At 48.3% G+C, this 72,089-nt stretch overlaps 1 protein-coding gene across 1 annotated transcript; it reads right to left on the minus strand.

The window, feature by feature from the left end:
- Nucleotides 1-7,318: 7,318 nt before the first annotated feature.
- Nucleotides 7,319-40,348, minus strand: LOC123067461 (NADH-ubiquinone oxidoreductase chain 4-like). Its single transcript, XM_044490245.1, has 3 exons — nucleotides 40,288-40,348; nucleotides 11,211-11,801; nucleotides 7,319-7,773 (listed from the first exon to the last, which is right to left on the minus strand). The coding sequence occupies exons 1-3, from the start codon at nucleotides 40,346-40,348 to the stop codon at nucleotides 7,334-7,336; spliced, it is 1,092 nt and encodes a 363-aa protein (XP_044346180.1). The 3' UTR covers nucleotides 7,319-7,333.
- Between the last annotated feature and the right edge of the window lie 31,741 nt (nucleotides 40,349-72,089).

Consider the following 72,089-nt stretch of genomic DNA (forward strand, 5'->3'; position numbering starts at 1 on the left):
TCAGGACCTTAAAGCTGATTATGGTGAATCCGGTGATAAGACTGGCAAAGCTTCTTTGCTCTAGGTAGAGGCGGCTGTGCTTTTCATTTTCTTTGATCTTTCCGCGAGGGCCTCTGCTTTCCTTGAACGATGACTGAGGAAACACATCCAACCTCGAATGCTGAGACAAGACCGGGCACACTTCTATAATATAATTAAAGTAATATAAGAAAAGGGCCGAGAACTTTGATACCAGTGGAGTGCGATGACATGATGACAAGGCCTAATCGACCTTCTAGAGCAGATTCTCGACCTTAAAGAGCAGATTCTATACTAGACTTGTGGCTTCAGGAGATGAAAAGCTTGATGAACCCCGACCCACTAGACCAAGTGAGTGATGTTGCATTTCGAGCACAGGCACCTTTGACCTAGATTTCGACGGAGAGAGACAAATGGGAATGCCAGGCACAACTCTTTGCTTTGAAGCATGAGAGAACGAGAACATTTCCACTGCTTTAGTTGCTAGAACCCCCGCCTGGAAGACAGCACTCATCCCTTCCTTAATTAAGTAGTACTAATCCCATTCCTTTAGAAACCTGTCCTTTCCAGTGGAATAGCTTGCAGAGTAGAGTGATTTCCTTGCTTCATAGGTTTCAGGTTCAGAAGACTCTCTTCCCCGTATACTGTATTTACTAGTCAGGCCCGGTGGAGCAATCTCGAATTCTCGTATATCAATGCTACATGAATGATTCACATAAGGGAATTCCAAGTGGGTCGAATAGGACTAGGGAGCTTGCTTCCATCTACTAAAAGTTCTCTACGGGTGGGGACAAGGTTGGTTTACAGTACAGACAGTTTCCTAGCTGGCACTTGAGAAGTGCTCGTCTAGTTTAGTGATTCCTAGCACAGAACCCTTCTGTGTTGGAATAGTTTCCAGATTATGACCTTCTCTTTTGATTGAGTGAATAGCCATGCCATGGATTCTCTTTTCTGGGCTAGCTCTATACCATTTCCATAGTAATACTGCCTTGGTGAATCCCTTATCTTGTTTGCAGCATCATTCTCGATCCCCTTATTCCCTTCCCAAGAAGGAATCATATCCTACGGCTAACTCATCCTTATATGGCTCCCGGATCCTTAAAGAGAATCAAAGGCTATCTCGAGGGATGGTCAGAGAATCGGTTTATCTTCACGGCACTAGACGGCACCTTTATGAGTGCGTATAAGCTTGCTTTAGAGCTAGAGCGTGCATCTAAAATAGTTTCATATCCCTTTCCATCGATCTTTCTTGGTGCTGTAGTACCCATTCCTGCTAGCTTGATCTGGTGGCCTTCTCTTGGCCAGGACTATATATAATAGTTTATTGAGTGCTTCTTGGATTGGTTCTCTTGAAGTGCATAGCCCGGCCCCTTTTCTCTTTCTTCCAACGGAAAGGGTTCTCTTCTCTTCTGGTATGGAGTTCGACTAGAGCCTGCCGCTTTTCCAGGTTTGGGTGTGGGTGGATCTCATATCTTAGAGGACAGGGCGGGGCTTATTCCCAAGGTCAGGTCCCATGCCGGTGGACTTGAAATACGAAGATCTTAAGCTAAGCTACGGGGCCGGGAATATACTCCAGGTTGGGAGATCTGTCCTGCCATCGGGCATGCAAGAAGCTATGTGCGCAGGGCATCAGAGGCTTACTCAAACGGAACATACGAATCCAACCTTGCTTGACTCTCTTTTTCATACTTGCCCTCGGGATCAGTGGTAGATTCGCAACGTTATTACTCATGGGTAGCAGATGATGGATCCATTTCTGTTGAAGCAGTGGAGTGAAGAGGAGGGTTGGGTCCCACCTCACAACGAGCCCGGGTAGCTAGATAGGTAGATAGTAGATAGCAGTCCGGATAGTGATAAAATCTGAAATAATCTTCTTCTTGATTGAAAGAAAGCATGTGCCGGAAATAGAGAGAGTTCTGCTCTTGGTTGACATAGATCGCTCTACTCTCGAATTGACATACATAGAGTTGAAAACATACTCCTCACAAATGATCATAGTTCACTACTAATGAGCGAGTAACTACTAACGTTACGAGCAAAAAGACGAATCTACTTGGTTCATATCATATGTTCCGCTCCGTTGACAGGTTCATATATGTACCTGATGTTCATGGAAACAACAGGATGATAATCCGTTGATGGGAAACTCACTTTGCTATGCTAGGAAACTGACTAATGAAACTAACAAGTTCAAGTGCTCTAGTCAAGTAGTAAGCTCCAGTGGGAAGCGCTAGTCCAGATAGAAAGAATAGACAGGAGGATTGCCAGGTTGGTCCGCACAGGTGCATATCTGTAGGTTTCAGCACGGGATTCAAGATCGTTGGTACCCGATGTTCAGTTCATGGGAATGGGAATGTAGGAAACTCTCTCTTCCGTCCGGAACATATAGATAGATTGATTGCTGTAGCAGCAAGTCAACTAGATCCAGTGAGGAATGAGAACCTTTCCGAGGGCAAGGGGGGCGAAGCTACTAGCTACTATTACTATTGGCTATGGATGTCCTAACACGAACGGAGTCTATACGAGCAGAGGAAAGCGAAGCGTATTGGTTGGTTCGGATTTCAGAGTGCACTGGTTCTATTCTAACTAGACTCGCATCATAAGTTGGCCTGCTTTAAAATCCCGCGAAAGTACTACTGGCAGCTCCTATATGAGGTTGATGCCACGAAGATTATCATATCTACATGAAAGGAAAATGAATGGAAAGGAAAACGAATGTGATGTACACTAGAAAAGATACCAAGCAAGAGGATGTGCGCAACGTCGCGCTCGAAAGTCTTGTCTATGAAACCAAACCCTAGTTCCGTGAGGAGGAAGACTCTCTTCGGTCGAGGGATGGATGGACTAGTGCCATAAGGATGAGTGATGCTAGAGGGAAGTAGATCAATAGTAAACAGGAGATTGCTTTGCATATCACGGATCGAGCACACAATAGAATGCTCGAACTACACTCTCCTAGCATCAGGCCTATGGTCCATCCAAGGACAGAGCTGTAATCAGCGCCTTTCTCAGATCTTCAGATAGACAGAATTCGTCGTACACGCTTAGCCATCTCTCCCGAGGGACCCTTCCCCATAGTCCCGGCATTTCTAGTTCCGGCTAACCAAGACCCTGAAGGCAGATGTTGGAACCGCTTCTCGAACAGGAATCACAGACCCAACTCATGCTCTTGTTCTTTTTTACTCCGTTTTTTCGCAAGATGCACGGACAAGAAACGCTAGTTTTCAATCAGGCCGAACTGTTTGCTTCTTCTTAACTGAGAAGCCAACCCAGCCTTAAGTGAATAGTGCAAGCATCTGCCATCAGCATCATTCCTAATAGTTTTTGTTGAAATAAGTGTAACTGCCTTGTACCCGCAGCTGGAGGATCTTCTCTCTATGGATTCCTGAGAAATGGAAAGTACCATTCTATACCCCTTCCCTAGCTTAAGCCCTATAGACCAGTGTTGTTAGAGTCCCGGGTTGGTAGAGCTTGGACCACCGATTTGATAAGCACGTCTTTTCTGCCTTCGACATGGAGCACCTCTTTTCTGGCATAAGACAATCTCTTCTCGCACCAGCCCTACCTACATCAGTGATTGCTCGGAAGAACTTATTAATATAGAGGGAAGCCGCCTGGGCTGAAATGCTAGGAAAAGAAGGGTTTCAAGTCTGTTCCCATTCGGGAATTGCATATTAGAAGAAGTGATGTTCACTAGCATTTGAAATGGAAGATACCGACTACTGATGGAAGAAATCTGGAACTCAATTGGATGTGTCCCGGTAAGATCGTTAACGACTGATATACTGCCTGAGACAGGGCATGCTCTCCCCTCTGCGTATCGAGAGAAAGAAACAACTTCCTGATTCCAGTTTATTTCATTTATACCTACGATATCCACGCTAAAGATGCAAACCAATCCGGCAGCAATAACTACTACTAATGCATATTCATATCCCACTAGTAGACTTAGCAGACTGTGACCTAGCCAGTCTATTTGTTGACAACAGACCAGTACTATCCATCAATGCCACAAAGACCATAGACGACCTCTATTTCGTGGAAGAACTCCTTCTCATATGATGCAGGGCAATAAGACCAACTGCCCGCCCTACCTAGTGAGAAGAAAGCTCATAAATATAAGCATAAACGAATTCCTAGCCGAGCCCTATACTTACCTGCTTGTACGGTCAATGCCCTAGTAGACATCAACTTGTTCAGAAACTCCAGCCTTATCTACGCTGCTTTACCCGACCCAGGTGACCTACTTTCTCAGATGAGAGATTCGGCAGAGTAGTAGGAAGTCCCTGTGGAGAACTAGAAGACAAAACGAATATAGCAGACCAAGCAATGAATGACCTAGCCTAGGTAGTCTTATGTTTGACCAATGCTGCCTTGTATGTCTTGATCCAAGATTTCTCAGCAAAAAAAGACATGGGATTATTGATCAATTCACCATCCTCTTCATCTGAGTGTGCTTCCACTTTATCGTTTGTGGCATGTGCATTATGCAACAAGTAGATTCCTGATAAATGAACCTTCTCCACCCCTTTCCTATCCAACGCGGAGCGACAGAACTACTCGTCTGCAAAGTGGGAAAGCTCCCTCCCTCCTACCTAGGTGTACCTCTTCATTGGAGCAAACCATCTAGCAACTTCTTACATTTAGAATTCCCTTCTAAGCTGGCTATAACCATCCTTATTGACCAGAAAGGAATTGAGAAAGGGGATGCTATAACCAGACCATAGACAGCGTTTCCACATTCACTTTTGAACTTAGGGAAACAGTGAAAGAAGCCCTCGTTCCCGCTCTTCTTTCCCCCGACTTACCCTTAGAAGGAAAGTAGGGGCCTCGGTTTCTGCAGAGAAACCTACACCAGTGAATTTCTTTTTCGTAGGTGATCCTGCTCCCAATCGCAGATTTGAATAATCAAGTCGGTATGGGGCTGCTCCCTTTTGTTACTCCGAAAATCTTGGCTTCGCTTGGACATATCTTCGAGGACCTGGGCGATTTTGATCCGCTTCTCCGCGCTCGCCGTTTCAAGGTGAAGATCCGAGTAAGTAGAGCGTAATAGGCGATCCGCCGGGTACCTATTTCGATAGGACTTAAGAACCATTTTAATGCGTTTCCTTAAGAAATCAATAGATGGTGCTTCAGGAAAAGGGTTCGGCGGGGTGTGGCTTGTGGATGGCTCTGACCTCAACTCCTCTTTTCCATCGGCGTCTCTCCGTCCCACTTTGTTTTTTCTTGGATCATCATCTCCTGGCGTAGCGGAAGCACTCGACGAGGCCTCTACGACAGAAGAGATTCTTGCCCGTTTCTGCCCGGACGATTCCATAAATGAAATACAAAGAAAAGTGCGGAGGAAAACGCATAACCAGAAGAAAAAGATATCGTGATGTAAAATGATCATGGGGACACATTGCTTTGAGGACCACAATTTCCTGCACTGTGCCTGTAGTGATTTCAGAATTCGGCAACTTAGCCTACTAAAAGATCAGTTACAAGAACACAATGCTTTTTGTGGCTTCCTGCTCGGCAGAGAAGCCACGCTGCCGGGGCGGCCCTGTCACCCGGAGAAGATTTCTTTTCTTTGTTGATTCCTCTCAATGAAATTTGCCATGTTGCACTAAGTTACTTACGGATGTATGCATGCAGTCCGGGAACACTTTGGGGTGAACACCCTCCGAACAAGTAGGGTCAATAGTTCAGCATTTAGGCCATAACATTTAGCAAAAAACGAATCTGAAACCCAACAAGTGCTCTCCGAACCAAGCTAGATAGTCTCCTATCACTAGGCTCACCAACCAACCTGGACTTTGATTCTTTCTTATTATTCTAACCGGATATAAAAACCATAAGGATTGTTTCCAGCCGAGAGTTCCCATATGACATAAGCGCTCTTGGGTGGGGTGGGCCCTCATTCGCCAGGTCTTTGAGTGCCCGTCCTACCACGTGGTTGGTACACTAGGCTGATAGATACTTTACTTTAAGGATCTGGCACCTTCGCTAGACGGAGAGTAAGCGACTTCTATTAGCACCGGACCGTCGAGTCGAATTTCTCGTGTCATGTGCAACGTCCATCAATGGTGGTTCATTAATGTCCATAGATTTAGACTCCTTCCCCCTTCCCTTATACGCAAAAGATCGAGAGGGGCCCGAACCCAAACCGAGAACGTAAACAGAATTCGACTCACTCTCGTATGGCTCGCCCTCGAGCCCTAGGCGATTCGGCCGGGTCTTTCCCTCTTGTTCTGTTTCCGCCACGATAAAGACGAACGGAAGAACTATGGTATGCCCAGCGCGTGGAGGATCCGTTGAGAGTGTCCCTTGTCTCGGTAGGGAACAGTACCTATTGTGTTGAAAAAAAAGGTCAGTGCTACGGTCCCCTATTGTTTGATCCAATATTGACCGGTGCGGATCACGTTCTACTACCTTCGGTCCGTGGTTCGACCTCCCGTAGTGGTCCTTGCTTTTTTTTTTGAAAGCTCCGCAGGGCCAATTTTGCGTACTTGCTCAGCGTGCCCCCCTTTCGTCGAGTGCCCCGCCCGGTTCACAGGGCTGTTGGCCTACCAAGCAAGCACTTGCCCGCTGCTCCTGCCGCCTGCCAAGTGGGCTCCGCGCTCGTTATCCTGACTGTTCTCTCTGCTGGGCCCTTTCCTATTGCTCTAACCATAAGCTATGGCAATTCCAACTCGCACCCACTCTAGCCCGCCCAGCGGGGCCTGAGTGAGCTCAGTGGTCAGCCCCTGACGTTAGGGGTCTTTTGCTTTTGCCAGATCTATAGAGATATTACGAGTCCTCCGTCCCAGATTCCCTCGCCGCGGCCATCTGGTTCACCGGTACTACCAAAAAGTCTCATGCTTACGTTACTGTGACTGATATATAAGTATGATCTCGGACTACGAAGACCCAGTCGTGCTTCTGGTTTCCATTCTCATCATCATATTGAAGGAAACTCCTCGTGCTCTGCCATAAGAACTTGGAGTCCGTATCATGGTGAAGGTAAGGTAACATTGTGATTCTTGCTCAAAAAACTGACCGAACACGTTCGAGTTATTGGCTCGTCCGACCCGGCAGCATTCATGAGTCACTCGTTCAACTGTCCCTCGGAGACATGGTCGAGAAGTGCCATGCATGGTCGCCCCCCCCCACCCCCCGTCCTTTCTTTCTCTCGGTCCCCCAGGGTGGGCCCCTCTGGGGTAATAAAGAAATGGATAAAAAGGGGACTTCTGCTACGGGCTATGCCACCCATTACTTATGAGGGAAGTCGCATCCGTCCCATCGCAAGCACCTACAATGTCATGATCACATTGGTTTACCCTTTTTTGGTAGTTCAACGGATGGTCGCCCCTCCAACAAGAAAAGGTAGAAATATGGAAACTTCTCTGCCATTTAGATCGGAGAATTTATAAAGGAAATCGGGTTTTAAATTTCCAGAAACCACACGATTATATAGCCACAGGGAATACGCCGCGCCTAAAATCATCCCAAGCGGAGCTAATGTGGCTACTAAGCTATCTCTTTGGAAAGCTCCTACTAAGATTAGAAATTCCCCGATAAAGCTGCTAGTGCCGGGTAAACTCATATTGGCTAAAGTGAAAAAGAAGAAAATGGTAGAGAAATTCGGCATGGTGCTCACTAAACCTCCATAATATCTAACAAGTCGAGTCTTATGTCGGTCATATAGAACACCAACACATAGAAAAAGGGCTGAAGAAACCAGTCCATGACTTAACATAAGTAAAATGCTACCTCCAATTCCCTGTATGTTCGATAGAGCCTAATATTCCCCCAGAGTACGCCGCTTACCCCCCGAACCGTACAAGATAGTTACCACCTATCATACGGCTTTCTAACTCCACTTCTTTTTCTGGTCGTTCCGCTCTGTCGGATCGATGGTACTCTCAGAGATCTGGTAACCTCCGACATTTTTGACAACACGCTTCCTTCTTCCATTTTGAGTTGCGCATCTTTCTCCCCGGGGCATACTATAGTATCACATCGTAGACCCCCACCCCAACTCTATCTTCCTTATTAGTGAACCGGAACATAGTGCATAGGTACTCTTCGATGCTGCGAGGACGAGACGAGGTGACATACTACGGTCACGCACTAAAGTTCTACCCTTCGGCTCGGCATATGGAACCTCTCAGCTGCTCCCTCGGGATAGGTAGGCCCACCCCCTTTCCCGAGAGGCGGCCGGGCTGTGTTTCCCCTGCGGCCACCCAGTGGCGGTAGAAAACGAAAAAGGGCGGGCTCCGCGCGGTTCGCGTTTTATTGTAAAAAGAGAGCTTTTCATTCTCTTATAGAAGCCCGCGCCCACGCGGGTAAAGCCCAGCGAAGCTGCAGGGAGCACTGAGCAATGGGGGGATGAGGGCGACTCCGCCCACGGGTTGGACCACACCACAGGCAAAAGTCCTTCCACGGCAAGAGAAGGGTGACCGGAACAAGAAAAGGGAGCTAGTCGTTGGAGGGAAGACAAGGCTTGTTCCGTGTGACTCCACAGAAGAGTACGCACGCTAGAAAAGGCAGCCAGCTTAAAAACGCTAGCTAGCTACTTTTGTAGCCTTATTTAGTTTGGTTGCCTACGCTTGCTCTCCGGCGCGCTACGGCAACACCCCCTGCTTGCTTCTTTCTGTTCGACGCGGAGCTCGCAGCCTCCCCACCCTTGCTTAGCGTTCCACTTGTGATCCTGGAGGATTTGGAGAAATGCGCCGACCATGAAGAATGGATTTTTATTTTCTTTCATGTGAACGGCCCTATCTTGTAAAGAATGGTTTTTCGTGCTATAGACCACGTTGAGAAAGACCAACCAACAACACAAATAAAGACCGTTCCATTTGGGTACCTCGAAAGGGAGGTGCTCCTTATGATGCTACGGACGGTTGTCCGAAGTGCATGCAATGACGGGCTCGGATAGGATAGGATTGTGCGCGCTGGGCCCTTCGGGTGTCCATATTTTGGCCGACCTTAGCGTATATACTATGTTATGGTTATGCGGCCGTAATATTTTGATACCTTCCACCGCTGTTACGCCAGAAATCCAAGGTTCCACACGAGCTCCTGTTCTGCGGCGTGGTGGCAGGACCGCTAGGGGATTTGGCTCCGGGTGTAGGTAGGGTCAAATCCGCAGGGGTCATGCAAATACATAGGCCCCTTCCCTTCTGCCGAGTTGTTTAGAAGGCGCTTTCCGTTCTACGGTCCCTCGGAGCGAAGGGTTAGGTAGGTAGTACGGGCCCTCTGACTTCCAGCTATGTGTTGTGTGCGACTCCCGTGAAGCGAATGAAGGGAAGCTCTTCGAGCTTTCTCCACCAGCGGCTTATGTAGTGGTCGGCATTCCTACGTGCTCCGACTGATCCTCACTGGAGATTATATGAGGGGTCTTGGAAACTGTCATGATGCTTTGGTGACGAAGGTCACCGGGGTGACTATGGAAGGATTCCGTGGTAGTCTCTGACTCCCTCCAACTCAATCAATATCAAGAACATGTCGTGAGCATGGGGGTTTGGCCGACTACTAAACTATTGTCTAGGGCTTTTCTAGTTATAGCTTCTATAGTGAGTGGCCCTTCCGCTTTGATCTAGTTGTAGTTTGTATTGTACTAAATTGAACACATATCAAAGAAAGGCGATCAATCAATAAGTAGTTGCCTTTCTCGGGCCTGAGAAAAGCAGCGAACTCGTTAAACAAGGGGCTTTTTTATTCATGGTCGCTACTGTTGTATTGTATATTGCCGGGGGAAGCTACTGCTTCTACGACAGCTCCGCTTCCTCGTCTTGCTTCTACTTTGCTTGTTTGCGCGAAGGCTTAGAGTCCTTTTCGCTAGGTCCAAATTCGTCAAAGCGAAAGATCTGATCCAACGGAAATCCCGCATATTGAACGCAGCTGATATGTGGCTACTAGGCGCGATCATCCCGCATGCCATTAAAAAATACTTCTTTTTTTATGGCCCGTCATATAAAGATAGAATAGATATGGATAGAGAGACATTCTATTGATTCGCGAAATGGCTCGTCGATCCAAATGAATCATTCTTCTGGTCTCTCTCTGCCCCCCCCGCCCCAAAACTTACCCACGACACAGCGCCCATTCGTTTCGCGCGCGGGAAGGCAACGAAGTTCAGTTCAAAAGACCGCAGCGGAGTGGAGCAGCCGCGACACGAAGTTCCTTACCTTAGCTGGATCTCGCTGGTGCCACCTAAACGGTAGGTATAGGCGGCGGATGTCTGACGTTTGGAGTTGTCGTTCGTGCACCTGTCCCCAATAGAAGAATGAGTGATCCCTTCCCCTGCGGATCATGGCCTTACCACTAGGTCCCCGATGGCCAGCGGGGGATTCGGTATAGCAGCTCACGTTCGTTTGCGCTTCGCGTTCCCGCTGGACTGGACACGTGTTAGCTGTAGGAAGTATGGTTACGAAAGTGACTTCGGTTCGCCAGTTCAGGCTCAACTCCTCGCTTTACGTTAGCGGACTTACAGGTCGGGCCGGGGCTCCACGCTCTTTCTTTCTGTGTGGGACGATGCCGGGGAATGTGTCGAGGCGGCGAACAACAACAAGACAACTAACTACATTTGCTTTTTCCCTCCATGAGATGAGCCAGTGCATTGGACCGATGGATAATAGAACTGAGCTGGCCAAACGCTTGGGCGCTCTACATACGATGTAGAAAAAATAAGATACATATCGATTTCTTTCTGATGGATCCAGAATAGATAGATATCTTGTATCATCAATAGATAGAAAGAGGTCAACCCTTATTATTGATAGAAAACCTTTCGATCTATCAGAACAGATCAGGCCATCTATCAATCGATTTGAATCATCTCGCTTTTCGTTCATTTCAGCCACGCCATAATAGCCGCCACAATAAGAAAGAAGCAAGCGAAACAGCTAGAAGCGCTCGCTTCGCCGCGCCCAACAATTCTTATTCACGGGAAAGCCAACCGAAAGATTCGATTCGGACTTCGTAGAGCCGGTGCTGCTGCTGTCTGCGTAGGGCCGTCCCCCACTCCCGTCCCGGGGCGCTAAGGGGTTTTGTTTTAGGAACAGACGGCGGTGTTTTGCTGACGCCTCGAATCGACGCTTTTGTTGCGACATGCTAAGTTTTCTCCCCTATTGCTAGTAGGTTGATGGGTCGCACGCCCGGCACACATGTTTTGGCCTTGCTTGTGTGTCCATAACTCAAAATAGGTGACCTAACGGCCGCCGCCCGACTAAACATACCAATAGTCACCAAATTCATATGGGCTACTGAGGAGTAGGCAATGATCTTCTTAAGATCGATCTGTCTTAAAGTGGTCAAGGAAGTATATATTATAGCAATCGCGCTTAGAGTATAAATGAAAGGAGTGAAACAAAGTGTCGCCTCGGGAAACATGGGTATGGAAAATCTTAAAAACCCGTAGGTTCCCAATTTTAAAAGAATTCCAGCCAAGATGACGGATCCAGCCGTAGGTGCCTCTACATGGGCTTCGGGTAACCAAATATGAACTGGTACCATAGGCACTTTGACGGCAAAAGAGGCGAAAAAAGCAATCCATAGAAGGATTTGGCGCCGCTCACTAAATTCAGTGGTTAATAAAATTTGTAAATCGGTGGTTCCTGTTTGGAGAAGAATCAACAGAATAGCTAATAGCATAAAAACGGATCCCAGTAAAGTATATAGGAAAAACTGATATGCTGCCTTGATCTTTCTTTGTCTCGAACCCCATACCCCTATAATGATGGTAGAGTCAGGGGTGGCCCCAAAGCGGAATTGACCGGTGGTAGTTGGTCGAAGCTCCAGTGGGTAGCCACTCCCTTCTCAGGGAACCGTACGTGAGACTTCCGCATCATACGGCTCCGTCCCGAGCTTCCGTCGTCGGCCCTTGTCATTAGACCACTATGCTTGTCTTTTCCGCCTTTACTCTCGAATCTTTTGCTTCTCGGGTGGTGGCGAACAATGCTGCTTGCGTAGCGGGAGATGCCCGCCCGTCGTTTAGGCCTGCTTCCTGCCCGAAAGAAGGCTAGCCGGACTAGTGGTAGGGGACCCGACCGTAAAAAACCCTACCCTATTCTCGAACCCTCTGCCGAGCTCTACCCTGCCCGCATTTATTTGGAAGGGGGCCAAAGAAATGTCTCCACCTGCTGCCAACAGTCTTTCTTCGGAATTCTACTGAACGGGTCGATCCTCCCCTCCGTTTGTTTTAGCAACTTATCCTAAGGTCTCTTCGCCAAGAACTCTCCGGCAACGACAGAGGAACTAACCTGCCTGCAGTGGCGGGGCGGCTTTTTTTTTAATAAGACCTGGACGATTATCCCTACCCTCGGTAGCTTACGAGTTTACGTCCATCCCTGGTCGGGTACAGTTTCCTTTATTTTTATCCCTTGTAGCCGTTACCCGAATTCGCGCAAGTGTGTCCACACCCCCCTGACTTGACGAGGAATTCATTCTCGCGAACAAACACACCCCCTACACACACCTAGGAGCACCCCTTCCTGCATATCCATACAAGACCTGAGTAGGCGGGTCGAGGTCCTACGAGGTACCCACTACTCGGAGTACCCTCCCACCAAAAAAAGATGTGTGGTTCGGTGGTTCGACCAGAAATGCTATGCTTACGCACAAGACTACCCCTCTTCCCGAAAGCTTCGCGGGGACCTTTACTACTTTACGACGACGGGGGACCGCCCGTAGGGGGTTTACTGCACAAGGCCCCTGCAGAGGAAAAGCTTGATCCCAGCGAATAGAAGATGCTCAGCTCCGCACAACATAGGGATTGGCACGCTTTCGGAAAGAACATAGAATAGTAGAGGATCCAGCATGCAGGACACGGCGATCATTAGAAATTCACGAATTAGAAATGCTGTAATATACTCTTTCCCAAAACTTCTCATACCAGACCAACCCACTGAAATGCAAATAGGGATCAGAAATGTGGTCAATATCACGAAGAATAATGAAAGACCGTCTATACCCATATACAAATGGATGTTTTCATAAGGAAGCCATCGAAGGCTTTCCACAAATTGAGATTTGGCCGTAGAAGGATCGAATTGTATCCGAGGAACAGGGGGATACAAAAAAGTAATAAGAGAAACGCACAGACCAATCAATCGTATCGGTCTTATTGAAGAATTTGGAATGAAAAGAGGAGTAATGCTTCCTAGCACGGGACAGAGAATAGGACCACTTAGATCGAAATAGCATTCACAGAAATGTTCTAACATAGAGTAGAATTGAACATTGAAAAGATTAGTTGACAACAGTCAATCAAAAGATGGGGCGCCAAATTACTAAACAATAGGGGTCTTTCTGTGCAAGTCAGCTGAACACCGTAATTGATGAGTGAGTAGGTGGGTTAGGTGCACCCCTCGCCCAGTGGGAAGTCATGAGGCTAGCCCCCCCCCTGAATGAAGAAGTAGTGGGGCCCCCTGCCCGCCCACGTATGCGCCTTTATTTAGATTCTAACTAAATATTCTACTGAACTTTATCCGGGAATCTTTCTAAAGAATCCATCTGGCAAAACGAAATTTGTCGATTTCAATCTAAGGTGCACCTTGCCTTTTTCAGGTAGCTTTGTTACGCCTATTCAGCTAGGTGGGGCATTGGTCATAGCCGAAGTCGAAGGGAAAAAATAAGGTAATGAGATGATGGTGCCATCAAGAAGTTTTCGACGAACGTAGTAGCGGCCAAAAATGAAACTCTTGCATGAAAGACCGGATTTGACGCAAGATGAATGGCGTTGGGGTTTTTCAAATGAAACCCGCGATCAGAAAGTCACCAACGGAGCCATACAATCTATCTAGTAGTGTGCCATGGCACGGTACTCCGCTTCGGCAGTGGAAGGAGCAACTGTCTATTGCTTTTATCTCATCCAAGATAGTGTCTCGTCTCCCCATAAAATAGATAAGCCTGTAGTTGAGCACCTATCTGAAGGCCCAATCGGCATCAGTAGTTGCACGCAACTCTAAAGAAGACGATGACGGAAAAAAGGACGGCTCGAGAAAAGGTACCTCGAATATATCTAAGAATCCGATGAACTGCTGCAAAGTGAACTGACCGGGGGGCAGCCATGAAAGGCTGACTTTCTTAGGAAAAGCCATCTGGGCAAGAGATCGTCAGATAAACCAAACTGCCGACCTACTGTCTGTACTGCGTCGGATCAGATAATGGTGAGCCATCAGTCGGACGGAGTTTAACGTAAAGCTCCAAGGGAGTGTCAACAGTCTTCTCATCATTGAGTTGAGCTCGAGTGATCAAGTCATGACGTTATTTGATCTGAGATACCAAATATCCACGAGGAGAATGTGCGACCTCCAAGCCAAGAAAAGGCTTAGGGCGCGTCAGCGCCTTCATAGCAAATAATTGATGAAGGCGACACTTGATCAGCGATATGGTAACGGAGTAATCACCAGTCAGTTTGATATCATCAACATACAACAACAGAATAGCACGTCCTCGAGGATAAACTGATACGAACATGGCCGAATCATGATCACTCCGAGCAAACCCTGCCTGGATAACATAACCACTGTGCTGAACTTCAAAAACCGACGCTATCGGGGCTTGTTGAGACCATAGATCGCTTTGCGTAAAGGACAGACAAGAGAAGAAGTCAGAAGGGCAGGTTCTCTTTCATCCGTCTTTTCTAGGTGCGCATCTCCATCTACTAAAAGTAGGGGTGGTTGCCATAGATAGATTGGGTCATTCGTAACCTGAGCAATAACCGATGCTACTACAGCAATAACGGAAATAACCGATGCTACAGCAGAAACTACAGCTATACGTGGCGGCCCCACACGCAGCTTTGTTTAACAAGCATCACCCTTCCTTTCTTTTCAAATGCTTCCTCAGTCAATCAGCAGCTTATTCGATTCCTATTCTTATTAAACATCTGATATAGATGGTGGGAACAATGAAGCAGATTCTTCATCTGTAGGTTGCAATCCGTATGATTTCTTTTCTCGATCTCCTGCTTGTGTTTCACCTCGCACCTAAGCATCACGTTCCTAGGGACAGAGACATCTGCGCTCTAAGGCAATCATAGTACTACCAGCATGGTTACATCGTTCTGCGGGCAAGCTTCAACTTCAAAGTCACCTGATTTGGCACCAGCCAAAGGAGTAGGAACAGCAGCTGGGGAAGCACCATTACCATCCATGGGATGCTTTGTGAACAGCCCCCTCTGTTCAATACCGATACCTGTCAGATTCCATAGCTGATGAATCTCTTTCTTTTTCCACTCTTTCCCCGTCACGCAAGACGCTTTTCTGGCACAAACCTAGTAGTTATTTGTCCTGCTGATCTTGGGTGAACTGATGACACTGATGCTCCAAGACCAAGAGTTTTCACAGCCAAAGCTATTGAAGCTGCTCCCTCCCATGAATCACAGCTTTCTGGACGCACTGCTTGAACACCATGGAGCAAGATAGAGAAAAAACTCCTATCCCAGTTGATCGAGCTGAACCCACCCACCGCCGGGCAGGTGCATCAGCCTCTTCTTTCTAGTTTCCGACAGGGCTACCCGCACTAGCCTCTGACCTCTACTCCAAAACCTGAACTTCACAGATCCGAAGCCTAAACCTTCACTACTTCCATCACTTCACAGAGCAGGTCTTGTTTTCAAACTTGCTTTCGGGTTAAGTGCAGAAAATCAATTCAATATTCCTGTCATTGAGGATCTATTAGATGAGCTACATGGTGCACAACTGTTTTCCAAACTTGATTTGAGATCAGGTTATCATCAGATAAGAATGAGAAGAGAAGACATTCCAAAATTTTAGGACATATTTTTGTCATTATGAATACTTAGTGATGCCATTTGGACTCACTAATGCACCTGCTACCTTCCAATCTTTAATGAATCATGTTTTTGCTCCGGAAATACCTTTTGGTATTCTTTGATGATATTCTGATATATAGCAAGACCAAACAAGCTCATCTCAAGCATCTAAAGTTAGTCCTGGACATTCTAAGGTCATAAAAACTATATGCTAAGATTAGCAAATGAAGTTTTCCTGTCCCTCAAGTGGAGTATTTAGGGCATGTTATCTAAGGATAGGGTCTATCTACAGACCCCCACAAAATAGTTGCCATCAAAGAATGGCCAGCACCTAAGACTATCACTCAGTTGAGGAGTTTTCTTGGTATGGCTGCAGAAAAAGAAGATTTGTCAAGAATTATGGGATAAATTCTAGGCCACTTCATGACTGTCTAAAAAAAGAATCATTCCAGTGGTCAGATGCTCAAATTGAGGCCTTCACAACATTGAAGAATTGTCTGGTCACTGCTCCTGTTATGGCTTTGCCTGATTTGACCCTACCATTTACTTTTTAAACAGATGCATCAGGTCAAGGTATTGGTTCTGTCCTCATGCAACAAGGCAGACCAATTGCTTATTTCAGTAAAACCCTTGGACCCAGAAATGCAGCTATGTCAACTTATGATAAGGAGAAGCTTTAGCTATTTGTGAATCCTTGAAGAGATGGCGCCACTACTTTCTTGGTTCCCAATTCTTTTATTGATCAAAACTGATCAACAGAGCCTTAAATACATCACAGAACAAAAAGTCTCTGAGGGCATCCAGCACAAGCTTATGTGAAAATTGCTTGAATTCAATTACAAGATTGAATACAAAAAAAAGAAAACAAGGTTGCAGATGCTTTGAGCAGAAGAGATTCTCTTATGATGGCAGTCACTGCAGTTACTCCTGCTTGGGCTTCAACTGTAGAAACCAGCTACACTAATGATGATCACTGCAAATCTCTGCTTGAGAAGCTCACTGTATCAGCCAATGCAGCACCCCCTTATACTCTTCATTCTGGCATTTTGAGATATAAAGGAAGAATATATGTGGGATCAGATGCTGTTCTTAAACACCAAATCATTGATTCACTTCACAACTCTCCCATAGGAGGCCATTCAGGCATTGTGGCTACTTATCAAAGGGTAAAAAAGCTATTTGATTGGCGCCAGGCCAGGAGATTGAAACTTTTCTACATGAGTGTGCAGTTTGCCAAAGAGTCAAGGGAGAGCATTGCCACTACCCTGGTCTCCTAGATCCACTGCCATTACCTACTTCTGCTTGGACTGACATCTCCCTGGATTTCTTTGAGGGTCTTCCCAAATCATTGGGCAAAGAAGTCATATTGTTGGTGGTGGACAGGTTCACTAAATATTCTCATTTCATTCCCCTTGCTCACCCTTATACAGTACAATCAGTCTCTCATGCTTTCATGGATAATGTTTTTAAGTGGAATGGATTGCCAAAGTCAATAGTCTCTGATAGAAACTGGATATTCACAAGTAACATGTGGCAGGCCTTCTTCAAAGCACTGCAAGTGAAATTGAGGTTTAGCTCTGCCTATCACCCACAATCAGATGGCCAGACAGAACGTGTGAATCAGTGTGTGGAAAATTACTTGCGTTGCATGGTTTTTCAGCAACCAAGGAAGTGGGCTAGTTTGGATCAAGCAAATGCCACTTGGGAGGATGCCGACTTCATCAAAGGTCTCTTTCCGGAGTTCTATACAGCTCCTATTCGTGGTTGGTGCCCTAATTCCAACACTTGACAATGCTTTGGGGGAGGTATTGTCATATCTGAAGATTACTGTACCTAACTCTCGATTGAATTCAGAGTGCTGCCTTTACTTCATCTGCCGTGAACGGAGCCAAGAGGCTTGCGTTCATTTCTTCAGTTACTCGCCTGTTTACTTTCCCCAGTAGCCCAGGGTCGGGAGCTAGGACTTCTGAGGTGAACAGTCCCTCAAAGTAACCCTGTATCAGAGATGCTAACTGGTCATTACCTTCGATCCTGTTGCCGTTTGAGTCATTCAGAAACTTTATTATGTTCTTCTTTTTTCTCCGTTGCAAAATGATGTGATGAAAGAAGCTCGTATTTCGGTCTCCATGGCGGAGCCAATTAGCCCTTCCTCTTTGCAGCCATTAATCCGAGTGCAAACTCTCTCAATTAAGTGTTGGAAGCAGTCGCTCCTATCCACTCCTACCAGGGAGGGGAGCCCCAAGTATTTGTCAGTGAGCGATTCGGTGACAATATTCAGCAGGTTGCATACCTCTTGTCTGTCCCCCCTATCTGTCTAAGGGTCCTTGGTAAAACTCTCTTCATTGAAGGCAGTACGTGGGTATCCATCTTATCTACGGTCTGCGGGTCATCCACATGACCAAAACAAAGGGTACGAAAGCAGTGAAACCGATATATCTGTTGAAGGCGATCCCACCGGTCCTATTTATTAAGTTGCAATGGCGAGTATCTTTGGACCCCAAAGAGTTGTATAAGTTGGAAAATGGAGATTTGCCTGTGGCATTGGCCGTTGGGCAGCTAGCTATTGCATTTGAAGGCTCCACAGAAAGAACCCGCAGGTACTATTACGACAGGTGGCTTCGAATCCAGTTTGTTAGTCGTTTGCATCTCGGTTAACAAAAATAAGCTGGAATCCCTCCATTCGTAGATCAATCAGCTAAAGTTGTTAAAACAATGCCCCGGTAAAAAGGTAGCAGAAGGTCGTTCTTTCTTACTCTAAGTTGCACTCAGGTGCTGCCGTTTTAGAGCTAGGCGATATTCTCTGTGTAAACCAGTATCGTATCTGTTCGATATGGACCATTCTATAAGTATAGTCATTTCAGTCTTCCTCAAAGGATCTCCGATCTATTGTGCAACCTTCCCTTCGAAACCCACCCCACACGAATACTTCTACCCCTTATCACAGCTCCAATGCCCACAGGCATCTGTCTCTAGCACAAATCTTTTACTGAAATCAGGGAGAACCAACACAGGGGCCTCAATTAAAGCTTGCTTGAGAACATCAAAGGATTGCTTTGGCTTGTCCACACAAATGGTACTCCTTTCTTTAACAAGTTCGTGAGAGGTCTCCTAATTATGTATATACAGGATGAGTCACATCTTGACCGGAGCCATGCGGAGCACAAAAAGTGAAGAGAAAGGATTTGTTCACCACTTTAAGCCAAAAGATAGAAATGAAAGCTGTTCCCATAGAATGAGATTAGATCCCGCAAGTGAGCTATTTATACCGAAGCTTACAAGAAGCAAAGTTGAAACGGGAGCTTTCCCACCACGGCATCCAACTCTTCTCTTCCGTAAGCAAAGGGGCTTTCAACGAGATAGGGAGCTGTACAATTTCACCCGTGGGTGGGGCTGGCTACGCTTGCTAGATTGGATCAAATATACGTGTCCTACGCTAGGCGGAATCGTTGTTTCACTCCTCCAAGCGTTCCTTGCCAATGGGTAAAGCCTTTATCTATCACTTCGGTCGGAGACATATTAATTACCTTTTTTATCCTTGGACCCTTGAAAGCTCGCTTCCCTTCCTGAACTGAGGGAAACCGGTGCCTGAGAGATCCGTTATCTGCAGTCTCTGAGCTTGATTGCACATCTTTTCCTGCTCATACATGTGTTTTTGCACGCTTGAGACCTCCTCTTTCGCTTGGCTATCCGAGGAAAGATGTCTTACGAGGTGGGTTGGACAACGTACGTAGTGAGCCTGCTGCTATCAGTGTGAAGATGAGCATCTATCTTTCTTTTCAGGATTTAGTGTGTGTGTGCTTGTTCTTAAGGGAACGTGCAAATCACCCAATCATATCAGGATGGATCCAATGGGTGTGATTTTTGTCTGTATTGATCACTTACCCACGCTATAAGAAGAAGGGCGTCATGGAAGAGTTTGGGGTCCAAAGCCACACCTTCTTTCCCCCATAGGAACAGAGGTCAGGAGCTGCCGGCAGGGCGCTGCATTCAATCTGACTGATGGCTCAAGATAAGTACGAGACGTACTTGAGATAGATAATTTATGTATTTCGCTATTTCGAATACCTAAACTGCTGCTAACAAGAATAAGTACGGAGAGATTGGATCTCCCTGGCGTAGTCCCTGAGAAGGTTTGAATTCCTCAAGACGCTCCCCATTGAAAAGAACCGAGAAGGTAACTGAAGTCACTAACCTCATCACCATAGAAATCCCACCTTCGCTGAAAAAAAGTGGGCTGGATAGCCGTCCGGGCCAGGGGCCTTTCAGGGTACATCTTAAAAAGGTCACACTTCAGAACCAGTAAAGGGCGCAGTCAATTGCTCATTCATTGCCTGAGATACTTTCCGAGGAACTGTCGACAGAACGAACATCCTCCATTCTTTCAGTACCTTCAGCAGTATAGAGATGTTTAAAGAACTCATTCGTCATCCCACTCATCTCCTCTGAAGGGACAACGAAGGATTGTCTGAAGTAGGACCTATTCGTAGCTCATTTCAAATGGGCCAAAGAAACTAGGGCCACAGAGACCCCCCCTGTGTCATGAAAAGAGACACTTTCGGTAGTCACAAAACCCTATTTTAAGAAATAAGTCATTAGATCCCGTATCAGCTATAGCAGTGAAGTTCTCATAAGCTTTCATCATGTCGAGCTTTAGTGCACACACCTGATCATCTCGTGCCTCTTATATAGTTTCTAGTTTAGGAGTCCGAGCTGGAAGAACAAAAGGTGGAGCTCCGCCCTAGTGTTACCCTTTGCCTCGCTCTTTAGAGGCATGAGTGGTCACAACTCGACGTAGTCTAGCAGTTCTATTTGGCGCACGAATTGCGTATAGCAAAGTTGAAGAAGGCATTCTAGGAGCTAAAGGCGTCTCACTCGTCTCTCATTCGCTCGATGCTTAAGTACCGGTTTGCTTCTACGTCTACGGTTGAACTTGAAGGCCTCGGATTCCGAAACCTGTAGAGCTTGCACGGTGAAGAACAAGTACGTACTTCATACGAAGAAATGGTAGTCGGACTCCTCTGGTTTTCTCCACAGTAGGAGTAAGCATAATCCTAAAGCCGGCCCAATGGGCTATATTTCTTTAGAGTACTCAAAAAGTATGCTTTTGTCGGAGGGAGATTGCCGGGTCTATGTAGAATAGAGAAGCAGCAAAAGAAAATAAATTGAGTAGCCAAAGGCCTCGTGCACAGTATGGAAGGAAGAGGAAAAATGCACGGTACGCAATGTATGATGATGAACGTATGGAGTTAGTTCGGTGGGTTGGTTGGGGAGTAGGGCCGGGGGGAGAAACTTGTCCCTTCTTGATGGCGAGTATATGCTTCGATCGATTCTTGTGCTCCCTATGCGCGTGTTCTTGATCACCGAACAAGTTACAAAATAAGTTTATGCGCTCCTATCCTTGTTCTTGTGAGTCCTTGTGAAGCTACATTGGTGATGGTTGGTGGTAGATGCGGATTACCAGCGAGCTCTGGATGCTACTCTTAGGGATATTATTACTGTGCTTTTTTGCTATGGTTAGTCATGATTACTGATCAGTTGAGCAGTTCTTTTGAATGTACCAATTTTATTTTTTCATTTATTTGTTTCCCCCCATTTGAAACAGGGCTCAAGTCGCTTCCTGAGATGCATTTCACACCTGACTCACCTCCCACGCCTAAAATGTCTCCAGGTAAACGTTTTTCTGCTTGTCTAGTAATTCGGTGAATCTGCGGCCACTAATGCCATTCAGAGACTCTTGGCCATTTCGGCTTTCGCACCATATGATCCCTGCTCATCTGCCCACAACAAAACGGAATTTTTTTATTTTCACTTGCGGTGTTCTCTCCATTTCTTGTTATATGCTGCTATAGGGCTATAGGAATACAGATTCAAACTTGATTGTATGATAAAACTGATTATTGATTCAATTCTTCTACTCGCAGCATCTGTTCTATTAACTTGTAACTGCCTACTAATTACAGTATCGAGTGTCCTGGTGATGCGGATGCTATATATATAGTCTTCTCAAACTCTGAGTGCACAGATCTGTTAAGTTGTAACTGTACCTTCTAGTTTTTTAATCTGAGCAATCGTTGATCATCTCATTAGGACGAGAGGCATTCACAATTTTTCAAGCCGTACCCCACTACGGGTACATGAAGCTCAAAATGCCTGGCCCCGGCGGAATAATCACTCTCGTTAGTGATCCGGACATAGCACTCCGCGCCGAAAACAAGACAGCCGCATTAGCCCTGGAGGCACTATCTGAAGCCCTAGCGGCAGAAGAACTCACTGTGCTACGCTCTACTGTGAATAGAGACGATGTGATACTCGATAAGAGATCCAAGTCCACCTCCTTTAAACCAGCGGACGAAATAGTAAAATTCCAGGTCCATCCAATGGACCCGACAAAGACGGCTTCCATCGGGGCACAGTTGAACCCTGATGTAGACGCCGCACTGCGAGAATTCCTTCGGGAAAATTGGGACATTTTCGCCTGGCACCCTTCGGATATGCCCGGAATCCCACGCAGATTGGCAGAACACGGCCTAAATATCCTAAAAGGATTCAAGCCAGTCAAACAGGCTCTTCGACGATTTTTCGAACCCAAAAGACAGGCAATGGGAGAAGAGCTAGCCAAACTATTGGAAGCCGGATTCATCAGAGATGTCAAACATCTAGATTCGCTAGCAAACCTGGTAATGGTACCAAAGAAGGACAAATCCTGGCGCCTATGTGTCCATTTTAAAGACCTCAACAAGGCCTGCCCAAAGGATCCCTTCCCCCTCCCCCGTATCGACCAAATAATCGACGCTACCGCAGGACACGATTCACTGTGCTTCCTCGACGCATACTCCGGCTACCAACAAATCAAGATGGCAGAAGCAGACCAAGCCGCAACGGCATTCATCACTCCATATGGACCATTCTGCTTCAACACGATGCCCTTCGGACTTAAAAACGCCGGCGCAACATATCAGCGCATGATTCAAACATGTCTGGCCACCCAGATCGGCAAAACAGTAGAGGCATACATAGACGACATAGTCGTCAAAACCAAACACATCGAAACTCTAGTAGACGACTTGAGGCTCACATTCGACAACCTCAGAGCATATGACATCAAGCTGAATACGGGAAAGCTCCTGGGCTTCATTGTATCCGGTAGAGGAATTGAAGCAAACCCAGCCAAAATCCGAGCCCTGTCACAGCTAGATATTCCAAAAGACCTCAAACAAATACAAAATTGACTGGATGCATGGCGGCTCTAAGCCGCTTTATCTCCCGTCTAGGAGAAAAGGCATTGCCCCTCTATCGCCTCCTTAGGCGCACCGAACACTTCGAGTGGACGGATGCTGCCACTGCCGGACTCGCAGAAATAAAAGCCATATTGGCAACAAATCCGGTCCTGGCTGCGCCCAACCTGGGCGAACCAATGTTGTTATACATCGCGGCAACACATCAAGTTGTAAGCGCAGTACTCGTCGTCGAACGAGAGACAGAAGGGCATAAATTCCCTCTTCAAAAACTAGTGTACTACGTATCCACTGTGTTAACCCCCTGCAAGTCCCGTTACCCGCACTATCAAAAGATAGCGTATGCGGTGTTCATGGCATCCCGGAAGCTCCGACACTACTTTCAAGAGTGCTCGATAACAGTGGCCTCCGAAGTACCCCTCAACGACATTATAAACAACCGCGACGCGACGGGCAGGATTGCAAAATGGGCCATTGAGCTCTTACCATTCGATATAACTTACAAACCTCGGCGAGCTATAAAGTCACAAGTTTTGGCTGACTTCGTCGCTGAATGGACCGAAGCCGAACTCCCTAAAGAGTACGGCGCATACTCCAATTGGATTATGCAGTTCAACGGCTCTAAAATGTTGGCCGGATTGGGGGCTGGCGTCGTATTGACGTCCCCAACCGGGGACATAGTCCAATACGTACTTCAGATAATGTACACGAACTCCAACAACGCAGCCGAATACGAGGTCCTTTTACATGGCCTCCGGATGGCAATCTCCACGGGCATTCAACGCCTGGAGGTGCGCGGGGATTCAAACCTTGCAATATCCCAAATAAATGGAGACTTTGATGCCAAGGATCCGAAAATGGCAGCATATCATAATGATGTCCTAAAAATGTCAGCTCGGTTTGACGGACTTGAATTCCACCATGTAGCTAGGGATAATAACCAAGTGGCCGACGTATTGGCACGCATCGGCGCAAAACGTGACGCTGTCCCTCCAAACATCTTCTTGGAACGGCTGTTTAAGCCATCCGTACTATGGGAAGAGGAGTCCAGAAATAACAAACCGGAAGCAGCCGCACCAACCGACACAGAGCAATCTGACATAACCGGCGATTCAGCCGATGAAATAACACCTTCAGCCCACGACATATTGGCAGTAATCGCCCCGTGGACAGAGCCATTCCTAGCCTACTTGCTTAGGCAGGAACTTCCCAAAGACCAAAATGAGGCCCGCTACATAGTCCGGCGATCTAAAGCCTACAAGGTCCATGAGGGAGAACTCTATAAGAAAAGCACAACCGGAGTCCTTCAAAGGTGTATCTCCGAAGAAGAAGGGCGAAACCTTCTGGCTGAAATTCATGCCGGACTAGGCGGACACCACGCAGCAGCTCGGGCCCTTGTAGGAAAGGCATTCCGTACAGGATTTTATTGGCCGACGGCCTGGGCAGATGCTCAGGACTTAGTCCGAAGATGCGTCGGTTGTCAGCTCTTTGCTAATCAGAGCCATATGCCACCCACCACCCTCAAAACTATACCCATTACCCGGCCGTTGGATAGAGGCCAAGCCAGTTATAACGACAGAGTCCGGACCAGTGATAGACTTCATATCCGGGGTAGTACACCGTTATGGTGTCCCCCACAGCATCATCACCGATAACGGCACGAACTTCACGGCCGACAAGGTTAAATCATGGTGCAAAAATATGGGCATTAAGCTCGATTACGCTTCAGTCTATCATCCTCAAACCAACGGTCAAGTGGAACGAGCGAATGGTCTAATAATGAGCGGCATCAAACCCAGACTAGTGCGGTCACTTACGAAATCTGACACGCACTGGGTAGAGGAGCTCGACTCCGTACTCTGGGGGCTGCGGACAACTCCCAACCGTACTACCGGATTCACGCCATTCTTTATGGTATACGGCGCAGAGGCAGTTCTGCCCTGTGACATCATTCATGACTCACCTCGAGTGGGCATGTATGAAGAAAGAGAAGCCGAGCTGGATCGGCAGGACAGCTTGGACGCATTGGAGGAAGAACGCGACGTCGCCAAGGCTCATTCCGCATTCTATCAGCAGCAGGCTCGAAGATATCAAAGCAGAGAAGTACAGGACAAGACTTACAATGTTGGCGAACTAGTTCTACGCCTGCCGGACAAGAAAAAGGACAAACTCAAGCCCAAATGGGAGGGCCCTTTCATTATCGATCAAGTCCTGACCGACGGAGCGTATCGTCTACGAAATGCGTCGGACAACCGGCTCGAGCCGAACCCATGGAACGCAGCCCGCCTCCGAAGATTCTATGCCTAGTGCCGGACTAAGAGTTCGTCCCCTTCCCCCGTCCAAACCTTTACATTGCAGTTGTCTTTTGTTTCTCTTTCTTCTCTCAACCCTTTTTCTAAAAAGCCCTTAAAGGCCTACTTGCGCATTGTTCGCACTCACTTGATGTGCCATCCGCACTCATTATACCTGGGGGCTTCTTTACCAGAAGCTTAATTATAAGGGCTTCATGCCGAGCACATGTGTCAAGCTTCCACATGTACCTTTTATTCACCATTATATGCACCGATATGACTTAAGTTTTGGCCAAGCTGGGTTGCCTGGCTCCTGTGCTTACCCCTACGTTCCCGATTGTTCGGCTAGGAGGTAAAGGGAGCACCTCTGCGATTGTTACTGCCGGGTCAGCCGGATGTGTACCTCAGACTGGGTGAAGCCGAAAGCTAGCGTTCTTAAGGGAATATTCGGTCGATGACTTGAAAGATGATTTTTTACCTACTTATTTATCTGCCCCCAGATGTTTTTCTGCTCTTTTCACAGTCCGAACATGCACTTTAGGGCATGCCTCCCAGGGAAAGGAACCCTTAACGGAACTATTCTCCCTGGAAGATGTTTCTTACTAACCATGTAATATAACATAACTAGTTGGGCACTTGTCTGATAAAGCACTAATGACCCCTACGCCTGGTCTCCATGCATACCCAGGTTGTTTCTTAACCGAGAAGGTATTCGGACACACTCCGAACTCTAGGGTCCCGAGGTTGAAGCGAAAAGGTCGGCAAAGACAAACGATCTACAATCCGGCTAGAAGGCATTTCACATGTCATTTTAAAATACATTGTCAAATCTACTGACTGTATTCCTCCTCAATCCCGTCTAACAGGCTGTCTAATTTACAGTCCCGTTGGGAAAATTTAGCGGCCAACTCTACTTGGCCGTATACTAAACTCACAGGGATCTCCTTCCCATCGGGCCCCACAGGTCCGACCTCGGCCATGTGGTTGGGATCCGCCTTCTTGTACCGCGTCTTCACCATGGCCCAAGCCTCCCTGGCACCTTGGCGGCAGGCCGAAATCTTCCATAAACGGAAGCGCTGCCGCACTCCCTGAAGCTTCTCCACAAGCTCCCCAAGGCCCTCGGGTAGGGAGAGGGCTGGCCATAAAGCCTGGACGCCGCCGCTCATTGCCTGCTAAACTCGTTCGAGCAGCTGCAACAGCTCGGGAAGTTGATCACCCGTTGATACGGTCATCTACTCCGCAGGGCGACCTGTGAGTATACCTACAAGACGTCTTTTGTCAATTGACTTCCTCGCCGAACTCTTCTTTTCAAACGAGTCCGCTCAAGCACTTACTATAGATGCCGCGACAAAGCCGCTCAGTCTCCTTAACGGAGCTGGACAGCTCGGCCCGAACACCTTTCAGCTCTTCTCCGAGCTGGGCGTGGGCATCCTGGAGCTTGTTCCTTTCCTGCTGCACCCTATTCAGCACCCTCTCGCCGGCCCTCAGCTGGCGCAGTAGTTCTTGCATATCCGGATCTTGTGCGGCAGCACCTGCAACGTCATTATTAGACTTGCACGCATGCCACACACCACTTATCTTTTTAAAATAATGTGTTACCAGGAGGGGTCTCTGTGTTTCCTCCTGCGGCAGCAAGTGCGGCCTCGAGTTGGGCCTTGCACTCTTGCAGCTCCTGAGACAGTTGGGTATTCTTCTCCGTAAGATCCTGCATTTCAAGTGATCCTTAAATCAGTTAATATAACTACTTTAAGTCTCGGGGGCTACTGGCATATACAACTGTTAAATTCTCTTACCCGTATGTCTTTTACATACTGCTCCGTGGCTCTGGTAAAACCATCTTGAGCCGCACGGAGGTGTGTGTCCCCCGCGTTAAAGGCATTCAACGCCTCAGGGGAGAAGCACGCGTCACGAAATACTGTCCGGTGGCGCTTGTGGTTCATGGCGCTCTCCACCACAGACTTGGTGGCAGACAGTCTGTCGGCATCCTCCGTTGGAGGAGTGTCCGGCTCGCGCCTTGCACTCGCCTCCCCCTCCAGACCAGGTGCTGGAGCCTGGTTGGTAGAGGTTGGATTGGCAACCTCTACGCCCGCAGTCCGGCGGGCGCTTTTTCTCCTACAAAAGTCATGAGCACTCAAACGCTTCCTAGGAACGTTGCTCCAAATAATTAACTGTGAGCTATACCTTTGCGGCGATGTTTCAGTCCGTGCCGCGCTCCTCTTCCGCCTACTGGTCCGGACTGGCCTTTGTTGGTCAGCCGCCACGGGCTCGGCTTCCCACCTTGAGGGCGCTTCCTGCAAAACACCATCGTATGCGAAGGTCAGAAATGAACAAGGAAGAGATAATGGTGTAGGGACTTCGATCACAATCACCTGGGAAGTCGGATATAGTCCGGGGTAGTCAGCCGTAATGGCGACTAAAGCATTATCCATGCTGAGCTGGTGGAACACCCCGTCAATTAGCTCCACCTTTATGTCCGGATCCTCTTCGGAGGCCGGATCCTGGGATCTCTCTGGATCCTCGGGTTGCGGAGCTGGACTTAGCATGTCCTCCACAACCCGACGCAGCTCCTGCGTTGAAAACATGATATAAGAAATTTAAACTTTGAAAGCATGGGTCGGGCCCGTAAAGTGTTCGCTTACCCAGCGACGAGGGTTATTCATGGAGAACCCGTTCAACGGGTTCGTCTGGAGAAAGTCCTCCTTCTCCCCCTTGTACAGGCCGGACAGGATCTTCGCCAGATCCTCGACTGAATCCGGTCCTTTGCGGCCATGACGGGTGGCATCGTCCTCCCCGTTGAAATCCCACATGGGGTGGCCCCTGTATTGCAGTGGCTGCACCCCCCGCGTAATGCATGTTGCCATGACTCCAATCATGGCAACCCGGAATGGGCCAGTAATCTTATCCGGCCCATCAAATAATGGACGCTCTTGTCTTCCTCCAGTTAGGGGCTCCGCGGACACCAACTAAGGCGTTTCTTCAGAGGAGCATTACCGAACTCCGGGAGGCCGATCCGAACAGGGTCCGGCAGCGGAGCGTCTTCTAGGTAAAACCATTCCGAAGACCAGTCTTCGGACGCCTTCTTAGGGGTTCCGGATGGATATCCGGTCCCGGCAATGCGCCATATTTCGGCGCCGCCCACTTGATATATGGACCCCTCGTGAGAGCGGGGTACAAGGCAGAACAACCTCTTCCACAGTGCAAAATGGGGCTCAACCCCAGGAATAGCTCGCAAAGAGCTACGTAACCCGCGATGTGCAGGATAGAGGCGGGCGTAAGGTGATGGAGCTGGAGTCCGTAGAACTCCAGGAGCCCGCGGAGGAACGGATGTATAGGAAACCTGAGCCCCCTTATCAGATAGGGGACGAAGGATACCCGCTCCCCTTTGTTGGGACTTGGGGTAGCCTCCGCTTGCTTCCCACCTTGGTAGGTGGCCAACCCGGCTCGAACCGGGACCATGAAGGCCGGAGGGAGATATCCCTTGGCTTGGAGCGTCACCAGCTCATTGTGCGGGACAGAACATCTCCTCCAATCTCCTGGCGGAGGGCTGGGAGCGCGAGAAGAGGAGCCGCGTCGATGGTCCATGATAGAATGGATTCTTGGTCAGAAGCGCTCCGACGAGTACTTGTGGAAGGAAGATGGTGTGATTTGGATCTGGATTCTTGCCTCTCTTATAGGCAGATTATTTGCACAACTAGGGGGTAAATCATAAAAGATACCCTAGCTTTTCGCATTCGTGCGACATGTGGAAGATGGCCATTATTGGGCGCGGAAGCCAAGAAGCGCAACATTGATAAGGAAGCCGGACACTGTTCTGCAAACACACGGAATTTGGAGGAGAACCCGCCTTGCAACGCCGAAGACTATATACGCGCTGTACTTATCGTCATTGAAGCCTGGTTCAGGGGCTACTAAGGGAGTCCTGGACTAGGGGGTGTCCGGACAGCCGGACTATTATCGTCCGCCGGACTCCAAGACTACGAAGACACAAGATTGAAGACTCCGTCCCGTGTCCGGATGGGACTTTCCTTGGCGTGGAAGGCAAGCTTGGCGATACGGATACGTAGATCTCCTACCATTGTAACCGACTTTGTGTAACCCTAGCCCTCTCCGGTGTCTATATAAACCGGAAGGCTTTAGTCCGTAGGACACAACAACCATTACAACAATCATACCATAGGCTAGCTTCTAGGGTTTAGCCTCCTTGATCTCGTGGTAGATCCACTCTTGTACTACCCATATCATCAATATCAATCAAGAAGGAGTAGGGTTTTACCTCCATCAAGAGGGCCCGAACCTGGGTAAAAACATCGTGTCCCTTGTCTCCTGTTACCATCCGCCTAGACGCACAGTTCTGGACCCCCTACCCGAGATCCGCCGGTTTTGACACCGACACCCTCCATAAGCTTCGGAGTGACATTTCCGTAAGATTTGTCCCTGTTCATGCTCAAGTACACTACGTCTAATAATACCATCTATTCCTTCTTTATAAAGATGTTGAGCATCCCAAAAGTAATGTCTTAAGTCATAGAAGAATTTTTTCTTTTGTTGGTAGTGAAACTAGGTGGTATATATTTATCAACAATGTAATTAGCATAATTCGCATACCAAGGAGTGTTATGGGAAACATTTATTGCAGCTAGTTTTTCATCAAGAAAACTATCATTAATAGGTTGTGGGTCATCAAGAATATTTTCTAACCTAGACAAGTTGTCAGCTATGGGGTTCTCAGCTCCTTTTCTATCAGTGATATGTAAATCAAATTCTTGTAGTAAGAGAACCCATCTAATGAGTCTAGGTTTAGCATCTTTTCCATAAGATATTTAATAGCAGTATGACCAGTGTGAATAGTAACCTTAAAGTCTACAATGTAAGATCTGAATTTATCACAAGCAAACACAACCATTAAAAATTCTTTTTCAGTAGTAGCATAATTTCTTTGGGCACTGTCTAGAGTTTTACTAGCATAATGGATAACATTTAGCTTCTTGTCAACTCTTTGTCCTAAAACAACACCAACAACATAATCACTAGCATCACACATAATTTCAAAAGGCAAATTCCAATCAGGTGGTTGAACAATAGGTGCAGAAATTAAGGCTTTCTTAAGTGTTTCAAAGGCTTCTACACAATCATCATCAAAAACAAATGGAACATCCTTTTGTAAAAGATTTGTAAGAGGCCTAGAAATTTTAGAGAAGTCTTTAATAAATCTCCTATAGATACCAGCATGACCGAGGAAACTATGAATACCTTTGACATCTCTCAAACTTGGCATTTTCTCAATTGCATCAACTTTAGCTTTATCCACCTCAATACCTCGTTCAACAATTTTCTGCCCCAAGAAAATACCTTTATTAACCACAAAGTGGCACTTCTCCCAATTCAAGACAAGATTAGTTTGCTCACATCTTTGCAAAACTCGATCAAGGTTGCTCAAGCAATCATCAAAAGAACTTCCGTAAACGGAAAAATCATCCATGAAAACCTCAACAATCTTTTCACAAAAGTCAGAGAATATTGCAGTCATACATCTTCGAAAGGTAGCAGGTGCGTTACATAAACCAAAAGGCATGTGTCTATAAGCATAAGTTCCAAAAGGACAAGTAAAGGTGGTTTTCTCTTGATCAGGTTGTGAAACAGGTATTTGAGAAAAACCAGAATATCCATCAAGGAAATAGAAGTGTGTGTGCTTTGATAGTCTTTCTTGCATTTGATCAATAAAAGGCAAGGGGTAATGATCTTTCCTAGTTGCTTTATTTAGTTTTCTAATATCAATTACCATCCTAAAGCTAGTAACAATTCTTTGTGGAATAAGTTCATTTTTATCATTAGGAACAACGGTACACTACTGCAGGATGCTGCTAACGTGACACTACGATCAGAGACCCTTCGACGAAACTGTGTACGATGCAATAATCGCAAACGGTGGTGTAAAAAAAGCGTCAAAAAAGGTGCAAAACATTTGCGATGACGGATGTATCAAACATGGTTCAGATTTTGGTTGCGTGTGCGATTCAGGGCATACGGTTCAGTTCAATTAACTGCTTGCGATGAGGAGGAACAAAAGAAACGGGTTGCCAGATGAAGGCATGTGCGATGTAGAGCATACGGTTCACTCGAATGAACAGTTTGTGATGAGGCGGAACAACAAAAACAGGCAGACACATGAAGGTGTGTGCGATATACGACATACAGTTCACTCGGATGAACTGTTTGCGTTGAGCCAAGAGAACAAAAACGGTTCAACTTAACAAGATGTGTGTGATACGCGACAAACATGTCTGTAATCGGAAATGTGTGGGAAGACCGATAACAACACAGATGATTCCTGTTAACAAGCCATGTGTGTTGTGAGCAAACGATTGCTAGTATAGAATTGTAAGTGATTGATGAAATCATCACCGACAGGTTCCATTGTTTAGTCCGTGTGCGATGTGATTTGCTATGTCTACAGAGCATCAACATATATACTTAAAAAGACAGCATTGCATAACCAAATTAAGCATACAATTACACAAGTGACTACACACATAACATTTTGACACACCAAAGTAAGCAATTACATGCATACTAAAGTAGGAGAAACGAGGATCTAATTATCTACTTTTTGTTGCGATGATGCTTGCCATTGCCCAGCTTCCGGCTGGACTATTTTGGGGAAGGAGGCACTTCCTCATGTCAACAATCCGCATGTACATGTCGTAGCACGTGTACGCCTTCTTGGCCGCGTACACGACATGAGCTTTGTCGAGTTTCTCCATCCAGGCCGAGTGCTAGGCACGCTTGTCCTTGTTGTAGGAATCCTTCATGTTTTTGTATTAGGGGTCGATGATGGCCTCGACGAGGTGAACCAATAAGTCCTTCTCATGATCCTTGCTGCCCCAGATCTTGTATTGGCCCTGGACGTCGACAAGATTCTGGCAGGCGATGCCCGAATGCTTGAGCACCTTGACATCGTTGATGATGTCCACCATAGCGAACATGTGGTGGGGGCTATTGACAAACCCGGTGAAACGCCCGCAAGGCCTTGTGGCCAGGTAGTATTGGTAGATGAGGACGTGGTTGCGCACACACATATGGGCAACGGCGACCTCGGGACAAGACCCGGCATGAGCGCGAGTGTACTCAAGGTCGAACCCGACCACCTTGTACTTCTCCTCGGCAAGCAACAACTCCATGATGTGGATGGAGTGCTCCACCCAGACCAGGTTGTTGGTGTACACCACCAAGAGCTCCTTGAACCTTCGATGGGTGTCCACCACGGCATGCACGGTGAACTACTTCTCGTTGTCAGCAACCGCTCGGAGCACCATTGGATCCGCGCAGGATACTCTCTAAGAATTTTTCATGGTGGGTGTGCTACTTGCAATGGTGGGGCATGATCAAAAGGTTGAAGGGACACAAGGGTTAAATAGCCGTTGTAACAAATGGGGGCCAGACGGCCTGTAATCGTCACGTCTTGTCATGGCGTTCATAGAGGAGGATTCCAGCGCACTCTTGACAACACTGCACCGCACACGTTTTGTTTGACCACACGTGGGCTCGAAGAGGCGCCAAATGTATCGTCGGTGAGCCTATTCTCATGCTACCGCACAAGCTTCCCGCCTGGCTTGGTTTGCCACGCGGTGGCTAGAAGAGGGACATATCGTGGGCGTTTATTGGCAAAAAGCTTTGTAAAAACGAAGTGTGTGGAATGACTTCGATCATAAGTTTACCCGTGGGTGATGAGGTCAAAGTTACACAGAAGGGTGATGATGGACACTCGAGTGCGATAATTAATCCCGTGCTCTACAGGGCACACGGTGGAAGAAACCAACTGTGTGCAATAATGTCGAAGATCGTAGTAGAGTTAGCTATATAGATCATGTGTTGTGAGGTCGACAAGGTAAACAGATTCAAGAATGGTTAATAAAAATCTAAGACCATTGCATATTAAGGTCAAAATAGTGCTACCAACATACGAGTCTCATACGATGCCATTTCAACGATTGTACCACAAAAGCTCGAAATATTACAAGGTTCAAATTCCAGAGTTATATGGCTCAAATTCGAAGATTACAAGGTTCAAACTAATATTAGAAATGAAATTCAGGTCATCAGCTGCAAACGCTCGTGCTGATCTGCTAAACATGGATATCAGAGAGGTTCAAACTAATATTACCACTTCTAAGTCTGGTTTCGAAACCTCACAACTTTTGCAAAGGGGTCAGCCACTGAGAAGTCATGTATGGGGTTGACACGATGACTTCCGATTACTCTGTCATCTAAAGTTCCAAAATGAAATTCAGCATTTTTGGAGCCTATTCCATTCTGCCACAGGCGCCGGCGCTGATCAACAAACCATTCATTTTTGCGAAATAAATGTAGGGCAAACCTCATTACCTTCAGCACCCTTGCTTTGATAACAAAGAACCTGGCAAATATAATCTCCGGTAAGGTCCCTCGGTAGGAGTTCAAAGTAATTTCTGAGAGATGCATATCTAGGCATTTGAAATGACTGTTATATTGTATCACATTACCCACCACTGGGCATAATCTTATCTGCAAAACAAGAAAACATGTTAGTGCATGGATGCAGTTTTGAACACTACTACATGCCTATTTGGTTTGCAGGATTTGTAAAATGCACTAACATGCCATCTTCGATCTGACATGATTAATATGTGCATTAACATGCCATCTTTGATCTTCGCAAGATGTTGGAGTGGATGAAAAGTTCCCTAAGAAAACTAGTACAGATGAATCCAAAGGAGAAATGCATATGGATTGTAACCATATGGACCAAGCATTGTCATTGTAAACTTGGAAAAGGAGACATGTATGTACTGAAATCCTCCAAAAGAATCCTTCAGAATCGTAGTACATTGTCATTGTAAACTTGAAAAAATGTGTCACAAATTGAACTCCCTTATGGTTAACATTTAACAGGAAAGGAACATCACCTCGATATATAGCTTCTCGAGGCACGGAAAGCATCTCAGGAAACTGACAACTTGCTCCAGGTTGGGGCCGATAGATTCTAGTGCCAAGACCTTCACTGTGCACAGTTTCGGGGTCAAGCTTGTCGGAATCATTTTCTGAATGACACACGAAAAAACATCTGCAAAATTATAAATAATGTTAATCTGTAGAAGGAGAGGTAGAAGGCGGTTGTTGTACCTGAACGGGTGTGGATCGAATAACAAGTTCGGGGTATTGTCAGATGAGTAGCCCAACACTGTCAATTTCAGCACGGAAATGACATTGATTGTTGTTGGACCTACTTGATCAAGTACAAGTAATCTCTCACGTGCAGGTGTGTCCTCAATGACCATACTGTGGTACCCATCTTGTGATGTCTTCCTGCTGAACCAGCAACACACATAAATAGTCCAGAGAGTCGTGGAGGTAATGTGGAATGTACTCAACCCATTGATCACCTAAAGATGAAGGAACTCGGGTGAAGTATAGCCATGGAGCAGGTGCTCCATGTCACCGTTTAAGAGGCAGACGACAATGAGCTCGAGGTGCTTCAGTCGTGGTAGAATAAGAGCGGGCACATCTTTAAGGGGGGATGGCAGTTCCTGAACTTGGCGACGTGCATCATGGGCGCGAGGCAGAGCGCGGACGTTGGCAGCAAGCGCATATGCCCATCATCAAAAGTGAGCTCCTCGAGCTGATCTAGGGAGGGGGATCGGAACTAGTCGTCAAGCTTGGATCGGTCCCTGCTGTTGGAACAGAACTTGCGCATTCTAAGTCCTCTGATTGGGCCAAGGTAACTGTCGAGGATCTTGGAGAACGCATCCAAGATTTTGCGATAGCCATGGCAGAGCTCGTGGGTGTCGATGAGATCGAGAGGGGTGGAGTTCCATAGGGGGCGCCACCGCCGAGAAAGGACGGTTGTCCGCGCCCCATATTTGATTGGGAGGAGGGAGATGATGACTGTCAACATATCATCGGGGAGGCTGCTGATGAAGTCTAGGCCTGCTGGAGTCACTTGCAGTTCTAGATTGCCCCGCGTCCGCTTGTTGGCAGCCCTGTTCTCCACCTCTGGAGTCCCTTTGTCAGCGGCACTTTCTGATAGAAATGGGAGTACAGGGAATATTTAGTTAAAATAGGGCAATAGAAAAGTGTATTGATAACTACAAGTTATCAGGTAGGAATATAGTAAGAAAATGGAATAATAATTGGTTGCTTAAATACTAAACAATTCATTTAACATTGCTGGGTAAGTCAACATGCAGATAGTTGAAAAGAAAACTTACTTCAAACAAAGTCTGGATGGATGATTTTGTCGGGGAAGTTAGCATATATCTCATGACCAGGCCCTTTTATGTGAATTGCAATTTTAGTGCCAACTTTCAGTACATCAAACTTAGAAATTTCTTTCCAAAAGCCAGTGCCAAAATAGGAGTCACCACGTTCATCAAGTCTTACAGTAGCACTGATTGTAAATTCATGGTTTGTGTGCAGTATGACATCCCTGCAGTCTTGATCTATGTGTTGACACCAGATTTTGGCACGGTCAACAACTTATTTAAAATGGCCTCAAATGGAGAAGATCTACATGAAAGAGTTCCGTATTGTTGATATGAATGTCTTTGAAGTTTGGGCCATCGCCGTCCGATTTCATCTTGAAGGCCGAAACTATGCTCAAAGTACTAAGATCTTATATTCAGAGTACAGTTTGGCGGATTAAGCCCCCAAGACGACCTCAAATGAAAAACTTCCTACACAAGTTGTCTTCGTCTCGTCGAAACGGACGATTTTGATATAAAAATCGTCTTAATCCGAGGTCGTACAGCCAGTACAAGACGCTGTTGCACCGGATGGCCACACACTCCGGGGACAACCATCCGGGTTTTGATTTTCTCTGCGGATGGCCGGACACTCCGGGTATGTTCGTTCAGGTTTTGAATTTCGTTGCTGCAGACTTCGGAAAACAGCCAAAAACCGCTTCAAGATGGCCTTAGATCGAAAAACGTTCAACATGAAAGTTGTTCGTCTCAACGAAACGGTCAAGATTGCTTTTGGGCTCGTTTCTATCCGAGGTCGTTTACTCCCTGAAACATGGCCCGCAAGATGCGGCCAGATTTTACCGAACAGTTTTGGAAAGTTTGGACCAAACAAATGCGAATTAGACTAGGTTTTGGACGTGAATTGAAGCCTTTTCCTTGCACGGGAAGTCCAACCGCCTCTTATATACTTAAGGGGTGACGGCCGATTGAATATCAACACACAATCACAAAACCCATCTAATTTTTACCCTAGTTTTACATCTCTCCCTTGTTCTTTCTCTCTCGTTCTTCGTTCGTTCTTCGTATTGAAGGGCATCGATCCTCGAGGCTCTAGGGGCGGGCGAACTGACCTAGGGCAGCCCATAGTTTCTGCTTGTCCAGACGGGGTCCCTCCCGGGCGCGTGGGGTTTCGGGTGCTCAAAAGCGCCCGCCGGATTGATTGTGTACCGCGCTTCCGGACGGGCATCCTTCGACGTGAGCTGCGGTGCACCCTCGGCGTTGGAGGTACATGGTGAAGTGTTCGTGTGCGAACACACTTTTTGGCAACTCCGCTAGGGACGAAAGACCAAGAATCATCATCAACCATGTCTAATCTCCCCAAGCCCTCAGAAGTTGACGCCGATAACATCATTAAGCCCGGTCTTGATGAACTATTGGATGAACATCGCCAAGCCTACGAAGCGCGCAACAAGCAGCGTGAAGAGGCTTTCGAGGCGCTCAAGAAAAAGCGCGAGGAGGAGGATTTGGAAGCGTTTCTTTCAAGTTTCAAGAAGGGCCATCAAGGCAACATCACTCTGGTTGGAAACGTCAATTTTCCTCCCCTCATCGACGAACAAGATGTAATCACTGTGAGTAAAGTTTTTTCTCCAGAGCAAGTGGCTGTGATTGAAAGTCTTCTTAGTAAGGGTAATGTGATGACATACAATTCTTTTGTGGCTAGTGCTAATGCTCAGAAAAATATGCCTCCATCATCTAGTGGTACTATTGGTATATCTGAAAACCCTAGTCCAATTTTACCTATTTCATCGGCACCACCTATGCAACATCAATATAATAAGCCATTGAATTTTTATCCTACTCAAACCAACTAGCTTGTGGCTGCACCTACATACCCTAATCCTATTATGATTGTGCCCAATTCGGCATCAACGCCGAATCACTTTGTCACACCACCCATAGGCGCAAGCATGTTTGGTCTTCCGCCGAATTATGGTTCGGCGTCCATCCCACAAGTTGCACCAATAGCTAGTACTCAGGTTGCTCCTATGTCATTGCCACAAACATCTTCATCTACCTCGGATCCAATTTTAGCTAAAATAAGGGAGGATTTGCATAAGATGTTTGTAGAAACTTTCAGAAACGAGCCGAAAGTAAAGAGTCGTGTGTATCAAAAGCCTTATCTTGAACACTTCGATGCAATTTCTTACCCTCAAGGTTATAAGGTTCCTAATTTTGTTAAATTTAGTGGTGAGGGTACGAAAACAACTTGGAAGCATGTGAGTCAGTATCTAGCACAGTTGGGTGAAGAGGTTCCATAGAAGAGTTGAAAGTGCGTTTATTTCCCTTGTCTTTAACTGGGACCGCATTTTCATGGTTTGCTGCTTTACCACATGACTCAATTCTCTTATGGTCGTAATTAGAGCAAAAGTTTCATGATCACTTTTATAGCGGCGATAATGAGCTAAAGGTGTCACATCTTACATCAGTTAGGCAGAAACATGATGAATCGATCACCGATTACGTCAAGAGATTTAGATATATAAAGAACTGATGTTATAGCTTAGTGATAACTGAGAGAGACTTGGCGGATCTTGTTCTTAATGGTTTGAAAACTCACATTAAAGAGAGGTTAGAAAGTTATGAGTTTTTGAGCATTAATCAAGTCTTACAAAAAGCTTTGGCCCAAGAGAGTCAAAGAAAGAGGTTCATAGGTCTACAACTGATCATCCTAGAATGCATATGGTTGAACACAATGATGATAATTCGGACGATGAGGTTGATGTCTACACTACTGAATTTGGTTGGTACTCAAAGGCCAAACCCTATATGTGCAATGCTCTTAAGACGATTCGCAAGAATCGTGATGACGAGATGAGGTTTACTTTTGATATATCAAAGTGTGATAAAATATTTGATGCTCTCTTGCAATATAAGATGATTAGAATATCACACACCATACCGCCGTTTGAGGAGCTGAAACGACATGCTTATTGCAAATACCATAATTCATTTTCTCATGCTACTAACGATTGCAATGTTTTCCGACGATAGATACAATCGGCCGTTAATGATGGGCGATTGAATTTTGCTGAGATGCAAGTTGATAAACAGCCCTTCCCGATAAACACCATGGACTTGGAGGGAAAGAAAATGTTGATTTGGCCTAGCATAGCCGAATCTGCTAATAAAGATAATGTTGTTATTGGTGAACCCAGGAAAGGCAAGGAGGGCGACAAAGTCTTGGGACGAGAAGTTGTGCTTGATAAGCAACCGGATGGCAAGGAAGTATTGAAGATCACCATAAAAAATCCTTCACTCGGGGGGCAACCACAAGTACAAGAAGATACTCATGTTAGATTTATCAAGCCCAAGAATTCAGAAGTTGGCAAGTGGGAAAAGAGTGAAGCTAAGTGCAAGCGAATCAGTCCAACTTTTGATATGTCGCTATCCAAATATGCAAGTCTAGCGGCCAGTTCTAGCTCTAATCGGCCATCACATTCAAAGCATTCAAGATTGCCTCTGGAGCAAGTGTTTCGACGCTATGCAAGGCCATATGGGTCATGGGCACCGACACCATGGATGTCACAACCCTGCTATGTGCCTTATTACATGAGAGGCTTCAGTGGAGGATGGGGGCAGCCCCCAATGGCTCCTTATGCTTTTCATATGGGGCGGGCAGCACCTAGAAGGCCTGCTCGCTAGAGGCTTTATTATCCCACACAAGGCTGTTTGAGCTATGGTGCTAATCGGCCAATAAAAATTTCTCCAAGTAAGGCCAACAAAAAAGTGTGGCGTGTTAAGTCACCTAATGCGAAAATTGCAGAATATGACAAGCAAAAGGAGATCGAAAAGCCGGTTGTTGGTAATCTGGCTACTTCTAATGGTGATATTGTTATTGTTCAGCAGGGTTCCATGGTTAATGATCATGAGGCAAGCACAAGCAAGACCAAACCAAGGGATCCCAAATATACTCAATCTAAGTGGTGTCCTCCCTGTTTAACTAAGACCATGAAAAGGAGATTACAACGCATGAGGAACCACGAGAAGGTAGAGCATAAAGAGGAGAGGCAAAGTGACGAATTTTTCAGTAAAATTCGGCCCATGGCACTCACAAAACAAGTGTGGATGCCTGAACAAAAACAAAACACAGATGCTTCTACATTAGCTGCAGCAATACCTTCACCACCGAAAGAGGATGATGCGACCCCTATTACATCGTCCACACCACGTGAAACATCCCCTTCAATTAAGGAAACTTTAAGCCCGATATACACATTGGGAGATGAAGATGAGATGGTGGATTATGAATCTACGCTGGCTCGGGAAGGTATGGATATTAGTATGGTATATTACTTACCTGCGGTGTTTCGAGCTAAAGGTGAAGAAGGGGAGGTAGCCCAGCTGGATTTTGGTCCTAAGAATGCTATCTTCGAGAAGCCAAGAGAACCGGTGAAACACTTGAAGCCATTGTACCTCAAAGGTCATATTAACGGATCGTCGGTTGCTAGGATGCTCGTTGATGGTGGTGCTGTGGTAAATCTTATGCCCTACTCGGTCTTCAAAAAGTTGGGGTTAGATGATCATGCATTGATGAAGACCAGTATGGTACTTAATGGATTCGAGGGTAAAGAAAAGACAGAGGCCAAAGGTGTGATGTGCATGGAACTCACCATGGGAAGCAAAACTTTGGCCACCACATTCTTCATCGCCGATGTGCAAGGTAACTATAATGTTATATTAGGTCGCGATTGGGTTCATGCTAACCAATGTGTGCCATCTACCAAACATGGAGCGGTCCCGCCTCCTCTTCCCCGCACCGGCCGCGACCGCGCCTGCCTCCATGGACTCGCTAGCGCCACTCGCCGCACCTACCAACATCGCCTGCGCTGGTGGCCGCTCCCCCTCTTGTGCTGCCTCCTGCCCGACACAGCTCACCACAGCCCCCGGCGCCCTTCCCTCCTCTAATACACAGGGTCAACCCGAAAACATTAAGAAAAAAAGATTAAAAATACAATAAAAATAAAAATTAATTAGTTAATTAATTAATTAAACTCAGTTAACCCTGTCTAATTAACTAATTAACTATAAATAACCTGCTAATTAAGTGTTAACTGTTAGTTAGTGTTCAGCCTATGACATGTGGAACCCATGAGTCAGTTTGACTCGTCTAACGGTCAGAGTTGGCCGCTGACATCATGCTGATGTAATAATGTTTTAAAATAAATTGAATCTGTTAATCTAAAAAATGAATTAAACCTTTGAAAATTAATATAAAACAATTCGTAACTCGGATGAAAATGTTTTGTACATGAAACTTGCTCAGAATTTCGAGACGAACCCAAATAAGCACTCTGTTCGTCTGCCACAAGTCCCTTGCATAGTGAAAACGCAACCGTCCCCTTCAGTCCATCTGTCCGAAAATGCGGAACACTAGGAATACTTTCCCGGATGTTTCCCCCCTTCGCCCAGTATCGCCTACTACCGCGGTAGGGCACACCTAGCGCCGCTAAATGTCATGTCATGCATCTTCATGCATATATTTGCATCGTATTCATTGTTTCTTCCCCCTCTTCTCTCCGGTAGACTTCGAGACTGACGATGCTGCTGCCCCGATGGATCACAGTGTTGACGACCCCTCCTTCTCAACAGAGCTTCCAGGCAAGCAAACCCCCTTCGATCATCCCGATATCACCCATTCCTTCTCTCTACTGCTTGCATTAGAGTATTGTTACTATTTGTCGGTTTGATCCTTTACTGCTGCATAGCCTGTCCTTGCTAATGTTGTTGGCACTTTACCTGCATTCCTAATTTCTTAGTGTAGGATGCTAGTATTTCATCAGTGGCCCTACATCCTTGTCCGTCTCCCATGCTATACTATTGGGCCATGATCACTAGGGAGGTGATCATAGGTATATACTATATACATTTTATACATGTGAGTAAAGTCGGGTTGGCTCATAGAGTACCCGCGAGTGATTCACGGACTGGGGGCTGAAAGGACATGTTTCTCGACGGCCCTCTGGCACGTCTCCAACATATCTATAATTTATGAAGTATTCATGCTGTTATATTATCATTCTTGGATGTTTTACAATCATTTTGTAGCAGCTTTATATCATTTTTTGGCACTAACCTATTGATCCAGTGCCCAGTTCCAGTTGTTGTTTTTCGCTTCTTTTTTACATCGCGGGAAATCAATATCAAACGGAGTCCAAACACCGCGAAACTTTTTGTGGATTTTTTATGGACCAGAAGACATCCAATGGGCTAGAGCAGCACCTGGGGGGTGCCCCGAGGGGAGCACGACCCCCCAGGGCGCGCCTGGGCCCCCAGGTGTGCCCCGGTGGGTTGTGCCCACCTTGGTGGCCTCCCGCACCCCCTCTTCACCTTATAAAATCGTCAAATATTCCAAAAACCCTCGTGGAGAACCTAGATTGGAAGTTCCGCCACCGCAAGCCTCTGTAGCAACGGAAAACCAATCGGGAGCCCTTTCCGGCACCCTGCCGGTGGGGGATATCATCACCGGTGGCCATCTTCATCATCCCGGTGGCCACCACGATGAGGAGGGAGTAGTCCACCCTTGGGGCTGAGGGTTTGTACCAGTAGCTATGTGTATAATCTCTCTCTCTCTCTCATGATATTGAGATGTCACGATCTTGATATATCATGGGCTTTGTTAACATGGATGGATCATATGATGTTTCTCCCATCTCTACTCTTGTTATGATGAATTGAATCTTTACCCTTTGAAGTTTTGTCTTGTCGGATTGAATGTTCAGATCTGAGAACACATGATGTATGTCTTGCGGTATGAATACTTGAGGTTACAATGGGGTATCATATAGATTCAGTTGATGTATGTTATGGCACTCAACTTGTGGATTCCCGAGGTGACATTGGGGTAATCTATGCATAGGGGTTGATGCACGTTTTTATTGTCTTTTCTTCGATTTAAACTTTGGGGTCTCCTTGTAGTTCTTTGTGTGGATTAAATATTATGATCATGAAGTTGTTTGATGCATATCATAGAATTAACTCACGGATACTTGCAGTGACATTGGAGTATCTAGGTGATATTAGAGTTGGTTGATGTGTGTCATATGGTGTTATTTTAGTATGGACTCTTGATAGATTGATTGGAAAGAATAGCTTTCTATTATTTTAGTACAAACTCTAGGATAGATTGATCGGAAAGAATAGCTTTGAGGTGGTTTCGTACCCTACAAACAATTTCTATCTTTTGTTCTCTGCTAATAGGAACTCGGGAGTGATTCTTTATTTCACTTTGAGGGATAATCATATGATCCAACTATGTTAGCATTGTTGAGAGATTGCGCTAGTGAAATATGGACCCTAGGCCTCATTTTCCATAATTGCAATACCGTTTGTGCTCTATTTTACTATTTACTACCTTGCTGTTTTTATTGTTCGCACTACAAAAACTCATATCTACTATCCATACTATGCTTCTATCACCATCTCTTCGCTGAACTAGTGCACCTATACAATTTGCCATTGTATTGGCTGTGTTGGGGACACAAGAGATTTCTTGTATTTGATTGCAGGGTTGCTTGAGAGAGACTATATTTGTCCTACGCCTCCCACAGGTTGATAAACCTTAGGTCATCCACTTGAGGGAAAATTGCTACTGTCCTACAAAACTCTGCGCTTGGAGGCCCAACACAAGTCTACAAGAACAAGTTGCGTAGTAGACACCAAGCTCTTTTCTGGCGCCGTTGCCAGGGAGGTAAGTGCATGAAGGTATATCTTTAGATCTTGCCATTGAATCTTTTAGTTTCTTGTTTCATCACTAGTTTGGTTTATAAAAAGAAAACTACAAAAAAATATTGAATTGAGATTGCATCATATTGTCGCTTTACACAAGTTTGGACCCTTTTTGTACCCCTTACTTGTGCACGGGTAGTTGCAATCGCAGCTGCGGCGAGGCTTGACGGGAGCAGTTGTAGGGAAAATACAAGACGACCAAGGCGGCATCCAAGCTAGTAAACAGAGAGCAAAAGACAAGCTGGACCCACGGTAAGATCCTTGCCAGGGCGGCTTGCAAAAGCCCGGCAAGATCCTTGCCGGGACGGCTTGCGAAGCGCTAACAAGGCCACCACCCTTGAGGTTGAGAGCTCTGGCACCATCGACAACGTCAAGACCAAGACTCATGGGCACATGTGTGCCGGGACGGCTTGCGAAGCGCTGATAAGGCCACCACCCTTGAGGTTGAGAGCTCTGGCACCATCGAAAACGTCAAGACCAAGACTCATGGGCACATGCGTAGTAGCATGCAGATCTTTCTGAAGACTGGCGGCATGCAGATTTTCGTGAAGACCAGAAGGCGAAGTTCCCAGCAAGGTTCTTGCCGGGGACGACTGTGAGGCCCCGGCAAGACTCTTGCTGGGGATGATTGCGAAGCCAAGGCAAGGCTCGCGCATGACAAGGCTCCGCCACCCTACCACCATTCCAGCACAGCGACTAGCCTGCCAACCAGCAAGCACCTATGTGGTGGCATGCAGATCTTCATGAGGATCCTGCCACCGCTCCAGTGCAGCGGCTAGCCAGTCAGCTTAGCGCTGCATGCCGCGTCATCTTGGATGCATGTCAAGACGGAGTGAGGCGGCGATGGGCGGGACAGGCTCTATTTCTGTCCCCGATAAAGTTAGGGGGGAACGTAAGCAGCTCATTTAATGCATTCGTCCTAAGACGTCAGTGATAAGCACGAACATTGTAGCAGCTTTACACCTCCTGTATGCTTGCTCGCCACTGTGGTATCCCCTTGGTATAAAAGGAGGCCCAAGGTCTACTGGAGAAGGATTCGGAATTTTTGGACTTTCCGGCCCAGTTTGCATAACAGCTAGCCGAAGCTCAAGAACACCCAATATACACTCAAAGAAAGACTAGGGTTTTACGCTTCTCAGTGGCCCGAACCTGGGTAAAAGTTCATCGTGTTGATCGCTAGACCCACTCTTTGTGCACTCCTTTCTCCCTGCCAACCGTAGAAGGGATCCGCGGGATCCCATGGGTATCATTTCCCCAACATCCTTGGTTCGCCAGGTAGGGGACGAGAGGTTGTGCAAACCTGGTCTAGCAGTTAGCGCGTTAGTTTCTTCATCACCATGTCTCCCAAGAAGAAGACGATTACGGCGATCGGTTCGTCTGCGGCTGATCTGCCCATGCCAACACGGATGGGTGACGGGTTAGACGCTGGTGGCGGTGGAGATCACGAGCACGCATGCAATTCTGGTGATCGGAGCCAGGCGAGCGGCATCGTCCGCAGCCGCGACGATGACCCGCGGGCCGCTGCATCCAAGGATGGAGTCGTTCTGCCTACGGGTGGTGCGGGGACTTCCAAGGGTGGAAAGGCGACCTCCAAGATGTCCCGTCGGTGCATGAGCCTTGGTCCTCCCTGGTCGTGCACGATGAGCAGCGCCGCGACATTGGTGACCCCGGGCGTCGCCGCGGAAAGAGCCCCCAGCATCATTCTCGAGATGCACAGGGTCGACAAGCACGCCAAGATGCTGGTGAAAACGGCGCACGGCTGCAGAACCGTGATGGGGCTCCTCCTAACATAGTTAGAAGTCCAAGAACCTCCCGTTCCTCACGCTTGTCGCTGCCAACTACACGAGCAAAGGCATTGGCATGAGCAGAAGTACTCCTCGACTTTCCTCCTACTGCGGAGAAGCAAGAAGAGTGGAGGGCTGCTATCCAGAGCCTTATTGGCCACGCCCATAAGGATGGCCACCAGGAGGCAAGTCCTTCGCGGCGTTGGTCCATCGAGCCGGCACGCGCCGGCAGTGGAAGGGTCGGAGGCACTGCAACCATGGTGCACTCCCCTCCACAATGATAGCAGTGGTCGCCAGCTCGCCGGGTCGATGCCCGTGACGACGTATCCACGACATCGTCCGATCCACGAGCTCATCGCGCCCAACGTCAAGTTCTTCGGGAACGGGTCAAAGTGGATGCTCGAACCGCCAAGAAGCAGCGACGAGAAGCATGCCATCAATCTGATAGGCGTGCAGGGCCCACTGCATACAGACCCATGTCGGGGGATTCTAGTGACTTGCTTTACGAGATAGGTCCAGCTTTTACCCGTGAGCTGCGGCAGTTCCAGTGGCCCACTACCCGCACGTTCAAACCAGAGGTCCCGGAGAAGTACGTTGGTAAGACTCATCTGTTCGTGTTCCTAAGCATTTACACCATCGTGATGCAAGCTGACAGGGCTCGGGATGACAAGGTGCTCGCCAACTACTTCCCGCTGGTGCTCAAGCCTAATGTCAGGTCGTGGTTGATGCACCTGCCAGTAGATTCCATCTCCTCTAGGACGGACCTGTGCCACGAGTTTGTTGGCGCCTTTATTGGAGGCCACACGGCTCCTGGCCAGGCAAGTGATGTGCATCTCATCCCCCCGAAGGATGGCGAATGCTTGCGCAAATACATAAAGAGATTCAGCCGTGTGTAGTACAACATCCCAGATGTTTATCCTGCCACTATCATCAGCGCATTTCATCAAAACGTGTGCAACCGCATGATGTGTGAAGAGCTGGCGATGAACAAGATTATGGATGTTGTCGGTCTTTATGTTCTGGCCGACAGATGTACATGAGCTGAAGAAGGAAGGAAGTACCCCGGCGAAGATGACGACCCGGGAAGCGACTCTGGAGATGAAGACGTTGTCGCCCTGGCAAAGAAGGACTGACGATGCAACAGGAAGCGCAAGGGCAAGATTGTGCTTGCTGTCAAGGAATCTGGCAACCCCGGCACTGCCAAGAAGGCCAAGGTTGATGACCCCGGCAAGGGCATTGCCGGGTGCGACACTTGCCAGGCCTTGGCAGATGCCGACAAGCCAGAGGGCTCTGACAAGCAATATTGCAAGATCCATCGCACCAAAGGCCATGACCTCCAAAACTGCGGGCAAGTTGAGGAGCTTGTGGAGAGGCAGAATGCTGAGTACGAAAGACGAGATAAGGAGAAGGTCCAGGATGGTGCTGAGGGGTCCGTCAAGAAGCGCGGTGGCTGAGGGGGTCGACGCATCAAGGAGAAGCAACAAGAGTGGCCTGCTCGAGGCCGCGACATGTGGGACATGATGATCATGATGAGGACGACGAGTCCAGCGAGCATGAGTTTCAGAAAGCCACGGAAGCCATATGCATTGGTGGAGGCGCCTCATTGCATTCTTCTCACCGCCAACTTAAACAGTGGGCGCACGAGATTAATGCGACGAAGCCGACGATCGATGCCCAGAAGCAACTTAAATGGTCCAACACCCCTATCATTTTTTACGCCGAGGATCACCCTGATCGCACAATCGCGGTCGGGTGCTTGCCATTGTTGGTTTCACCAACAATTTGCAACCTCAAGGTGAAAAAAATTCTAGTGGACAGGGTTGGTTTGAACTTGATCTCGCCCAAGGTGATCAAGAGGTTGCAAATTTTTGATGGAGAACTCGAAGAGACGGGCACGTTTCAAGGGATCAATTCGGGAAGAAGCCAGCCCAAGGGAAAGATCACACTACCAGTCACATTTGGTGGTGAGTTGAACTACAGGACGGAGAAGATTGTTTTTGATGTCGCCAAAATCCCGTTGCCGTATAACGGGATCCTTGGCCGTCCAGCACTGCCAAGTTTATGGCAGCGTCACACTACACCTACAACACGGTGAAGATGCCCGGCCCGATGAGCATGCTGCGACAAGAAAGATGCGCTCATCTGTGCCAGCCAACTCTACCGGGAGGTAGTTGTAGCACCTGCCGCCAAAGCACTTGCTCCTGCCACTGGAGCTCAAAGGGGAAGAAGACCGGCAAGACCTTAGTCACCGGCAAGACTTCTGGCCTCGGCAAGGCCTCTTGCACCCACTCCGTCAAGCGCACCTCCTCGGAGTGCTGCGTTCCCATTGAGGACGTGCCAGAGAGCTCCACCAGCACGAGCAAGAAATCTAAGGCAGCACCACCAGAGACCAATAAGGTGCCCGTCAAGGAAGATGGCACGGGCGGAGATTTCACTATAAGCTCCACCCTCGACAACAAATAGGAAAGCGAGCTCGTCGCCTTCCTGCAAGTGAATGTCAATGTGTTTGCATGGCAAGCTTCTGACATCCCCGGCGTTCCCAGGGAGGTGATTGAGCACCACCTTGCTATCTGTCCTCATGCGCGGCCCGTCAAGTAGAAGGTCAGGAAGCAAGCTTTGGAGCGGCAAGAGTTCATCATTGAAGATATTAGGAAGTTGGAAGTGGCAGGCTTGGTCAGAGGAGTGCTCCACCCAACATGGCTAGCCAATCCGGTGGTGGTGCGCAAGGCAAATGGGAAATGGAGGTTGTGCATCGATTATACAGATATCAATAAAGCCTGTCCAAAGGATCCTTTCCCTTTGTTGCGCATTGGCCAGATCGTGGACTCCACTGCCGGGTGTGACCTGTTGTCGTTCCTTGACGCCTACTCAGGGTACCACCAAATCTTCATGACAAAGGAAGATGAAGAGAAGACCGCGTTTCTCACCTCATGTGGTACGTATTGTTTTATACGAATGCCTTTCGGGTTGAAAAGCATTGCTTCGACGTTTGCCCAAGCAGTCCAAATTGGTTTTGAGCCCCAGCTACATAGAAATATGGAAGCTTATATGGATGACATAGTGGTCAAAACCAAGGACAAGGCAACACTCGTGCAAGATTTGGAAGAAACATTTGCAAATTTGTGTAAGATCAACCTCAAGCTCAACCCTGAGAAGTATGTGTTCGGCGTCCCATCCGGCAAACTTCTCGGGTTATTTATGTCTCAGAATGGAATCGAAGAAAATCCCGACAAGATCAAGGCGATTGAGCAGATTGAAGCGCCAAGACGAGTCAAAGATGTGCGTAGGCTTGCTAGCTGTGTTGCTGCTCTAAGTAGGTTCATCTCCAAATCTGCTGAGCGTGCCCTGCCCTTTTTCAAAATCTTGAAAAAGGCAGGTCCAACGAAATGGACTTCAGAAGCAAAGGTGGCGCTACAAGATTTGAAGAGGTACCTCTCCTCTACGCCAATACTAGTCGCGCCTAAACCACAAGAGCCGTTGCTACTATATCTGGTGGCAACGAATCAAGTGGTCAGTGCTGCGCTAGTGGTGTAGAGAGAAGTTGAGGAAGAAGCAGCGGTAGCAGTGAGGCCATCAAATGACGAGGTGGAGTCTTCCCTGATAGGGTCTGGTGCTAGCAAGGCAAGACCCCCAGCAGGGTCTGGTGCCGGCATGGCAGGATCTGCGCAAGCGAACGAAGTGATACAGAAGAAGAAGATGATGCATCACCCAATTTCTTTGTCAGCTCCCTCTTGCAGGGGGCTAGATCAAGATACTCTGGTGTGCAAAAGTTTCTCTTCGTCCTCCTTATAGCCTCGAGGAAGTTGCGTCACTATTTTCGGGCACATGAGATCACCGTCGTCACTCGCTTCCCGTTGCAACGGATCTTGCACAACCCAGATGCAACCAGAAGGATTATGGAGTGGACATTGGAACTGTCAAGCTTTGGTCTCAGGTTTGAAAGCACTTTGACAATTCAGAGCAGAGCCTTGGCGGAGTTCATTGCAGAATGGACCTCAACACCTGACGAGGAAATTCAAGAGACTACTCTCCCCGGCAAGGAAACAAGCCGTGATTGGAATATGCACTTTGATGGGGCTTTCTTGCTGCAAGGCGCTGGTGCTGGTGTGGTACTTGCCGCGCCCACCGGAGAGCGCCTCAAAAACATAGTCCAGATGCACTTTCCCCGGAATAGGTCAACAAACAACACTACAGAGTATGAGGGACTGCTTGCCCATCTCAGGATCGCGACAGACCTCAGTATCAGGAAGCTCATCGTCAGAGGTGATTCACAGCTTGTCGTCAAGCAAGTCAACAAAGATTATCAGATCCTATTGATGGAAGCCTATGTAGATGAAGTGAGGAAGTTGGAAGAGTGTTTTGACAGTCTGCAAGCAGAGCATGTTCCTCGAGCAGAGAACAACATTGCTGACGACCTATCAAAACGTGCTGCCCTCAAGTTACCTGTGGAACCATGGACCTTTGTGCTCCAATTAACTCAGCCATCCATTGAACCATTGGCAGGACAGAATAAGCGAAGGAATTCAGGCCCCGGCAAGTACTTTCCCGCTAAGCTCCTGGGAGCCACCGGCAAGGAAGTTGTCGGGGAGCAGCAGGCTCCGGCGAGGACTCAATCACTTCCCATAGAGACAACTGCTCCCACGGCAGAGGACATGCCTTTAGTCCTTGTCGTCGAGCCTCGGGCTCCGGCATGGGAACAACACACCGTTCGGTTCCTCCAAACAGGGGAACTCCCCGAGGAACAGGAAGAAGTAGAGAAAGTAGTGTCGTGGTTCTAAGCCTGACAGTAGAGTGGGGGTAGGTATGGAGAGGCAAGGTCCTAGCTATGGAGAGGTTGTAAACACAAGGGATGTACGAGTTCAGGCCCTTCTCGGAAGAAGTAATATCCCTACGTCTCGGAGCCCGGAGGCGGTCGAGTGGATTATGAGTATATGAGTTACAAGGTGTCGAACCCCTCTACCTGTGGAGGGGGGCGGCTTATATAGAGTGCGCCGGGACCCCAGTCAACCCACGTAGGAGAGGGTTTAAGGTGAGTTAAGTCCGGGGCGTTACTGATAACGCCCCACATAAAGTGTCTTTACTACCATAAAGTCTACTTAATTACAGGCCGTTGCAGTGTAGAGTGCCTCTTGACCTTCTGGTGGTCGAGTGAGTCTTCGTGGTCGAGTCCTTCGAGTCAGTCGAGTGGGTCCCTCGTTGGTCGACTGGAAGGCGACCTCTTCTAAGGGTGTCCTTGGGTAAGGTACTTAGATCAGGTCCATGACCCTACCCTAGGTACATGACCCCATCATTAGCCCCCGAATGGATTGAGGCTTCGAGTGAGGAAGGAGTTGATGTCGTTTCCGATTAACCTTTGCGCTCTGGTCGTGCGTTGTTCTGGACCAAAGAATCTCTTCGTCGACAGTGAGCAACTTGTCTTCAGTCGACTCGATCCATTCTCTTCTTTCGTCGAGTGATCTTTCGGGCTTCGACGATCTCCGAGCGACGGATCGCGGGAAACCCCGCGTCTGACAGACTGATCTGCTGTTCGCGGATTCCGCGGGATGCGAAATTTGGGGACGCGCGCGAAGCGGAGCGGACCGTGGCGTTCGGATGGGACGGGACATAGACGCCTCGATCTCCGCGCCGCTTTCTTCGCCACGTATCCCGTCTGCATAACTGTTCCTGGATATGATTAGATCGACCGGGCCCACCTGTCATCCACTCGGAAGGGACCTTATAAATGCGCCCGGCGAGGATTTTTGTACTGTGCCTCAGCATTCTCTCTCTCTCTGCTCCCTTCGTCCCCGTCCAGCGTGCTCGCTCTCGCCCCCGCACAACTTCCCCTCGCGCATCTCGCTGGCAACCATGGCCAAGGAGAAGACGGCGGCGCTGGAACGTGCGAAGAAGGCGTCGGCGTCGGAGAAGGCGAAGGGGAGATCTACCAGCCGCGGCGGGTCTTCGTCCAGATCCCGCCTGCCGAAGGGCTGGGTCCAAGGAGACTGGATCCAGTCGACCATCACAGAAAAAGATCTCCTCGACATGGCCAACGAGGGCTGGATCCCTCATGGAGCTGCGAGGCTTCCGGGGAAGGAGTGGCAGCCCCAGCCAGAAGAGGGTGAGTGTGTGCTCTTGGCCACCCATGTTGATCGTGGATTTTCTTTGCCGCCGAGTATTTTCTTCTGTGGCTTCTTGAACTTCTTTGGAGCGCAGCTCCACCACTTTACCCCAAATTCTATCGCCTATCTTGCCGCGTTCGTGTCCATGTGTGAGGGTTTCCTGGGCTGTCGACCGCACTGGGGTTTGTTCAAGCATATATTCACGTGTCGCTCTCAGACCGTGAAGAAGGCGAGCCCAGGCGATGAAAGAACCTGAGTCGTCCAAATGTGTGGGGGTCTGGGGATCCAGGTGAGGAATAAGAGCACCTTCCCGCCCATGACCTTTCCCGAGTCAGTCAGAGGCTGGCAGTCGACCTGGTTCTACTGCCAGGACGAGTCGACGCCGGGGCAGTCGAGTGGACTCCCTTAGTTTACCATGGACCGAGTGAACAAGCCCTCCTCTCTGAAGTTGATTCCGGAGGAGAAAGCTGACGTGAAGATGTTGATGGAGTGCGTGGTGCAGTTGGTTCGGGAGGGCGTGACGGGCATGGATCTCCTGGAGGTCTTCCTTAAGCGTCGCATCCAGCCCCTTCAGTTCCGGAGCCACTGCATGTGGTTGTACTGTGGGACTGAAGACGAGACTCGAGTCCATCCAGAAGCAGTCGATGATGTCACTCTGGAAAGATGGATGGTAGCCGTTACCGGAAACAAGGATAACCCACGCGGAGCCAGAAGGATTCCTCCACTCGACCACAACAGCGATCCAAACAAGGTACGTTTGCTCTGCTCTCCACTGTGTTCTTGTCATATTCATTTCTGTTTATCCTGTCGACTGGTCGATTGATCCTTGTCTTGATATCTGCTAGGCCCTCACCGAGTTGTACTCGATGCCCAATGGGGCACAAGCTCCGACTGAGCAGGGTGAGGCGAGTGGAGGCGAGAGCCAGGAAGAGGAGGAATGGGACTCGGACGTTGCTGAGGATGATGATGACGATGACGATGATGACGGTGATGAAGATGACGTTGAAGACGAGGAAGACGAGGAGGAGGAGGTCGTACCACCGCGCTCGGAAAGGCGGTCGAAGCTTGTCCACGACCCTTCGACTGAACGTGGTAAGGGGGTTGCGACCGCTGCTCAGTCGACCAAACGCCCTCGGACCACCTCTCCAGTGCCGACTGAAAAGGCGCCGAAGCAGCCCAGGGCGGCCTCGTCGAAGCCGATCAAGCTCCTGCCGAAGATGAAGGTGTCCATCCCCACCATATCAGGGTAATCGTGATGCTTAAGTCTTCTTATTTTGTGTGAACTTTGTCCCTGGTTGACGCTGAAGTTAGTCGACTGATTCTTTGGAGTTGCAGTGCTGCTACTTCTGAGACCTCAGCCCGGGCTGATGACCATGAGATGGAGGACGCAGCAACTTCAAAACCAGGTACTATATTCTTAACGCCGTTTTTAGTCGATTGACTCGCGATCTCTGATCCTGATTCTTCTCCGTAGCTCCACCCAATGCTGTTATCAATCTCCCTGATGATGATGAGGATGAGGAACCGCTGAAGCGCAGAAGGAGTAGAAAAGCATCCGCCGGCAAGGTGCCCCAGGATGTGACGGCGCCTGAGATTCTGATTGCGGAGGAAGAGAACACCACTCGACACACGGTGTCCTTCGCAGATCCATTGACGAGTGCTCAGCAGCCCTCCCTCTTCACGACGCACCACGTCCCAGAGGACCAAGCTGGCGCGGCGAAGGAGGCGATACGCCAGGCGGGAATCATGATGGAGCAGTTGAAGACCATCCGAGATGCGAGCCAGGCAGCTTATGACGCCAGTTCTGCCCTCCAAAGCAATGTTCAGGTCAGTCGACCACCGTTTGTTCTGTTGGATATGCTACCAAAAACTTTTCCTTCCCAGAATTTATAGTAGTCACCCACTGGGTGTGTCGATTAAACTCCGTGTTAGCGGGGGCACGCTGAGTGCACCCGCTGGGTGTAGTCCCCAAGGCTAAGGTCGACTGTTGGCAGTCGGCCTTAGGCTTTATGATGTCAATCTTTCTGTCAGTCGACTATGTCGACTGGATTTCACAAACCGGTGGGGGCACGCTGAGTGCACCCACTGGGTGTAGTCCCCGAGACTGTGGTCGACTGCTTGCAGTTGATTACAGTCTTAAAGAATACATCTCTCTCTTTTTTTTTGAGGTCGACTGGTCGACTTTATCTTCAACAGGATTAGTGGGGGCACGCTGAGTGCACCCACTGGGTGTAGTCCCCGAGACTACGGTCGAATGCTTGTATTCGGCTGTAGTCTTAGAAACGTGTGATTTTTCCTTTTTCACTCGGAAGTGAATTACATTTGACATTTAGTCGATTGGTTCTTCGCAGAACTCCTGTGATCTTGTGGCTCGCTACTCTGAGCTGGAAAACAAGCACACTCAACTCGAGCTGAGCTTGAAGCTGGTTCAGGAGAAGCTGACGAAGGCAAAGGAGGAGACCGAAGGTATGTTTGGTGAGACCCTGACGACTGCTTTTCCCCTTGCTTGTTTCAAAATCTGATCTTGCTGTAACTTGCAGGTAAGGTAAGGGAGGCCCAACAGAAGAAAGACCTCGAACTAGCTGAGAAGATCAAGCTTGCTGACGAGAAGTTAGCTTCAGTCACCAAGCTTGAACAAGACAATACCAATCTGAAAGCTGCTCTTGGGATTCACAACAAGGAGGTCAGTCGACTAAAAACTGATAAAGCTGCCCTGACCGACCAAGTCAGTAAGTTGACTGGGAAGAAAAATGATCTGGAGGCCTTCCTGAGTGGTCTTGCCAAGAAGCTGTTTCTTATGCTTGAAGGTAAACCTCTATGCTCGGCAAACATTTCCAATCGTGGTTTTTCCATTCGACCATCCCCTTGACTCAGTGATCATCCTTGCAGAATTTTGCCAAAACTTTGAAGAAGAAACTAGCCGGCTGGAGCCAAACCTCGACCCCGTCAATTCTCCGGTGAACGACGAAGTTGCGATGGATGTTTTCCGACTGGAGTCTCATGTTGCAGCTGTCGTGGACTATCTCGCAAGGCTGAAGGCCGCCACATCTCGCATCGACTCGACGCTCTGGCCTGAGGAGACACTTCAGAATGACCTTGAGTCGCTGATGGCCCGCTTGAACACGATCCCTGGTCGAGTGCAGGAATGGAAGAAGTCCTCGGCTCGGTGTGGTGCAGATGTTGCTCTGTGTCTGGCCCGAGTCCACTGTAAAGATGCGCGAGAAGAGAAGCTGGCGGCCCTTCGGGTGGCCAACACCAAGAAACACGACTTCAGGTCCTTTATGGAAACTTTCCTTGCGGCCGCCACTCGGATCGCCGACGGAATTGACCTTGATGAATTCGTTGCACCGTCCAGCCCTCCACAGGAGGGGTAAAAAACTTCTTCTGGCTCGACGCTTTAAATTTGCCTCGGTATGCCGAGTGAAATTGTAACCGATAAACCTTAACAGGCTTAATGCCTGAGCACTTTTGGTTCTTTTAGATATCGATTCAAACTTGAATTTGGTGCTTGAATACGATTGCTTTTGGCTCGAAATATCTTTTGCAGGTTCAAAGCAAGGCGCCTTTACTGCAATCGACTTATTCTTTAGTCCACTTAGGCGAGCACTGGGCTGCGGCTAAGCCTCCGAGTGGAAGCCCGGCTTACCACTCGGTAGGATTTCTATAGCTTAGGCAAGCATTGAGCTGCAGCTAAGCCTCCGAGTGAGGGGTTTACTCTTCACTCAATAGGATTTTTATAACTTAGGCGAGTGCTTGGACTGCAGCTAAGCCTCCGAGTGAGAGGGTTGCTCTTCACTCGGTAGGATTTTTGTAACTTAGGCGAGTGCTTGGACTGCAGCTAAGCCCCCGAGTGAGAGGCTTGCTCTTCACCCGGTAGGATTTTTTACAACTTAGGCGAGCACAGGGCTGCAGCTAAGCCCCCGAGTGAAAGTCTGGCTTACCACTCGGTAGGATTTTGATAACTTAGGCTAGCACTGGGATGCGGCTAAGCCTCCGAGTGAGAGGTTTGCTCTTCACTCGGTAGGATTTTTATAACTTAGGCGAGTGCTTGGACTGCAGCTAAGCCTCCGAGTGAGAGGTTGCTCTTCACTCGGTAGGATTTTTAACTTAGGCGAGTGCTTGGACTGCAGCTAAGCCCCGAGTGAGGGTTGCTCTTCACTCGGTAGGATTTTTAACTTAGGCGAGCACGGCTGCAGCTAAGCCCCGAGTGAGAGGTCTCTTCACTCGGTAGGATTTTTATAACTTAGGCGGGCTGCAGCTAAGCCCCGAGTGAGAGGTTGCTCTTCACTCGGTAGGATTTTATAACTTAGGCGAGCACTGGGCTGCAGCTAAGCCCGAGTGAGAGGTTGCTCTTCACTCGGTAGGATTTTATAACTTAGAGCAGGGCTGCAGCTAAGCCCCGAGTGAGGGTTGCTCTTCACTCGGTAGGATTTTTAACTTAGGCGAGCTTGGACTGCAGCTAAGCCCCGAGTGAGAGGTTGCTCTTCACTCGGTAGGATTTTTAAACTTAGGCGAGTGCTTGGACTGCAGCTAAGCCTCTGAGTGAGAGGGTTGCTCTTCACTCGGTAGGATTTTTGTAACTTAGGCGAGTGCTTGGACTGCAGCTAAGCCCCCGAGTGAGAGGGTTGCTCTTCACCCGGTAGGATTTTTTACAACTTAGGCGAGCACAGGGCTGCAGCTAAGCCCCCGAGTGAAAGTCTGGCTTACCACTCGGTAGGATTTTGATAACTTAGGCTAGCACAGGGCTGCAGCTAAGCCCCCGAGTGAAAGTCTGGCTTACCACTCGGTAGGATTTTGATAACTTAGGCTAGCACAGGGCTGCAGCTAAGCCCCCGAGTGAAAGTTTGGCTTACCACTCGGTAGGATTTTGATAACTTAGGCGAAACGGATTCGCAGCTAAGCCTCCGAGTGGGAGTCTGGCTCACCCCTCGGTAGGATTTTTACAAAGTTAGGCGAAACGGATTCGCGGCTAAGTCACCCACTGAGGGGGAATTTTATTGGACAAAAACAAAAAGTGACAGAAATTATGGAGGAACTATGAGACTATTATTTTGAGGTCCATGAACTACAGAAGTACTTTATTGCAACTCATCCGAGTGATAAAACTTAAGTATAAAATGGGCGGAGTAGTTCCGCGTTCCAAGCTCGGGGCTCGTCGATATTATGCTCGACGTTGTAAAGACGGTACGCCCCGTTGTGGAGAACCTTGGTGACGATGAAGGGACCTTCCCAAGAAGGAGCAAGCTTGTGTGGTTTGTGCTGATCCACTCGGAGAACTAAATCTCCTTCCTAGAAGGCTCGACCTCTCACATTTCTGGCGTGGAAACGACGCAAATCTTGTTGGTAGATGGTCGACCGGATCAGAGCCATCTCCCTTTCTTCCTCTAAAAGGTCGACTGCGTCCTGCCGCGCTCGTTCAGCCTCTGCTTCATTGTAGATTTCAACTCGAGGAGCATTGTGGAGAAGATCACTCAGCAAGACTGCTTCAGCTCCGTAGACCAAGAAGAATGGAGTTCTTCCGGTCGACCGATTAGGTGTGGTCCGCAGCCCCCAAAGCACTGAGGGAAGTTCGTCGACCCAAGCTCCCGCTGCGTGTTTGAGATCACGCATCAGTCGGGGTTTCAATCCCTTAAGAATCAGTCCATTAGCTCGCTCTGCTTGTCCATTCGACTGCGGATGGGCGACTGAAGCGTAGTCGACCCGTGTGCCTTGGGAATTACAGAAATCTCTGAATTCCTCCGAGTCAAAGTTCGACCCATTATCCGTAATGATGCTGTGCGGGACTCCATATCTGAATATTAGTTCCCTGATGAAGCTAACAGCAGTACCGGTGTCAAGGTTCTTGATTGGTTTAGCCTCGATCCACTTGGTGAACTTGTCGACTGCCACCAGTACATGCGTGAAGCCACTTCATCCTGTTCTCAAAGGACCGACCATGTCCAATCCCCATACTGCGAAAGGCCAGACGAGTGGGATGGTCTTCAGAGCCGACGCAGGCTTGTGCGACATATTCGAGTAGAACTGATATCCCTCGCACTTATCCACTATCTCTTTTGCCATCTCATTCGCCTTTGGCCAGTAAAATCCGGCTCGGTATGCTTTGGCCACGATGGTCCGAGAGGACGCATGATGACCACAGGTTCCCGAGTGGATATCATTGAGGATGAGTCGACCTTCTTCTGGTGTTATGCACTTCTGACCAACTCCAGTCGCGCTTTCTCTGTATAATTGTCCTTTGATTACGGTAAAGGCCTTAGATCGACGGACGATCTGTCGAGCCTCTTCCTCATCCTCCGGAAGCTCTTTTCTCAGGATATACGCGACATATGGAACTGTCCAGTCGGGAATGACCACCAAGACCTCCATGATCAAGTCGACCACCGCTGGGACTTCAACCTCAGTCGGATCTGTGGCACTCTTGGGCTGTGGAGTTTCTTCGGTGAAAGGATCTTCTTTGACTGACGGAGTGTGTATATGCTCCAAGAACACACCACTCGGAATGGCTTCTCTCTTGGAACCTATCTTTGCTAGATCATCAGCTGCTTGATTTTTCAGTCGGGGTATATGATGGAGCTCCAACCCCTCGAACTTCTTTTCCAGCTTCCTCACTGCACTGCAGTATCCAGTCATGGCTGGGCTTCTCACGTCCCACTCTTTCATCACCTGGTTGACCACTAAATCCGAGTCGCCATAGACCATCAGGCGACGGACGCCGAGTGAAATGGCCATGCGCAACCCATATAAGAGGGCCTCATATTCTGCCTCATTGTTGGAGGAATCAAAGTGAATCTGGAGCACATATCTGAGCTTATCTCCTCTGGGGGAAACCAGGACAACCCCAGCACCGGAACCATTCAACATCTTAGAGCCATCAAAGAACATGGTCCAATGCTCCGAGTGAACTTCAGTCGGCTGCTGTTGTTCAATCCACTCGGCGAGGAAATCTGCTATTGCCTGGGACTTAATGGCTTTCTTTGCCTCAAACTTGATATCAAGGGGAAGAAGTTCAATCGCCCATTTGGCCACTCGACCAGTTGCATCTCTGTTGTGCAAAATCTCTGATAGTGGAGCGTCGCTGACGACTGTGATGGAATGATCAGAAAAATAATGAGCAACCTTCTTTGTGGTCATGTATATTCCATACACAAGCTTCTGATAATGAGGATATCTCTGCTTGGATGGAGTCAAGACTTCAGACAAATAATACACTGGGCGCTGAACTTTGAGAGCTTTTCCTTCTTCTTCCCGCTCGACCGTAAGCACAGTACTGACGACTTGTCCTGTGGCTGCGATATAGAGCAACAGAGGCTCTTTGCTGATTGGAGCAGCAAGCACCGGCTGGGTGGAGAGCAGAGCTTTTAGCTCGGCAAACGCTGCATCAGCTTCTGGAGTCCACTCGAACTTGTCTGTCTTCTTCATCAGTCGGTAAAGAGGCAATGCCTTTTCACCGAGTCGTGAGATGAATCGACTTAATGCGGCCAAGCATCCAGTAAGCTTCTGGACATCGTGCACTCGCACAGGGCGTTTCATTCGGAGAATTGTGCCAATCTTCTCTGGATTAGCGTCGATTCCCCGTTCGGAAACGAGAAAACCTAGTAACTTGCCACCAGGAACTCCAAATGTGCACTTTGATGGATTGAGCTTGATATCATACCTTCTGAGGTTGGCAAATGTTTCGGCGAGATCAGCGAGCAGGTCGGAACCTTTTCGTGACTTGACAACGATATCATCCATATATGCTTCCACATTCCGACTGATTTGAGTGAGTAGACACTTCTGAATCATTCGCATAAATGTGGCTCCGGCATTCTTGAGGCCGAATGGCATGGTGATATAGCAGAAGCACCCGAATGGAGTGATGAAAGCTGTTTTTACCTCGTCGGGTCCGTACAGACGGATCTGGTGGTACCCGGAGTAGGCATCTAGAAAAGACAGTCTCTCGCATCCCGCGGTCGAGTCAACAATTTGATCTATGCGAGGGAGAGGAAAATGATCTTTCGGGCAGGCCCGGTTGATGTGCTTGAAATCAATGCACATTCGGAGCGACTTGTCCTTCTTAGGAACCATGACGACATTAGCGAGCCACTCGGAGTGGTATATCTCTCGGATAAATCCTGCCGCCAACAGTCGAGCCACTTCTTCACCAATGGCTTTTCTCTTCTGGACGGCGGACCGCCGAAGATGCTCTTTGACTGGTTTTGCAGATGAGTCGACTCTTAGGCGATGCTCAGCCAGTCCCCTGGGAACACCTGGCATGTCAGCGGGCTTCCATGCAAAAATGTCCCAGTTCTCACGGAGGAACTGGATGAGCGCTTCTTCCTATTTTGGGTCGAGTGTTGTGGAGATGCGGGTCGGAGCTGCATCAGGGTCGGTCGGGTGAATGTGAACAGGCTTCGTCTCACCGGACGACTGAAATGCAGACTCTGTGGCGGGTTTCTTGGATCGCAGCAAGTCACTCGGATCTGCATTTTGCTTGTATTCTTCGAACTCGACCGCTGTCACCTGGGAATCGGCAATCTTTGAGCCCTTCTGAAAGCACTCTTCTGCCTTTTTCCTGATCACCGGTGACAGTGATCACTCCTTTGGGGCCGGGCATCTTCAATTTGAGGTACACGTAACATGGTCGAGCCATGAACCGTGCGTAAGCTGGTCTCCCCAAAATGGCATGATATGCACTCTGAAAATCCACGACCTCAAACGTCAACTTTTCTTTGCGAAAATGTTTCGAATCACCAAACACCACGTCCAAAGCTATTTGGCCGAGTGACTCGGCTTTCTTCCCTGGTATAACTCCATGAAAGCTCATGTTACTAGTGCTCAGTCGGGACATCGGTATGCCCATTCCTTTCAGTGTGTCTGCATACAACAAATTCAGCCCGCTTCCACCGTCCATCAGCACTTTTGTCAGTCGAGTGCCTTCGACAACTGGATCGACCACCAAAGCTTGCCTCCCAGGGGTGGCAATATGAGTCGGGTGATCAGATTGGTCGAATGTGATGGGTATTTGAGACCATTTCAGATAATTTGCTTTTGCTGGGGCAACCATGTTCACCTCTCGGTTAATGACTTTCAGTCGACTCCTGTTTTCCACATCTGCCAAGATCATCAGAGTGGAGTTGATATGCGGATATCCTTCCTCACTGTCCTCCTTGCCTTCGGCCTTGTCCGACTCCTTCTCCTTGTCCTTAGACTGTTTTCCCTGAAACTGCTGGATCAGGAGTCGACATTGGCGAGTGGTGTGCTTCGGGTAGATGATATTCCCCTCTTCGTCTTTCTTCGTGTGGATGTGACATGGCATATCCATTACGTCGTTCCTTTCTTTATCCTTTACCTTCTTGGGGTTCCAGGATCCTTTTGGTTTCCCCTTAAACTTTCCCTGAGTCACGGCCAGAGCCTCTCCAGGAGCTGCCGGTTCAGCCTTCCACTTCTGTTTCCGACTGGTGTTTCCTTTTTCCGACTGACTCGGCTTGTGCTTGCCGCTTCGGAGTCGGTCTTCTTCTTCGCCGTTGGCGTACTTGGTAGCAATCTCCATCATCCGACTCAAGGTCATGTCACCGGTTCGACCAAACTTCAAACTCAGTTCTCTGTTCTTGACGCCATCTTTGAAGGCGCAGACTGCCTGATGATCGGACACATTCTCCACAGTGTGGTGCAAAGTGATCCACCTCTGAATATACTCTCTGAGAGTCTCATTAGCCTTCTGCACGCAGACTTGCAACTCTGTCAATCCAGCTGGTCGCTTGCAAGTTCCTTCAAACGTTCTGATGAACACTCGGGACAGATCTTCCCAAGTGTAAATGCTGCTAGGAGGTAATTGAGTCAACCATGCCCTGGCAGAACCTTCCAGCATGAGGGGCAAATGCTTCATGGCCACCTCGTCGTTCCCACCACCAATCTGAACTGCCACTCGGTAATCTTCAAGCCAAGTTTCAGGCTTAGACTCACCAGTGAACTTGCTGACTCCTGTTGCCAACCTGAAATTGGGAGGGATAACTGCGGCTCTGATAGCTCTGCTGAAACATTCAGGACCAGAAACATGCACTCGACTGCCTGTGGGTGCATCTCTGTCGAGTCCGCCTCGATGGGCTCTGTTCCGGTCGACCAAACCTTGCACGATAATGGATCGCGCGTCGAAGCCTGGTTCTCTTGGGTCGACTGGAACCCTTCGCCCTGTACTGTACTGACGCCTGTCATCTTGCTGCCGAGGAGCGTAAGACCCACCCCTTGGAGGGGAATGGGGCACTCGACACCTATCATCTCGGTCGAGTCGGTCACCATATTGGCCTCGCCGATTCTCGTGCCCCTCACGCCGCGGAGGCGATCTGGGACTGTGAGCCGACTGAACTGTATTCGCAGTGACGGATCGACTGTGAATTCTGTTGCGCGACTGAGACACGGCTGAATTCTGGTCTCCTGCTGCCCGGAGCAGATCCCTGATCTGCATCAAACCTCTGCCAGCTTCTGACTGAGAAGGCTGGATGGACTCTGCTATACGGGTCGCAACTGCTAAATTCTGGATTGGGGTTCGATATACCTGAGTCGGCGGGAAGAGTTGACGTCGACTGGTGTCGGGAACTCGTTGCCGCGTGCGCTCGTCGAGTGCTCGCTGAAGATTCTCCAGTCGAGTACGCTCGGCCAAATTGGCCAGACGTGCCTCCTCCAAGGCACGAGCCTCGGGGGTTTCTCCTGCGATGGGAGTACGCAGGGCATCCACGTTCCTGCGGCGAAGTTCCTCTCTTTGCAGAGAGTCGAGTGGCTCGGGCTGGTACTCTTCGTGGCCTCGTGCGGGGTCGCCTCTGTCACCTGCTCCATCATCACGGGCGAAGCCAGGGGGACTGCGGGACCCGTCGACCATCAAGATTTCTGCCGCTGGATCACTGCTATCGCACTCGGATGCAGTCTCTATGGAGCCAGTCGACAAATCGAACAAGCCGTAGAGAGATTCGTCGGGCTCGATTGCCGCAACTTGGGTGGTGGCCGATTGGCGAGCCACCGCGTGCCTCACCCATCGCTGAAGCCTCGACCGGCCCGAGCGCTTGCGGTGGCGGGAGACCGGGAGGGTGGACGATGGAGGAGCCGACCGATACGGGGTCGACGGTTGCCGCAGCAGAACGCCGCGGACACGTGCGCGAAAATGCGTCGCACCGCGGACGGGGAGCGCATCAACGTCGAGTGGAGCCTCCTGGAGCCACGCGGAGTCGTCGGCGATGAAGGTGAGAGTGCCGAGACGGATCTCTCGACCCTCGACCAAAACTCCAGCAGACACCATGATGAGAGTACTCGGAAGAATCGCAACTTCTCCACAAAAATCGCTAAAACACCTGCCCCACGGTGGGCGCCAACTGTCGTGGTTCTAAGCCTGACAGTAGAGTGGGTGGTAGGTATGGAGAGGCAAGGTCCTAGCTATGGAGAGGTTGTAAACACAAGGGATGTACGAGTTCAGGCCCTTCTCGGAAGAAGTAATAGCCCTACGTCTCGGAGCCCGGAGGCGGTCGAGTGGATTATGAGTATATGAGTTACAAGGTGTCGAACCCCTCTACCTGTGGAGGGGGGCGGCTTATATAGAGTGCGCCGGGACCCCAGTCAACCCACGTAGGAGAGGGTTTAAGGTGAGTTAAGTCCGGGGCGTTACTGATAACGCCCCACATAAAGTTTCTTTACTACCATAAAGTCTACTTAATTACAGGCCGTTGCAGTGTAGAGTGCCTCTTGACCTTCTGGTGGTCGAGTGAGTCTTCGTGGTCGAGTCCTTCGAGTCAGTCGAGTGGGTCCCTCGTTGGTCGACTGGAAGGCGACCTCTTCTAAGGGTGTCCTTGGGTAAGGTACTTAGATCAGGTCCATGACCCTACCCTAGGTACATGACCCCATCAAGTAGCCCGTCGGTCTAGCATGTACCAGTTTATGGACGATGTCTTGTACAGGAAAAGACCAAACGGCGTGAAATTAAGTGCATTCTTCGGGAGGATGGACTAGAGTTGTTGGCAGAGATACACAAAGGCATATGTGGCTCCCACATAGGATCAAGAGCCCTTGCCGTCAAAGCGTTTAGGCAAGGTTTCTTTTGGCCCACCGCCCTCCAGGATGCAACTGCGCTAGTAACCAAGTGTGAAGCGTGTCTATTTCATTCAAAGAAATTGCATCAGCCAGCTCAAGCTCTTCAGACGATCCCTCTCTCCTGGCCATTTTCGGTTTGGGGGCTCGACATATTGGGCCCCTTTCCTCGTGCTATCGGGGGCTTTGAGTACTTGTACATTGCACTCGACAAGTTCACAAAGTGGCCGAAAGTGGAGGCAGTGAGAAAGGTGACAGCACAGTCAGCCATCAAGTTCTTCAAGGGACTAGTTTGCCATTTTGGTATGCCAAACAGAGTCATCACCGACAATGGCACACAATTCACAAGCCGCACCTTCATGCAGTATATCCAGGACCTCGACAGCAAAATCTGTTTTACTTCTGTTGCTCATCTGAGAAGCAACGGCCAGGCAGAAAGGGCAAATGTTGAAGTGTTACGGGGCCTCAAAACAAGAAATTTTGACAGGCTGTACAAATGCAGAAGACGCTGGATTGATTAGTTGCTGGTGGTTCTTTGGTCAATCAAGAAGACACCAAATCGAGCCACTGGCCAGACGCCCTTCTCCCTGGTGCACGGGGTAGAAGCAGTCCTCCCCATAGAACTTATATATTGGTCATGACAAGTGCTCGCTTATGATGAGCTTGAGCAAGAGCAGTTGCACCAATATGATGCTACGCTCCTTGAGGAAGATCGTCTTCAGGCTGTTGTGCGAGCCGCGCGCTACCAACAAGCCTTGCGCCGCTACCACAGCCGCAAGGTTCACGCCCGAAGCCTTGAGGAAGGCGACCTTGTTCTTTGGCGCGTTCAGTCCACCAAGAATTCCAATAAGTTGACGCCAAAGTGGGAAGGCCCTTATCGGGTAATACAAGTCACCAGTCCCGGCGCAGTCCGCCTAGAGACCAAAGATGGCATTCCAGTGAGCAACTCCTGGAATATCGAACATCTTCACAAGTTTTACCCATAAGGAGCGGTTTTTGGTCCCCCGGCAACCCCCTTTTTGTACTAGCCTTGCCGGCGAGGCATATAACCCTATGTGCAGAACCAGGCGTAGACCCTGTGCGCAGTTGAATAAGTTTGAGTATGTACAGTTCTTGTTGATTTCCATGTTTATGTATATATATGCATGCATGTCCAGGATATTATGCTACCTTTGTTTCCAGCAAGTACTGATGAACCTCCAAGGTTCCATATTGCTATTTTCTCTTCTTTCCTTTTCTCAAAGGACAGAAGGTTTCCCTCGCACCCAAGTTTTCCAGGGGGGCTACAGAGTATGGGCACCAACAGGCGCCGTTTGAAGTAGCGTCTTGCGGAAAAGAGCACAACAGCGAAAAGCTAAGTCACGAAACCTTGAGTGATTTTATTTTAAATGTAAGGTTATTTTCCTCGAATGGTTTCGGTTCTTGTATGGAAAACCTGCACGCGAAGGAACCCTGTCACAATTGGCTGTGGCCTTGTTCTGTTTCGAGTCCGCTCAGCAGTTCAAGTGGTTGCACTAAGAGCGGCAAGGTGTTTTGCCGGCAGCGACAACCCTAGCAGGCTGCTAAGGATCCATTCCTCAATGCGCTCGTGGCAAGGGTGCGTGCACCGGCGAGCCTTTCCAAATAAGTGTAGGTTTTATGCCATACAAGGAGGGATCAAACAAGGAAGATAGCATGCATTCAATCCAAAACACATCAAGTTATACTACATCGATGGTTGCCGCAGTTCTAACTTAAGATCAAATTATCTTGGGCACGAGTTCACAGCGGCAAGGAGAAGTGAGCAGCTAGTCGCGGCGCTGGCCTTCCACCCTTTTGACTCGGTCAACCCTACTGACGATGGGCGCGGCGAGTTATTCAAGTGCCTGGCGGTCCGCATCCTCCGGCAAGCTCTGAAGCACATTGGCGAGGTCGAGGCCGGGGTTCCAGTACGCGACCTTGGTGAGCACTTTGAGAAGGACGCCCCGGCAAAGCTTCCAGGACTCGTTGGCCAGATGGGTTGCTCGGTTGGAGTGGAGCAGCTTTAGGGCCTCAAGGACGACCTCGAAGAACATGGTCAGCCTGGCGCTCTGAGTCACCCTCTCGTCATGGGAGAACCTGAAGCTCGACATACCCATGATGGACAGTTGCGTGGTGAGCCTATTTGCAACATCGGTGATGCGCCCAGTCCAGATCCCCATGCCCTGCACATAATCATTGTGGGTGGTAGCAGCACTCTCAAGCAGTAGTTTCTCATTCTGGAGGTCCTTGTACAGGGCCCTGAAGGGTCTTCTCCAGGGTGGTCAGCTTCCGTTTCAGATCGGCAATGGAGTCATTGGCTTTGGAGAGCATCTTCGTCTTGTTAGATATGGTGACCTGCAACTCCGCCAAGGTGTAGACAGTCTTGTGTCTGTCACTCTTCAGCGTTGAGACCTCCTTGTTGTGCTTCTCCAGCTCCACCTCAAGTTTCTCCACCTTGTCGTCCAGCTCATTCTTGGCGGCCTCCGCGGCCTCGGTGTCGTCGACGGCCTCCTTCAACTTGTCGGCGTGATCCAGGACCAGAGCATCGAGTGTATCCTTATGCTTCTGCTCCAGCTCCTGGGTACGCTGCGCGACAAGCTTCTCAATTTATTCATCCTTGCCGTGGAGCTTGGCGGCAAGCGCCTCTTCCCGAGCGGCAAGGTCCTCTGCTTGGGCATCGAGCAGAACACAGCGCTCCCTTAGTTGGTCGTCGTCCTTGGGCCTTCTCAACATCAGACTGCTTCAGGAGGAGCTCGTTCCAATGCTCGTTCAACTGCTCCTGGCTGGTTTTAGCTCCTGCCAGGCCTCGGCAAACCAGGTCTGCATCTGCCAACGCGCTCCTGGGAGTCCACCTCTGCCGCATCGACAACTGCCACCCTGGTGTCCAGTTTCTCCATGCAGGCACGATGAAGCGCCTGGAGCTTCTGAAAGTTGCTGCTCATAGCTTGGAGGAGCTGGTCTTCCTTCGAACCGGCGACGGTGATGACTTCTTCGTCAAAAACATCCCCCTCGGTTGGTGCTCCGGTGCTTGCCGTCCCTGGGACGCTGACGAACAGATCATCGCCTACCTTCAGATATCTGCTCGGGGTGGGGGCTTCGGAAGTTGACGGTTGGTCTTCGACCACCGTCTCCCCGGCAGCTAAGGACTCCGGGACTGATGTAGTGCCAGGCGCTCCTACGGCAGGGTTGCCGTTAGTACGGTCGCTGGTCTCCTTGCCGGCCTCCCTGACAGACCTCTTAGCGGCCTCTTCACGCGCATCCTTGGCAGCCTCCTCGGCAGCAACTTTGGTAGCCTCAGCCGCACCATCCTTGGCGGCCTCCTGGATGATGGCGTTGACGTCTGTCTGTTCCACCGAAGGGAGAGATGAAAAGCATTAAGGGGAATAAGGCGAAACCAAAGCTGAAACTCAAAATAGAAAGAGAAGGAAAGAAAGTCATATAGCAAGAATGGTGAGTGCCAGTAAGCAGGCAGCTTACCTGTGATGAGCTATAGAGGGGTGGTTTCTGATACGTCTCCAACGTATCTATAACTTTTGATTGCTCCATGCTACTTTATCTACTGTTTTAGGTAATACTGGGCTTTATTATCCACTTTTATGTTATTTTTGGGACTAACCTATTAACCGGAGGCCCAGCCCAGATTTGTTGTTTTATGCCTATTTCAGTGTTTCGAGGAAAAGGAATATCAGACAGAGTCAAAACGGAACGAAATCAACTGGAGAAGTTATTTTTGGAAGGAAAGCAACCCAGGGAACTTGGAGTGCACGTCAGGGGAGATACGGGCTGCCCACGACGGTGGGGGCGCGCCCCCCCCCCCCCCCAGGCGCGCCCCCTACCTCGTGGGACCCCCGTAGCTCCACCGACGTACCCCCTGCACCCATATATACCTACGTACCCTAAAACTTCCAGAAGAGAAGATATATCGGGAGTTCCACCGCCGCAAGCCTCCGTAGCCACCAAAAACCTCTCGGGAGCCCGTTCCGGCACCCTGTCGGAGGGGGAACCCATCATCGGTGGCCATCTTCATCATCCCGGCGCTATCCATGACGAGGAGGGAGTAGTTCACCCTCGGGGCTGAGGGTATGTACCAGTAGCTATGTGTTTGATCTCTCTCTCTCTCGTGTTCTCTCTCGTGTTCCTCTATGGCACGATCTTGATGTATCCCAAGCTTTGCTGTTGTAGTTGGATCTTATGATGTTTCTCCCCTTCTACTTGTTGGCGAACGTAGCAGAAATTCAAAACTTTTCCTACGTATCACCAAGATCTATCTATGGAGAGACTAGCAACGAGGGGAAGGAGAGTGCATCTACATACCCTTGTAGATCGCTAAGCGGAAGCGTTCAAGTGAACGGGGTTGATGGAGTCGTACTCGTCGTGATTCAAATCACCGATGATCAAGTGCCGAACGTACGGCACCTCCGCGTTCAACACACGTACAGCCCGGTGACATCTCCCATGCCTTGATCCAGCAAGGAGAGAGGGAGAGGTTGAGGAAGACTCCATCCAACAGCAGCACAACGGCGTGGTGGTGGTGGAGGAGCGTGGCAGTCCAGCAGGGCTTCGCCAAGCACCACGGGAGAGGAGGAGGAGGAGAGACAGGGCTGCACCAACGAGAGATCTAATCGCGTGTTATGGGCAGCCCTATGCCTCACTATTTATAGGGGGAGAGGGGGCTGCGCCCCCCTCTAGGGTTTCCCACCCCCAAGGGGTGCGGCCAGCCCTAGATGGCAAAGGGGGCGGCGGCCAGGAGGGGGAGGAGAGGGAGGCGCAGGGAGCATGGGCCTTAGGGCCCATCTGCCCTAGGGTTTCCCCTCTCTCCTCCTAGCTGCACCTTGGGCAAGGGTGGGAGGCGCACCAGCCCACTCTGGGGCTGGTCCCTTTCCACTCTAGGCCCAAGAAAGCCTCCGGGGCCGGTGGCCCCACTTGGTGGACCCCCGGGACCCTCCCGGTGGTCCCGGTACAATACCGATAAACCCCGAAACTCTTCCGGTGTCCAAAACAGGACTTCCCATATATAAATCTTTACCTCCGGACCATTCCGGAACTCCTCGTGACGTCCGGGATCTCATCCGGGACTCCTAACAACATTCGGTAACCACATACAAGCTTCCTTTATAACCCTAGTGTCACCGAACCTTAAGTGTGTAGACCCTACGGGTTCGGGAGACATGCAGACATGACCGAGACGTTCTTCAGTCAATAACCAACAGCGGGATCTGGATACCCATGATGGCTCCCACATGTTCCACGATGATCTCATTGGATGAACCACGATGTCAAGGACTTAATCAATCCCGTATTCAATTCCCTTTGTCTATCGGTATGTTACTTGCCCGAGATTCGATCGTCGGTATCCAATACCTTGTTCAATCTCGTTACTGGCAAGTCTCTTTACTCGTTCCGTAACACATCATCCCGTGATCAACTCCTTGGTCACATTGCGCATATGATGATGTCCTACCGAGTGGGCCCAGAGATACCTCTCCGTTTACACGGAGTGACAAATCCCAGTCTCGATTCGTGCCAACCCAACAGACACTTTCAGAGATACCTGTAGTGCACCTTTATAGCCACCCAGTTACGTTGTGACGTTTGGTACACCCAAAGCACTCCTACGGTATCCGGGAGTTGCACAATCTCATGGTCTAAGGAAAAGATACTTGACATTAGAAAAGCTTTAGCATACGAACTACATGATCTCTATGCTAGGCTTAGGATTGGGTCTTGTCCATCACATGATTCTCCTAATGATGTGATCCCGTTATCAATGACATCCAATGTCCATAGTCAGGAAACCATGACTATCTGTTGATCACAACGAGCTAGTCAACTAGAGGCTTACTAGGGACATATTGTGGTCTATGTATTCACACATGTATTACGATTTCCGGATAATACAGTTATAGCATGAATAAAAGACTATTATCATGAACAAAGAAATATAATAATAACACTTTTATTATTGCCTCTAGGGCATATTTCCAACAGTCTCCCACTTGCACTAGAGTCAATAATCTAGTTCACATCACCATGTGATTAACACTGACAGGTCACATCACCATGTGACCAACACCCAAAGAGTCTAGGGTTTGATCATGTTGCTTGTGAGAGAGGTTTTAGTCAACGGGTCTGAACCTTTCAGATCCGTGTGTGCTTTACAAATCTCTATGTCATCTCCTAGATGCAACTACCACGCTCTATTTGGAGCCATTCCAAATAATTGTTCCACTTGGAGCTATTCTAAATTGTTGCCCCATTATACTTATCCGGTATCTCTACTTAGAGCTATCCGGATAGGTGTTAAGCTTGCATCGACGTAACCTTTACGACGAACTCTTTTACCACCTCCATAATCGAGAAAATTCCTTAGTCCACTAGTTACTAAGGATAACTTTGACCGCTGTCCTATGATCCATTCATGGATCACTCTTGTACCCCTTGACTGACTTATGGCAAGGCACACTTTAGGTGCGGTACACAGCATAGCATACTGAAGAGCCTACGTCTAAAGCATAGGGGACGACCTTCGTCCTTTCTCTCTTTTCTGCCGTGGTCGAGCTTTAAGTCTTAACTTCGTACCTTACAACTCAGGTAAGAACTCCTTCTTTGACTGGTCCATCTTGAACACCTTCAAGATCATGTCAAGGTATGTGCTCATTTGAAAGTATTATTAAGCATTTTGATCTATTCTTATAGATCTTGATGCTCAATGTTCAAGTAGCTTAATCCAGGCTTTCCATTGAAAAACACTTTGAAAATAACCCTATATGCTTTCCAGAAATTCTACGTCATTTCTGATCAACAATATGTCAACAACATATACTCATCAGAAATTCTATAGTGCTCCCAGTCACTTCTTTGGAAATACAAGTTTCTCATGAACTTTGTGCAAACCCAAAATCTTTGATCATCATCAAAGCATACATTCCAACTCCGAGATGCTCACTCCAGTCCTTAGAAGGATTGCTGGAGCTTTGCATACTTATTAGCATCTTTTGGGATTGACAAAACCTTCCGGTTGTATCACATACAACCTTTCCTCAAGTATAACGTCGAGGAAACAATGTTTTGACATCCTATCTGCAAGATTTCATCAATCATGCAGTAACTGCTAATCCAATTCCAACAGACTCTTAGCATCGTTACGAGTGAGAAAACCTCACCGTAATCAACTTCCTTGAACTTGTCGGAAAACATCTTAACGACAAGTCGAGCTTTCTTAATGGTGACATTTACCATCATTGTCCGTCTTCCTTTTGAAATCCATCTGTACTCAATGGCCTTACGACCATCAAGTATTTCTTCCAAAGTCATGGATCCGTTCTCGGATTTTATGGCCTCGAGCCATTTATCGGAATCCGGGCCCACCATCGCTTCTCCATAGCTCATAGGTTCATTGTTGTCAGGCAACATGACTTCCAAGACAGGATTACTGTACCACTCTGAAATAGTACGTATCCTTATCACCCTACGAGGTACGGCAGTGACTTGATCCGAAGTTTCATGATCACTATCATAAGCTTCTACTTCAATTGGTGTAGGTGCCACAGGAACAACTTCCTGTGCCCTGCTACACACTAGTTGTAGTGAAGGTTCAATAACCATATCAAGTCTCCACCATCCTCCCACTCAACTCTTTCGAGAGAAACCTTTCCTCGAGAAAGGACACGATTCAAGAAACAATCCATATTGCTTTCGGATCTGAATTAGGAGGTATACCCAACTGTTTTGGGTGTCCTATGAAGATGCATTTTATCCGCTTTGGGTTTGAGCTTATCAATCCTGAAACTTTTTCACATAAGCGTCGCAACCCCAAACCTTTAGGAAACGACAACTTAGGTTTCTCTAAACCATAATTCATACGGTGTCATCTCATCGGAATTATGTGGTGCCCTATTTAAAGTGAATGTCGTTGTCTCTAATGCCTAACCCATGAACAATAGTGGTAATTCGATAAGAGACATCATGGTACGCACCATATCCAATAGGGTGCAACTATGATGTTCGGACACACCATCACACTATGGTGTTCCAGGCAGTATTAATTGCGAAACAATTTCCACAATGTCTTAATTGTGTGCCAAAACTCGTAACTCAGATATTCATCTCTATGATCATATCATAGACATTTTATCCTCTTGTCACAATGATCTTCTACTTCACTCTGAAATTACTTGAACCATTCAATAATTCAGACTTGTGTTTCATCAAGTAAATATTCTCAACATCTACTCGAATCATCTGTGAAGTAAGATCATAACGATATTCACTGCATGCCTCAGCACTCATTGGATTGGACACATCAAAATGTGTTACTTCCAACAAGTTGCTACCTTGTTCCATCTTACTGAAAACGAGGCTTTTCAGTCATCTTGCCCATGTGGTATGATTTGCATATCTCAAGTGATTCAAAATCAAGTGAGTCCAAACAGTCCATTTGCATGGAGTTTCTTCATGCATATACACCAATAGACATGGTTCGCATGTCTCAAACTTTTCAAAACGAGTGAGTCCAAAGATCCATCAACATGGAGCTTCTTCATGCGTTTTATACCATTATGACTTACATGGCAGTGCCACAAGTAAGTGGTACTATCATTACTATCTTATATCTTTTGGCATGAAAATGTGTATCACTATGATCGAGATTCAATAAACCATTCAGGTTTAATACTAATCTTGATGGTAGAGGGAGCGTGCGATGTTTGATCACATCAAACTTGGAAACACTTCCAACATATATCGTCAGCTCACCTTTAGCTAGTCTCCGTTTATTCCGTAGCTCTTTATTTTGAGTTACTAACACTTAGCAACCGAACCGGTATCTTATACCCTGGTGCTACTAGGAGTACTAGTAAAGTACAC

Source organism: Triticum aestivum, chromosome 3B, assembly GCF_018294505.1.
Source record: "Triticum aestivum cultivar Chinese Spring chromosome 3B, IWGSC CS RefSeq v2.1, whole genome shotgun sequence".
Lineage (NCBI taxonomy): Eukaryota > Viridiplantae > Streptophyta > Magnoliopsida > Poales > Poaceae > Triticum > Triticum aestivum.

Bases quoted from the DNA above. Each gene is read 5' to 3' on its own strand.
- LOC123067461 (XM_044490245.1), bottom strand. From the start codon at position 40,348: ATGGAGGCAGGCGCGGTCGCGGCCGGTGCGGGGAAGAGGAGGCGGGAC. The intron at 11,802-40,287 runs GTAGATGGCACA...CGGTTCCCTGAG, and splicing joins GCGGGACCGCTCCATGTTTG to AAGGGAGTGGCTACCCACTG. The intron at 7,774-11,210 runs GGGCGGCGGCCG...ATTAGGCTCTAT, and splicing joins GACTATTGGTATGTTTAGTC to CGAACATACAGGGAATTGGA.